Source organism: Geospiza fortis, unplaced genomic scaffold (genome assembly GCF_000277835.1).
Source record: "Geospiza fortis unplaced genomic scaffold, GeoFor_1.0 scaffold23, whole genome shotgun sequence".
In the NCBI taxonomy this organism is placed as follows: Eukaryota; Metazoa; Chordata; class Aves; order Passeriformes; family Thraupidae; genus Geospiza; species Geospiza fortis.
The window spans coordinates 8469726-8541814 of NW_005054303.1; positions in this window are offsets into that span (position 1 = coordinate 8469726).

The following is a 72089-nucleotide window of genomic DNA, read 5'->3' on the forward strand; positions in this document are numbered from 1 at the left end:
TCTTTTGCCCTCCCTTTGCTCTGGTGCAAATGAAAGCCCCAGGTCCATGGGCTGTATCTGTGTGTGCTGTCATGGGGCCCAAACTTCGTCAGTCCAGGCCATGAGACAACGGAGTGACAGTGCAGAGGTGTTCATGCAGCACCTGAGCTCAGCTGCAGCTCCCTGAACAGAGGACTGCTGGCAGAGGACCAGTTTCCAGTGCATGTCACAACTTGGGGGATCATTGCAAAAGCGCCGCTTCCCTATCAAACACCAGGGTGGAGATCTGCTGACTCCAATCCCCCTCCTTCACAGTGGAGATCTGCTGACTCCAATCCCCCTCCTTCAGAGCACGCCAGGGACTGAATGTGAACCAGCAATAAGCTCCAGACACACAGGAGGGCAAATAAATTAATGAAGCCCAGCTGAGGATGATGGGGGCAGCAGTCAGCAGAGACAGCCCAAACACACTGCAGTTTGTCTTGTTGCTGACGGGCAACACAGCTCTGGGGCACCACAACTCGTACAAGGTGTTTCTCCTGGGCTGGAAAATGCTGTGGTTGCCCACATGGGATTTTGCTGCATGAGGCTGTCTCACCCACACTGGTTTCCACTGGCCTGTGGCTGGATGTGTCTGTGTGTGGCCCTGCTGGCTGCTTTGTCAGTGCTCTTGAAAAATAATCCAAAATCATTGGTTTTCTTTCCATGGCATTTGCTTCTGTCCCTGCTCTGGAGTTGTCTTTGAGTCCATCACTGCATCCCAAGGGCCTGCAGGCACCTCTGGGCAGCCTTGCTGAGGCAGCAGCCTGGGGTAGGGGGGTGTGCTGTGGGCTCCCCTGCTCCCATACCTGTCTTTGTGCCAAGGTATCTTCCCTCAACGCTGCCTCTGCCAAGCAGACTGATCCCAGAGGTACCAGCTGCAAAGGACTTCAAGGTGGCCCTGTCACAATCCTCCTTCATGGGTGCTGTATGAAGTTAAACATTTCTTCAGGGGGAAAAAAGCTCTAAAAACTGAAAGTAAGAAATCAGATTTTTTTCCACAGGTTTTCTTTCCCAAGCCATGCTATCAACTATGGTCCACATCCAACAAGTTATTCTGACTCAGGTGCTTCACCCCCTCTGTTGCAGAGCACCTGCAGTGCTGAGTGCCCCCAATGCCCCTGCTGGCATTGCACCTTTTGCCTGCCTGCAAGCACCCAACCTGCAGAACCACCGCCCCTCTGCTCTGCCAGCTGCCTGCCACAGCCTTCCCTGCCCTGCACCAGGCACTGCTCTCCTGGAAAAGCCACGGCTCTGTTGGCAGAGAGGGACTGCAGCATTTTCCTAATCAAGAGAGGGGCAGCTCTGAATTTGTGTGACAATTTGTGCTCTGGAGCCCATGGGTTGACTACAACATCACCGTACTGATGTGCAATAAAGGCTGCTGACACATGTACCTGCTCATGCTGGCCCCAGAATGACAACACACTGCTGCCCTCCAAATAACATTTCTGCTGCCAGATTCTCCCTACCTACTGCTGCTGAGATCCTGCCTGTCTGGGATGCTGTATTTGCCAATACCCTCTGAGCAGCCTGACTTCTGAACAGGGACCCCTCAGGCACCCACACACCCTGCACACTCCCAGTCCTGCTGTGCTCAGCAGCAGCAGCAGCAGCAGCAGCAGCAGCAGAAGGGAAATGATGATCCAGGTCTCTGGGAGGGGTCCCATGGCCTGGGACTGGCCATGTGGTTGGGAAGTGAGGGGTTCTGCAGGACTGGAGCTGTTTATCCATGGTAGAAAAGCAAAGTGAGAAAGGGAGAGAAGGAGGGGGAAGCACTGGGCAGAGCTCCCAGGAAAATGCTGCTGTGGACAGTTTGCTTGGGCTCCTCAGGGACTCCTGATGGCTGCTCTGATCTCCTCACCATGAGACCCAGGGATGATTTGTTGTCACATGAACTGAGCACACTGTTTTCTTTCTAAGAAAAAAAGCTGGTATATTAAGGAGAGATTACATTCATGCTTGAGCTTATCTGAAAGTGCTAGGCTTATTCTTTGGGCTTTAAGGTTTATTTAGACTAAATAAGGTTTATGTATTTGGTTGGTGAAGCATGCAATGTATACATTATAATTATGTAGTTAATGCACTAATCCCTGTGATGAGCTTTCCTGCCATAACCCAGTACAGTTATCCAAAAGCTTCTTTTTTAATCTCTGAGGAAGGATAATTTTAAGAAGAAAAACATGATTTCTCCTGCTATCTCCATCCAAACCCTTTCATTCACAGATTGCTTTTAGACTGACTGAAGCAGTGGTTAAATCCACTGTGAACATATAATCCAAATACAGATATAAGATCACAGTGCCATTACTGAATTTATTCCTTTCACAGCAGACCTGTGGGGGCCTCCATCCAGCTCTGTGGATCACTGGAATGTCCCCTCATAAATACCTGTGTGTGGAGAGTCTGCTTTACACCACTTACATAGTCAATCATTTTCTAGTCTGAGACGTGTCCCCCTAAAGGATACTGATAGCAAAACCTAAGAACACACACCCACCACTGTTCATGGGAAGCCTGAGTAGCAAGATGGCATCACAATGAACCCAAGTGCTGCATGTAGTCATTCTCATGTGAAAATGCCCAGTTTGCCTCCAAAATGAGTTCTCACTCACTCTTTGGGCACTGGGCTGGCTGAGCTATTCATTCTGCAAACAATTTTTTTTCTCATAATCAAGCCCATTATGTGAAAAAGTCAGCCCTAAGGAGGGTGAGGATACAGTTCATATAAAAATCAATGCAACCTTTCACTGAGGCATAAATCAGATCAGCTCTAACATATATGAAAATATTTGGGGAATGTTTAATGACATTTTTGTGTTCTTGTAAATTATTTGCTTTCGGCTGATTTTAGAAGCAGGAATAGGGGAAGTTCAGCTCATATCAGGAAACAACAGCAATTGAAACCACCAACTTTCTCATGACAGTTTCACAGATCTTCATCTCTTATAGGCCTTCCAATAAACTCACACACACAGAATCACAGGATCTTTAAATGTGGAAAAGACCTCCAGATCATAAAGCCCAACCTTTGACCTAATACCACCACGCTCAGTTTTCAAGCAAATAAAAAAAAAAATCAAACCCAATCTTTTGGATGCTTATCTGATCTTCTGATCTGAGGAGAGCTGCTAACTTCTTTGAGGTTCACCAAAAGCTAACTAATCTCTAACTAATTTTCAAGATAATGATGCCTAGTGCCACTGAGCCATTTTCCCCCTTCAGAATACAATGCAAGCATCAATTAAAACCACTCCTGCTGTGTGGAAAATTTACTATCCCATTTGCTAACTTTAATAATTTTTGCTCCTGCATGCATGTCCTTTGAGTTTCTTCTACTCAGGCAAAAATTCCCACTTTGGAATTCACTCCTCCAAGTAACAGTGCTAAGGCAAATTCTTTGGATTAAAAAAGAGTGATGTGAGGAAAAGGAAAGGAAAGTTCCTGCATGTGTTTACTTGAGGGAAAAGTAGAGCACTGTGCCTGGCTGACAGTCAAAGGTCCAGGAGCTGGAGTAAATCACACAGCAAGTAAATGAAGGGAGGACCTGTGGAAACCTGATGACATTTCCTTCCTATGGCTGGTATGGAGTATGGGAATCCTAGGAAAAGTGGGGATGCCTGGACTAATAAAATGTGTGAGCTTTCAGGATGCACTTCAAGGTGGAATATTTTATATCTGTTACAGTTTATTAGAGCATTTAGCTAGGACTTGTGGAAATGGGAAGAAGTGTGTGCAGCTTGAAACCTTTGCTTTTCAGTGCTGGCTGGCTGAGGCTGCAAACACACCATTGTTCCAGGGGAGAGAACTGGGAGGTCAGTGGGCAGGTAAAAGGTATTTAAAATCAGAGGGCTGCATGGATAAGAGCTGCTCCTCTGACTCTGTGAAAGTCAGGTACAGAGCACTGCTATCAAAATCAAGTAGTGTTTGTTCTCTTAACTACAGAGAAGAAACAACATTTGCCCAGCAGTGAAGAGCAGTTCCTGTGGCTTTGGAGTCTCGAGCATTTATCAGCAAGCTTGGAAATCATATAAACCTTATCTCCTTGTTTGTGTTTCTGAAAAACAGATAATTCTGCCCCCTGAAGACACTGCTATCTTTATTAGGCAGATGAAGTAGACTTGGTGCCTGCTCTTCTCCAGGCACGCTCCATGGAATTTTACTGGGATTTGGGCAGTTACCATGGCCTGGGACTCTCTCCCTTGCAGAGCTGCAGTCCCTTACTGATGGGTCCTCTATCAATTATCTTGGCCTATTTATTATTTACGTGCCATATCACCCTTAGCATAGTTTGACTTGTTTCACTCTGGACTCATTATTTTCAGTTGTCACTCTGGACTACACATTTGGTCATCCCCTTCTCTGACAGAAAACTGCAGACTTATTCTCTGCAATAAGTCAGCAGTGACTTTCAGACATTTGGCTACCTATAGCCCCCTCTCAGGAAGTAAACATGTTGGTAGGAAGTGTTTAGCCTGTGAACAGTCCTCTCCTAGCCTGAGGTTTTGTTTTCCAATACAAAATAATGAATTCCAGCCTTGACTCTGAAATCCGGAGTGAAACGAGCAAACGTCAATTTATCAAATTTTCCTTGGTGCAGGCATAACCCTCCCACACTGGGGCCAGGCACAGCTGTGGGTCACCCAAAGGACCTTCCCTGCCACAAGGATGTTGCCTTGATTCCTGCAGCATGTGGAGAGATGGAAAATCAGTTTTGGTCGGGTTTAATCTTAGCTCCACCGGGAGCTGAATCCCCTTCATCGCTCAGCCCTGCTCCACCACTTGGCTGTGGAGGGAAAAGCCTGCTGGGATGTTACACCAAAGGGAAGCAGACAAGGCAGCAGTTGTTAGCTGGTGTTGTCAGGAAAACAGTTTGTTGGTGCACTGGGGGTCAGGGACATGGCAGTCTGCCTGAGAGCAAGTGCTTGCCCTTGCTGGGTCTGCCCGTGCTGGTGCAGAGGGCCAGGTCCCCTCCGCACTCCAAACAAGGTTAAGGGTGAGGCTTTTCTCAGCCTTACTGGTTCACACTGTACCTGCAATACAGAGCCCACAAACACACAGAGATGTTTCTCCAGAGGAGGAAATGCTGGGTTTTTTTCAGGGCATATTTTGCTGTTTCCAAATGTAAGCAACATTATGGAACGCAAAAATAGCTAGATGTGAAAAATTAGATTGACTCTATTTACTCAAATATTTACTCAGCTTATAAGCTTTCACACCTTTCAAATATACTGCCTTGTATTCTAATTATTTAGGTCTCTGAATGTGAGGAATCCTGGAAAAAATCTTATTCTAATCCCTCAGTGTTTTACACTTGTACAGGATGAAATTACTTCTTTGCCCAAGTAGAAAACTTGAGGAATAAAAACAACCCAAATCTCTGAGTATATCTGGAGATTCAAACCTTCCAATCCACATTCATGGAAGCCATGACATCTCAGTAAGACCCTGATGGGGTTTACATTGTCCCTCCACTCACAGTGACAAGGTTAAGTGAAACACCTGTGAAGTTCACGGTGTGCCTTCCTGGAGAAAGGTGTGTCCAAGCACAGGGCACTGAACCCCCTGAAGTCAGCAGGAGGTTAACTCAGATTGCAGCTATTCCCCATAACCACGCGCTACAGACTGCTGGATTTTGTTTCAGTGATGAGCTTCAAGTACAGCCAAAAGCAAATAGAGGCACGTTGACCTCATAGTTTTGTGAACACAGACGGAGAGTCCAAGACAATTAAAAGCAGGGAATACGTGCCATCTCCAAACCCCTGGCCAGCCACTGCCAGAAGTTCCCGCTGCCCCGTCCGACTGCAAAGCCATTAACACCCGCTGCAGAGGAGCTTGGAAGGCAGCCATCCCCAATGCATTGCTTACGAGCACTGACTAGAGTCAAACTGACTTCAGTCAGAGATTTACACAAGCCTCATAATCTAATAGTAGAGTTTACTTTACGAGAGTGCCACACCAAAGATAGTAAAATGCAGTTTTAGCTAACAAATCTACATGCTTGCACAGAAAAGCTACGGCCACGGTGGAGCGTGTCAGCACCGCAGAGCGCCTGGAGCAGATTTATAGTTCTCAGTTTATTGCTGAAGAGTTATTGTTAACTCCATTGTTATACACTTTCTGCAATTAAAAGTTCCAGTCACACTTATCATTTTTAAACATGGCCAATAAAACCCCATAAATCTTGAGATGTTACATGTTTTCCCGCGCCATTAAACATCTGACATTTTTTTAATGCTGGATTTTTGACCTATGTTAGGATATATTTTGAAAGTAAATTGGCTGTTGTAAGCTGGTTTACTTCTGATTTGCTTAGATCTGCAAAATTTGTCATTTTTATTATAGTAAAAGAAAGAGTGAGGCAACACTTAGACCTTTTCCCTCATACATGCAACAGGTGATCATACAGTGTCTCTTACAAGCCATCTTTCAACCTTCTGTGCTCTTTGTGTCATAAATTGTAAAGAATTATGGTTTTTTTGTTTTGTTTTGTTTTGTTTTGTTTTGTTTTGTTTTGTTTTGTTTTGTTTTCTTGTGTTTTGTTTTAGCAATGACTTTTGGTCTTTTCTCTCATATGAGTAATGTTTTCTCTCTTTTCTGTTGAAGCTTTGAGAGAATGGACTGTTCATTTTCTCTACAGGTTGTTGCAAGTTCTACTTCTGACCATCTGTATTCACACGTTCAGAAAGGTATCAGGGTACATGGATGAACCTGGACAGGTGGACAGAATCATTTTACCCTGTGTATTTCCCAGCACTTTATGAACAAGCCTCAGCAGCCTTGCAGTGAGCACTTCCAGTACCCAACTTCTACTGACAAGGTTATGGATCTGCTTTTTGAATGCTTCAAGGTTAATCTTAGTCTCAAATTCCATGAACATTCAGAGATCCTAATGCCAAGTCAGTATATATATGTATTGCAAAGAGTATCTATTGAGATATAGTATCCACATAAATAGTATTTCTCTTATAGGAGCAGAGGTATTATAAAATCCAAACATATATCTAGGATAATAACAAATAACAGAAAACTCATATTCATCAGAAATCAACCTCGTTGCAAGAACATGGCTCTTTGCACCCTGAAATTCATTGCAACATTGGGATTGGCTCTTTGCACTACAAAAGAGTTTCACTATCTTTGAGATCGTCCCGATGGGTTAAGTATACAGACAGAGGAAGTAAGAAAAACAACATGCATGATCTGGAATAGAGATTACTGAATGGAGGGGTGTGTATACACTAAGAACCAACATCCCTCTGAAAGCTTTGGGAGGCTTAGAGGCTTGAAACCCCCTGTGTAAAAACGTGGATCAGAAACTATTTATCAGGGTGAACACATTTGTTCATCCCTGATCTCACCTCTTCCCATACACAGGAAAGGGGCAAAGGTTTACACCAGGTGAGATGCACCTCGGTTGAAGCTCTGGGCATACTTTTGCCCAGCAGTGTCATTTAACACACAACATCTTCAGGTTTCGCTTATCAAGTACAGCAGCTGGGAACATTGAGTCTTTACAATTGTAAAGTCCGGTTTCTGTACCAAAGGACACGAAATGCTCACACCCACATCTCTCTGCATTTTTAAAAGCCCATCATCTACTGCAAACTTTTGCAATCTGCACCAGAGATTTCATAGAAAGAAAGAAAGAGAGAGAGAGAGAGAGAGACGTTTGGGTTTTAAGAAAAAAACTTACCAAAAATAACTGAAGTTCTCTAAAGTTGCCCTGAAGTTGAAATAGCCCAGAACACCAGTGCAGAGCCTGCCTTAAACTCTCTCTCTCTCTCACTCCCCCTCTCTCTCCAGCAATTGGAAGGAGGGCTGTGCAGAAATTCAGCAAACAATTTTCCTTCTATGTCGGCCGGGGCGTTCCTCACGGGCAGAAAGGGGATGGCTGAGCCTGGGTGAGGCTCGCTGCTCTGCCCAAGGCACGGAGCGCTGTCGCAGATTACACAGCCTGTGAAACCCAATCCCTTTCTCTGCTCAGGCAACAGCTGTACGCCTTCAGCCGAGGCGGGAGCAGGGCACAGAGCCTGGGCTTGGTGCTGGTCAGGCTTTCCATGTCGGGGGACGCTGAGGGATGGGGGCACAGGGGGTTCCGTGAGCTCCGTGTCCGCTCCCGGCTTCGCTGCGGCGGCTGCAGGGCGGAGATGCGGGGCGATTTCCGCGGCACTGGGAGTATATGGGATGTGGGCGCCCGCGCAAAACAAACATCTCTTTTCCTGAAATTCATTCCCAGCCTTGCTCCAGGACATAACCGGGTAATTAGCGTTGTATGTATTAGTAAATTCTCATGCAGGCATGCACACACGCAGGATGCAGCCTGTCACAACAGCGCTGTTGGGCTTCAAGGGCTGTCCCAGTGCCCTCTCTAAGTTCATTTTCCTTGTCACTTTTATCAGCTGTTTGATTCTTTGCGAAAGCCCCCAGGATGCTGAGCTGACAGTGCTTAGACCAAGGGAAGCACTATGGTGGCTGGCAAGGTGGGAGCCCCAGTGCTTAGAGCTGTGTTCACCGTGTGCTGATACTCTACACTTGAGGGAAACTGCTTAAAATCAGCAAAACCGGGTTTATGATAATTCCCAGCCCCTCCTCTCACCTGTTTCTATTTCACAGTGTCTTGGTTTGAAAAAGAAGTGAGTTTTTTGGGATGCTGTGGTCAAATTAATCGGTACTCAGATGTGAATATTGGCACCTAGTGTAGCTACTGAAGACAGATACGCCAGCGTCAAACCATGACACGCCCCATGTAAAGGAAAGAAATTTGTAATACAGCTGATTCCTCCCTCTCCCAGGAATTCCACTGATCCTTTGACTCCTCCTCCCTGAAGCTTAAAGAAGTCACAGCAACAGATTTCAGCCCGGGTTTCCGTGTTTCACAGAAGCATCTGGCTGCTGGTTTGCATTCTGTCAAATAGGGGTGAGGTGAGAGAGGGTGTAAAATACAAACAACACGTAAGTAGCCCTGGGAGTGTCTTGCAATTGCTCTGGCTGCTTTGCCAACACTCCAGAGCAGGTAAAAAACACTCCAGCCAAAGGAGATGGAGAACCCCTGTGTTTACAGAGCAGCCTGGTTTCGTGCCCAGGCAGATGCTGTGCTGGGGTGTTTTATGCTGTTGGCTCTGGATAGGTTTTGACACCTGAAATTCTGCACATGTTGGGTTTCTGGGCCCAAGTTTGGAATGGGCTCACATGGTTGCCACAGAGGGTATTTGAAAATCTGAGAGGGAAAACTGAGTGTGTATGATTCCATCATATGTGGGTGCTTAACAGGCATTTTTTGAAAACAGACAACTACAGTATTTATAGTAAAGCAAATTATTTAACTTGTGCAATTAAAGTATATTATTACATCTAATTAGACATTATATATTAATTACAGATCACAAATATAACTTAATTTAGAAATACTATATGCAATTTTATCTAATTAATATACAGTTTTTCCAGCACATGAACTGAATAACACTTCAGCAATTTTGTCTATTTATTATGGGATTCTATTGTATATCTATAAAAATAATATATAATCACATATAATGTGTGATTATATACTATATCTATAATCATATATAATTAATATAAACATGTTGTGAAGCAGTATGCAGTTCACATGCAACCTCTGTCATCTTGTGAGTGTGGCACCCACATAAGGAGCTAAAAGCAGAGGTTGGCTGTAGCCACTGCAAGGTGGTAAGGCTGTGAAGGAGGAAGATGAAGCAATGGGACAGTGTCAGCACAAGGGAAGTGAGAAGGTGGCACCTGAAGGGTTGAAGGCCAGACTAGGTGGGGTTGGGAGCAACCTGATCTAGTGGAAGGTGTCCCTGCCCATGGCAGGGGCTTGGAACTGGATGGTCTTTAATCCAACCCAAACCATTCCATGATTCTGTGTTTCAAGCAAGATGTCCTGCAGCTCCCTCCAGGATGGAGGTGCCAGAAGCAATAAAGGCCTCCTGAGGTGCAGTCAGCAGCACCAGAGTGAACTGAGGTGGCTGAGAATGGGAACAAGACCTTGCTAAGAGCTGGCTCAGGCTCACTCTGCTGCCATCCCTATCTCTGTGCACTGTCTTTAGGACCATACCAAGGTCCAGCCTTTCTGAGCCATCTTACAACATCCTGACAAACAAGATACATTTTTAGAAACAGACATGCAAAACAAGAAGCCCAGCCTACATCGTGGATTGATGTGGGGACAGTTCATTGGATGCAGAAATGTGACTCCCAGCTCCAGGGCGGGTGGTGCCAGCAGCAGCACTCCAGCAGGGACAAAGGGACAGGCTGTGGGGTGGCAGCAGCAGCTGCAGTGTGCTCCATCCCCAGTCTGTGCTGCATTTCAGCTGTCCTTGCTGAATATATGGATGGGCGTTGTTTCGATCTTTTAAGAATTTTTAAAGCCCACATGAGAGAAACTCCTGGCTAAGCTGAAAGAAGCCAACTGCTTTTCCATAAACCTGGAAGAAATGACTCTGTTGGTTTTCATGGTATTGGGAAATCTATGTTCACTGTCAGTGGCTTTTTTCCAGTTTCATCTCGGAACTGAAGGTGTAAGTCCGGATGTCTGAGCACTGCCCTGCAGCTGTGACTCCACTGAAGACAACTGCTGTGTCAGAGATTTATCCCCACACAACTTCAAACCCGAAATCTCCTCTCTTTTCAGCCAATATGGTGCTGTTCTGGGACTGTCAATTTATTTCAACATCATTTGACTGACAGGAATTCATAATGCTCACTTGGTTTATTTTTAAATATTTATCAAATCCACTGTTTGTCTATTGAGCTATTGAAAAAATGCTATCAGACCAATAAATTCCCAATTCACCAAGTGATTCCAGCACGAGTTATTCAGTGAGAACACTCCAAACAGCCCTTGTGTTTACTCTTCTTGACAGACATCTAAAGATTAAAAGATAAAGCTCTTTGAGTTATGCTGCAGCAATATTAAAAAATATTCCTTTCAGCTCAACTGCCTTGCCAGGAAGCACCATTGTATCTCACGTTTCTCTGTCCTGTATCTAACCCCGTTTCCCAGCTTCCCTGTTGTTTTCTCAATGTTGTTTTCTCTACTCTGCTCACAGGTAAATCTGCAAACACACAGCTGAATGACACAAGCTTTATTTTATTAGTGCTACTCACACCCTGCCCTGTGCATGGACTCACGTTAGATTTATGCATAAGGGTGTGCTGCTTTAATAGTAATTGAGAAATGAGATTAAAAACAACGGGGATGTTCCTGTGTTTTCTTTGACCCAAAGAGAGAGAGGCAGCATGTGCCATGAGATTGTAGCAAAGCATGCTCTGGAACACAAATCCTTGTAGTTTAATGTGGACGATGCAGGGGTGATAGTTTCTGTTATTTTTCCTTTTTAGCAGTTACAAATCTTCAGATATTTGGGGTAAAAATATGAAGCCACGAATTTCCACAAGTAGATAAGACTGGGTTGCAGAGATCAGCTAGAGAAAGCAAAGTTGTCTGCACAATTCAGAAAGGAGTTAAAAAATTGAGGACCTCCAGCTGAAAGAGAGATAAGATAGGCTGCTAAGAGAATGAACCACAGGAAAAAGAAAAAGGAAGGGAGAGATAAGATCAGTGTGAACTCAAGATGTAGAAGAGTGGATGGAACTGAACATCAGACTGGCAATGAGAGGAAGGAATGGGTGGAAGCATCTGGCCACCAACTCTCAGTTTAGCCCAGAGGAAGAAAAATGTAACATTAATCACCAATTTAGACATCTCCCATGCTTTGTCTCCCATGACTGCATTTTGTTACGACACAGGAATGTATATATTTATCTATTTCACAGTCAGTTAGTTTGAACTGAAAAGGTATTTAAGGCAGCCACACAAACTTCCTCTGAATTTCTTCTCTTTTGCAATACATAAGCCATTAATTTGATTGATTTGCTTCAACATTTTTTTTGCATAAAACTGTTCCATTTGCAGGTAGACATGCAACCTCACAGAGAGAGAGAGCCAGGTATGGAAATGAGGTTCCATCACTGCCTCTTTTAAGAAACCTCAGGGTTGGACTCAAAGACCTCTTTCTGAAGTTAGTCAATTCAGATGAGTTCCCCCCCAAAAAAGTGAATGGGTGTCATTCATGTATCTTGTAACTTAACTGAAGTCTGTCCTCCAAATAGTTTGGTCTTTTAATCTGAGAATTTACTCAAAAGAGGCTCCAGTGTCTACCTGCCTGTGGCAAGTTCTACCAGCACTACCGGCTGCCTGCACTAACACCAGGATGCAACTGATAATATTTTGTACAGAAAGAGGTTTCTCCTTTGTGAAGATAAACAAATGTCAATTCCAGCAGGTGTCCAGGGCTGGAGTAGCAAAATCCAAACTTATGATAAAATAACACAAACAAACCCAGGGAAGAGTTGTATCTTTTCAGAAATTCAAATATTCTCTTCCAGGATCCTAAATATATATTTTTTTTCACTTTGGTGGTTAATATTGTTGCTGATGGGAAAAAAATAAAAATAAAAATAAAAGGAGCCTAAAAATGCAGCTCTACAACCAGCATAAACAAAAAACCCCAACAACAACAGAGAAAGCATTATTTAGAAATGAAACAAAATGAGACATTTCCAAGAGCACTCCTTTCACTAACAGGAGGAGAAGAAAGAGGAAACTAATTCACCCTGCACAGTTTCTTTTATTTTGTCCTCAGGCACATGCTCCATCTCTCTTTGTCCCCCAAATGCATTTCCACTGGCCCTGACAGTGTTGGCTTTGACCTTCTGCAGCCAAAATAGCTTGGACAGAAGGAAACAGAAAAGCAGGAGCCAGCCAGAGCAAGGGGCAACACAGCCATGGCTACGGACCTGGGGGAAAACTGCTGGAATTGGCAAGGCTCCCACAAAACCCAGGGTACCCCTGGAGCCCTCCTGCCCTGCCAGTGGCCTGTCACATCATTCAGAGGGGACAAAGCCACCTCCTGCAGGACTCATGGCCTGAGTTGGACATCCATCTCCAGACTGTGCTGCGGAGGGCTTTCATCAAAAGTTAGTGTTTATTCCATGTGCCCCACAACCACCTCGTTCCCTGCTCTCTGCTGCTCTCAGTTCTCCACTCAAATGGAATTCAGAGCTGGCTGACCGTGGACCTTTATTATTTCACTATTTCAAAACCTGTCATGTGTGAAAAGCAGACCTGGGCTCCTCCCTGAAAAGTGAATATTAGTGACAAATAAGCCGACAGGAGGAAAACAAAAGCAGCTCTTCAAGCTGGAAAGATAGGTGTTAATTTCCCGTGAATAACCTGTTTGTACTAGGTGGTAATGCTCAAGCACCTGGAAAAAAAACCCGTTTGAAACAAACTGTTTCTCTTTCTGCAATGTCATTATGCTGCCTTAAGCACTTTTATTTCCACAGTTTTGGTACTTCTGGATATTACAAAGTCAGTAAATTTTCTCGTTTCGAAATCCAGGGAAGAAAACGCCCTAAGGACTGTCCAAGTATGGATACAACATTCACAAACTCTCCATTTTCAATCACTTACTGAGTTAGATATTTCTGAAGCACTTTTAAGCATCTGTGTGACGTTTGTTATATTTGATCAAGACACTTTCTTCCTGTCAAATTGGAAGCTGAAGGATATTGCCACTGATAAGGAATAATATAAAAAGATCTCTTATAAAAAGCAGACATCAGTAAAAGCCAAGTATAATTATTAAATGAGAGAAAAAAGAGCATAACTTTTTATCTGCTATAGCAAAACACATTTCAGATGCTTCACTAAAGATTGGGGCTTTTTCCTTTTTCCTTTTTACCATCCCTGTATGGAATGGCATAAACTCCTGCATTTTGTGGGTGCCTCGTGTGGTTTATGGCATCCCAGCTGAGGAAATGCTTCAGTGAACCCTCCCTTGTTGTCTTTCTCTCCAAAGCCTTAGAACAGTTCTTAAACAAGGATCTTAAAATAAAAGAATCCTGGCAGATGATCTCACTCTGTGCCCTGGGGTTGCCATGGCATTTAGAGGTGGTTACCAGTGATTAGCACGTTTGTGGAAGGAGTAATTGGGATCTGCACTGAAATAATGCCTTTCTTCTGGTTTTGGGTCCCTACCCCTGCTCTGGGCGATGGAAGGGGTGTAAATGCTCACCTGGGCACCTGGCTGTGCCCACACAGCCCCAGTCAGGAAGGGGCTGTTTGCTGGCAGTGGCTCTGGGCATCTGTATTTCTTACAGATACTTCTTTTTTAGCAGTGTTTTAACCTAAACCCTCACACACATCTGGAATAGCACCTGTTACTGGATTACCTGCGCCTGTTTCTGTGTCCTGCCTGGTGGGCACCAGCTGGCAGAAGCTGCCTTTGACAAGCAGCAAGAAACCCAGGTGAGCGGGAAAAATGGGAAAAACTCCCTCAAACTGGGAACAAGCAAGCACCAGCTCCTGTCCTGCTAATAAAACAAACTGTTTTCCTCCAGATGATGAATGCTCACCCTGTTTTGCCCCCACATTGCAGGGGCACAGAGGGAGGCTGGGGATGGAGGGAGGGTATTTCACACACACAGGGGCTGCTGTGTGCCTGTGGCTGGCACACACCACCGTGGAAAAACAGGCTCAGAGCTGCTGCTGTGCCTGAGACTCGGTGTGCATCTTCAGGGCGTGGGCTGGGACACAGAAAGGACTCAGCAGATGACAATGGGGCTCAGTGTTTGCTGCAGGATGTCAGCAACACAGCAGGGTTTATTTCTTAATGAAGTGAGTCACTTGATTGGTATCAAGTATCTGTTAAGTTGAGTGATGGGGTGGATCCAAATGTTAGAGGACCTCGTTTTAAATATACCATTCACCACTGTGGACTGGCTTGCACTGTGTAAACAACATCAGTGAGAGATGGAAATACATTAGGTTAATTCCATCTGGGCTTTGTAAGTCTCCTGCTTCCTCACAGAGCTAAGGCTGATTTTCCAACAACACAAAATTCACCTTAAAGCCCTACATCCCGTCACAAAAAAAGCCTTCCCTTGGAAAGGGGAAAGCCAGAAGTACAGGGCAAGTAAAATCAGAGAATCAGCAGAGTTATCTGACTTCTGCACTTCAGCTTACTCAGCTGAACTGGCTCACTGGTATCCCAGAAAGGAAAACTCTTGGAAACGGCAGCCAAGAGGGAGTAAGGGAAGGAGTGTTCCCTCCACAATGCATTTGTGATTCCACTGGCTTTGGCCTGTGCAATTCCTATAGCTGGAATGAAATCTTTGAGCTTTAAGGGTCTTGGCACATGTATATTTTGGTTTCATTTGTTTACTGTCACTGAAGTCAGCTATAGTATTGCCTGTGACTTTTAATGGCAGCAATGCTGAGCCCTTTAATGCTTCATTCCTGACTTTCTCCCTCTGAAGAGCAGAGGAAACAACAGCACCCAGCCTCAGGCAGGGGTGAGAAATCCATCATGTATTCTTTTTCACCAGTCAGTACCAGAGAAAGGTGAAATGTTACTGGAACTGCCAGACTCCTCAATACACATCCAGAAATTGAATTTAAACATTGATTGATGCTCCTGGCAGAGAAAATCAGCTTGATAAGTATGGATAGGATTCCTTTGGGTTCTGCTGAAGCATTCAGCTGTGAGGCAGCATTTCTGGGTAGAGGAAGGAGCCCTAAAAGAGACCTTTCCCCACCACTGCACTGCCTTTGAGTTCAGCTGCCAGCCACTTGGTTGGGTGAAGAAACTCAGTGTGTAATAATTAATTCCTCCTAATTTTCAATGATGCTAATGGTAAACAAGGTCACTGTTCAGTCTTGCACAGCACAGAGTGCTATATTGGTTCTGGCTGCAGTTGCCCATAGATAGGAATCAATGAAGTGAGAGAATAGCTCATGTTTTTTAAAGGGAAACATTATATATATTGTGGAGTTTTGGCAGCAGAAGTGCTCTCAGTTGCTGATGAAAACCCTGTAAATGTAGGCTGAGAAGAAAGAGCCCAAAATGGGTCAGGAGCAGAGAAGAGCATTTATTCTGAGATCACAGCAAACTGAACACTGCCAGCAGTGAGCCCTGTTCTTCAACAATCTGTTATCTCACACAAGTGCTTGTGTCTTCAGTCTTTGTTTGCTTATAAATAATGAAAGTATTTTAGTTTTATTTTTCCTTTAAAAAAAGGCATTGAATGTATTTGGGGAGTAGGAGTAGAACTGAATCTTGAAGATTTTTATACAGTGTTCATGAAAGAATTTGAAAAGCTAAACAAAGAATTACTGATAGTTTAGCTTTGTCTTTGTCTTGTTTCAAATAAGAACTTATTTATTTAATTAAAAGAATCCCAAGAAGTACCTGGATTGACCAATAGCAAAATAGAACAGCAAAAAAAGAAGGGAGAGGGGATGTAGCTCTTCTCTTTTCTACCTCATGCTTGGTCAGCTTAATTATGTTAGCTTAGTTTAAACACCTTCATTTTTAAAAAATGGGAAAAGGTGTCCTTAGAAGTTCCTTTATTTGAAATGGGTATTCCTGTGGATGAATGGCTAAGACAGAAGTTAGTGGGGAATTTTTAAAATGCATTTTTTAGCCACTGTTCAGTTCTTGCTCAAGGAACTCAAACAGAGGCTGTGATACCTCAAGGTATCACTTAGGTGATCCTTCCTGCTCACAGGGTCCTGAGCTCCCTCCAAGGCCCTCTGGCAGCTGCAGGATCCCGCCTGGACTGGGCTCTTGCCCAGGCATACCCATGTGCACATTCCAGCCCATGACTCTGAGTAATGCAAGTGACTCAGGACACAAACACATGTGACACCTCACAAGCAGCTCTGTTAAGGCTTCCAGTTTCCCACTACACAGCCACATGATTCATCACCTTCTTCTGCTCCTGATGGCTTCCTATGTAGAGAGTGGTTCAGTTAAACAGCACTGGCCCTACATATTTGCAAACTCTAAATCCTGGTTTCAGGAAACGATTCCTTTTCCAAATATTCAACAAATACATGACAGAGGAAAAGGTATGACAGGAAATAGAAAAGCAGAACTGCAAGCATCACCTGCTCAAGTGTGATTTGTTAGTCCTTACTGAAGGTTTTTGGATGCAAGAAGAGAAGCAAGTCATCCTTTAAGCAGCACCCATGAATGAGGAGGATGCTGAGTGGGACAGCACAGGTCCTGCAGGGAGAACAGCACAGGGTCAGTCCTTGGGCTGCCTTTTTCTTTTGCTTAGGGCAATGAGAGGGCTCAGAGTGTCTTGTGATAAAGACACTGCCTGGAGTCCATTTCCATCTGTAATTGTTAGCACAGCTGAGTATTGTCCCTGTCAGAGGAATAAAGGAATCACCCGTTGTTTCTCCAGCTCCCTGGTGACTCAGCTCTGAGCGCTATTTTGGGTGGCAGAGGGGAGAGGCTGCCAGGCTGGCATCCATCCCCTCCTGTTTCATTGTGGAAATGCCATGTGGCTGCAGAGGCCAGGCCCTGGTGCTCTGTGGGCTGTCTGAAGGGATGTCACAGATCACCGATACCACGAGTGTGTTACAAATGATCCATCACTCACCCGTGTGAGGAGAGCCAGAGGAGTGGAAAACCAAAACGTGAAACTGGTGAGCACAGAAACCCAGCAAGTGATTCATGCTGTGTGGAAAACGGGCCTCACTGGGTTAGGCCTGTAGTTCTGCAGAATTATAATAATTTATCTCATAATTTATCTCATAATTTATTTCATTTGCAACAACATTTGTCTTTCTCTTGGTCCTGAAAAATGCCCAGGCACACCACGTGCACCATGGGTGAGCCTTCCCCCTGTCTGCTTGCCCAGGTGCTTTTCAGCTCCCACAGATGGCAGAGGGAGGTGGAATTCTGTTCTTCCCTTGTGAGCAGGGGGATAAGGGAGCAGAGCAGATTTTGCTCAGCACGCAAACCCAAATAACAGCAATTAAACCAGATTTGATTTGGTTTGTATTCCCTCTCATGTGCAGTTATTCAGGGTCCAGAGGGTTTCTCATTCCCTCTCTTTTCTCAGCCCTTCTCATTGGGGATTTCAGTAAGAAACATGAATACCACTCCCCTGGTTCCTGCAGAGCTGCAGGAGGAGCTGCAAGGGATGGGCAATTGCAGAAGGGTGCTCAGCTTTTCCCCCTCAGAGACACCTTTCTGCTCACCTTTCTTCCATAATTTTCAGCTCCAAGACTAATTCTGGAACCATATCCATAATGCTGTGGCCTAGAACTATTTTTTCCTTGCATTAGAATATTTTTATAGTCCACTTTGCCAAGGAATCACAACAGAAAAGCTGCAGAATGCCTTTTCTGATTATTCTCTCACTCCTTGCTGAAAAGTTTCTCTCGTCATTCTGCTGAAATTTCAACAGGGAAAAGCCAATGAAACACAGTTTACATTCACATATAAAATTCTCACTCAAAGAAAAATGGATTTTTTTTTCTCTTGGGAAAATAATTAATTTCCTCTCCTGGATTTTGAACTTATTCCTTTATTACAGATCCTTTGGTGAGAAATGAAGGACCCATTAACCAGCTCCAAACTGATCATGCACCACAGAAAAGCAGAAGCCCTTGGAGGTAACATGAAGTCCCCAATCAACAAAATGAAACTTTAAAACTGGTAAAGGAATGAAGGAGTGAAACATCCCAAATGCCCAATTAGTCAGTTTTATTATAATATTGTGTGTGGTCTCTGTGAAAATCTGGCCACATCTTGCAAACTCTGAGACCATCAAAAAGATGTTGCGTGTGCATACCCCATAAAAAAGCCATTAGAAACCCAAGAGGAATTTTCTAGGTTGAGTCATGATACTCAGGAAGAGATGAGGCAGGGCAGCCAATTCACTTTTAAACAGCAGCGTGAGCCCAGTGCAAATTCAGCAAATCCAGACAACCTGGATATCGCACAGAGTGTTTTATTTACAGCTCAGAAATGCCTAAACCTCAACCAAGCTGCAAACCTAACTCCCTGCACTGATATGGAGGCAGGAGGGAGGGTGCAGATGCAAGGAACAGCTTCAAGGATTTATCTTAGCACCCACCTAACCCTCCAGTAAACCTGGAGAGAGGAGGGCCGAGGGTTGTGAGGCAAAGGAGCAAGAGCAGGGATGAACTGGTTCTCAGTAACTGCACAGAGGAGAAGCCTTAAAGACATCTTGGGAAAGAGATCAGTTTCAGGTACAGCACTAATCTTCTATTTTCTTAGTTCACACTTTTTTAATCTCAAGGAGATTTTGGCTTTTTCAGTAGGAAACAAGTTAGAACAGAGCAGCACTGCAGAACACCCTTGGGGTGCCTGTGAACCAGAACAGGTTTGGGAATCTGCAGCTCAAGGCCCACAGTCGTCATCCAGGGAGCTGCAGAAAGGAGAGTCACCCTGCCAGATGTCAGCGACAGGCTTCCAGCAAGGCCACCCATTAATATTAAGAAACAGCCGCTTTATGAAGAGCAAACCAAGCAGGAACTCAGCAGTGCAGAACAGTGCAGGGCCAAGATGCAGAGAACATTGGGTGTGTGCTTCAGATAGAGCCAACATGAGACAGACAGGAGCCTGAAGCAGCCCTTCCTTCCCAACCATGGCAGTATTTTCTTAGCTCAGTTGTCCTGCTTGTTCACCCCCTAAGAGTTCACTGTTTCTGGACAGAACATGTCCTTACCAGGAACACCCATCCCTTGGGGCAGGAGAGATGGCAGCACATCAGCCCCTGCTTGGGATCAATCCTGCAGATGGTAGAGGCGGAGAGGGGGGACAGCAGGCAAGAACTGTGGCAGGCTGGAGGGATTAAGCTCAGGTACAAGTTGGGCCTAGTCAAGGCTCAGCCAAGGAGAGCACATCTTCACCTGGACTGAACAAGAAGCGTGGTGGAAACCTCCAGAGCACTTGGAGGCAGATGCCAGCAATAGAGAAGCTGGAATTTAATATGTGGAACAAGGAGGAAGGGAGTGTTGGAGAGATGGGTCTAGTGGAAACAGTCCTCTCAGGAGTGTGTGTAGCTAGGATTTGCCCCTCGTGCATTTTCTGCTCACCACAACTGCATTTCACAAATCCTCTAGCACACAACTTAATGGGGAAGAACCTAGAGGAAGATTTTGAGCATCTCTTAATAGCAAATGAAGTAATTGAGTGGTAGGATTTTTAGCCAAGGGGTATCCAGTGATGGCCAAACACCACAATTCCCATTTTAGACCCCAAATGTTCAAAGAAAAAGTTAGGACTGACTGAACAAACCACCACCCACAGCTGGTGATTTCAAAACTATTGTTATTTCCCTGGAAATCTCTGACTGCTGAGCAAGTAATTTTCACTCATGAAAGATTTAAGCTTTTTTTAAGGTGGCACTTTGCCAGCAGAAAGAAAGGTGGTGCACATCCAAAATGCTGGTTTTAATTTTGGCTGTACCTGCTGACCCTGACCTGGTGACAGATGGAACACCCTGAATGTTTTATGATGCATAAATACTTTGTCCATCTGGACAGGATGCACTCAGGACCTCCCACAGCACGACACACTGAATGGCCACCCTTTCTCCTGTACCTACTGGCATCTCACAAGGCAATTAAAAGATTATTTCAAAGCCACTGCTCCTGCCTTGGGGGTCCCATAGCTCCTTGCATCCTTTTGTCTTTATTTTCAAAAAGCATCGTCTACTCATTCTGAAAACAGGGCTGCCCCTCAGGTTTAGGCACATCCATGAGTTTGCCCTTCTCATCAGTGATCACAAGCAATGAAGGACAAGCACAGTTGGTGGAAATGAGGGTGTAGTTGCAGGTTTTTGCATCAAGTCACACCTTCCCCCTAACCTCTAGGCTAAGAAATCTGTGCATGCTCCAAGTCTGGAGAGGTGTCAGCCAGACTGAGTGTACTGAAAGCCAGTATGGGTAGATGCCTGGTTTAGGACCTTTCCATGATCTTTTGAAGTATCCATACAAGACAGAACAGCAAGAATTACAAGAAAAATTACACCCTCAAGCAAAGACAGACTTTTATTCTGAAAAAACTACTTAAATGCAATCTGCTGCTGTGTAATATATATGCCAGAGGGACAAAATATGGTGTAAAGTAAGATCTCAGCAAGTTGAGATCCAGCTTACATATTTGGCCTATTTAATCCAAGGATGAAAATAATTACACAAAGTCAGTCCAAGCAATCCCAGAAGGATTTGAACATATGAAATGCAGTCACTGCGAGCAGCGGAAGGAAGGGAGAGCTTCACCAGTTTCAGTTCCCCTTGGCTTTCCTACCCTTGTGTGTGAATTTGGCCCAGAAAACTGTCTGGCACAGGGGATGGTGATCATTCATCCTTTCTATTTGCACAAGAATGTGGGAAGGGCTTAGAAAAAGCTCCTCTTCTCCCATCTGGGGGTCTGGGTGAGCGCCAGTTAAGTTCAATGATGCATAACCATTTCAAGAAGCTCCTTGCCACTCTCTGTTTTGCAGGCATTTGTAAAGAAAGCAAATGTACATGCCCCAGTAGCATGGTGGTTGCTCTGTCAGGGTAGGGGGGATCCTACTTTTCTCTGCTTGTCATGACAGCAATACCAGGCAGAAAGGAAATAAAACCAGTTTATCACCTTAGCACACATCCAACAAGATTTTCAAACCCCAGCAGCTGGGGAAAAGAGAGAGAAGAAACTTAACATGCAGGTAGAAAGTCTTGATGTGGTGTGTGTGCTCAGAGAAGCCAGAAACTACATCTTCTTGAGGGCACCAGGTGCCTCTTCTCACACACATGAGCAGCAAGGCAGCGGAGGCAAAGCAGGATGTGCTGCAAGAGGGGAGCTCCTACCTGGAAGCCGCGGGCAGGTTTCGGTGCAGTGTCCTGCTGACAGTGTCCCTGCTGTGATGGATGAGGTGCTTTGGGTCATTCATGCACCCAGCTCCCTGGGTGGGGCCAGCAGGGGCGGCTTTGGCTCCAAACCCCCCCTTGCAGCATGCGGGCCCTTCCCAGGGAGCTCTTCCCAAAGGGTGCTCCTCTGTCCCATGGCTCTGCGGGCCCTCCTGAGGAGCCTCTCTGTGCTGAGCGGGAATTGCAGCCAGCCTGCCTCGCCTTTCAGTCCTCGCCAAGGCTTTGTTTGTTTTCTCTTCTGTTTCAAACGTCCTTTGTGCCTTTCTGGCTCGGCTAATTAGCTACAATGCTCTGCTTCTCCAGTTTTTAAGTGCTGCCCAAATAATAGCTGGTCAGGCCTAGAGAGACTAAAGGGCTGGAGGTGTGCTGGGGAAGGAAGGTGGTCTCTGCCTGTGGCAGGTTCATCCAGCTGATGCACAGAACATCAGAAAAGACACAGAGGCTTGGGGTCTGTATCACAATAGGGTTTGTACCTTGGTATCTGCAGCCAGAACTGCCCCATCTGTGCTCCTGGTCCTGGCACCCATCGCTGGGCTCAGGTAACAGAGGGGAAGCCACCAACACCTGCAGTCGCAGCAGGGGTGGCTGTGACATAGAAAGGATGACACCATGAACACACTGGTGCAAAGGAACATCTCCAGGGCATCCTCAGCAGCCACAAAGAGTGGGAAGCCTGACAAAGAGGCACCTGGGGAATGGGGGAACTGCTCTGACACTGCTCAGAGGGAGAGATAGCAGAAAGACAGAAAGGCCGTGTATAGGCAAGAAAATCAGGAAGAAAAGCAGCCTCAGATATTTGGAGTTGTTCTATCAGATGGACCATCAAACTGTATTTTAAAGGTTTGTCTGAGCTTGACTGTTCTTACAGCTCCATGATGTCACTTATCTTTACCTACCACAAGGCAGTTTGTCCAGGGGTTAAAATGCAGTTTCCAACCATGTGGCAGCCTGTTGTAATCCGCCCCTATTACATAACCCAGCAAATATTTTGCTAAAGTTCAGTTTAATTGCAGGATTGATGGTGGCGAGAAGTATATTCTCCTTTATGAATTTGTCTCCTTTGGAAATCAGGATAGACACATGCAAAGGGCAGTTTTTTCTCTGCTTGCCTTTTTCAATGGCTAAGAAAAGGCACTGTGTTCACCCTCACACCAGTCATGTTTTGCTTCTCAAGGGAAAGGTTAGCATCTCTCCTTTCCCTATTTCTCCTGCTGTGGCACATACCAGAGATCAGAGTGCAAGAGACAAACATGACACAAGTCAAGCAAAGAACTAGAAATAGGGTAGGGAGGAGGTGAGTTATCCTTAGTCCAAATTAGGTGGAGCCCAGCTATTCTTGTGCTGTTTTCCTAAGGTCACTCTGGATTAGGGGAGGACACAAAGAGGAAGGGAGTGAGACAAAAAAGTTTTGCTATTTAGCTTTTTCCTGAGACTGTTTATAGGTTGCTTGACATTATTTAATGATCATTCATGGCAAAGCTGTCTTAGGCTGTTTTCTTCCTCCTCCCTTTAATGCCACTGTTGCCTTTCTGACGATGGGTGGGATCTGTTTGGCTCTTACCAGATCTCATATTTTCTCCTGCTCTTCCTCATGTGCTTCTCTCTTCTCATGATATTGTTGGCCCTTCTGTGTAATACAGAGAACAGCTGTTGGAGGCTCAGATATGCTGACTGTTGGGCCAGATCACAGATTTCTCTGTTCTTTACAGCAACTTCAGATCCAGCTCTTTCAGATCCATGCTGACCCACCTTTCCCATCTTTTTCCATAGCTTCCTTTAATCCTTTTTGTTTTTCTAATCATAGCTGTAATCCCCATTTACTAAAGCTTTTTGTGGTCCAGCTCCCTTTTCCAGTTACACTAGTGTGAATCCAGAGTAAATCTGCTGGTGTAATTGGGATCATAAGATATGAGATGACTGTACCTTCCAGGAGCCAGAGCCAAACCCAATGTCACCGTCATCAGCATCTTTCTCGCCGTTGTTTCCAATATCAAAGAGAGATTGTAGTCTGGGAACAGCGATACGAATCATCAGACTGGGAGTTAAGTTGCATCATTTACCTACTTCAACCTTCTCCAGAAGCTTTTCAGCCATTAATTAACTGTAGGAGCCCAATAAAGACAAGGGTTATCATTTTCAGGGTGAGGCACTAAGAAGGCAGCAATGTTCTCAAAGGCACACACGAAATTCCCCCCTGGCTCTGTGGTGAAACCCCACGTTATTGGCTCAAAATCAGCAATAGGAGTGAAAAAAAACCCAAAAAAAAACCAAAAAAAGAAAATCCCTGTCTCTTGTCTGTGTCGTACCAGAATGTTGATCCCACTGGGAAAATGGGTGCCACAGAACAGGTGCTGAGTCTTTCCTATGCCACAGTTGTGTCAAATTTGGGGTTGGTGTTTTGTTGAATAGGGTCAGAGGAAATATAGATGTCTGTGACAAGCCACTCCATATGGCACTGGCTTCACTGGGGCTATCACATTTCCCCTTCCAGCCCATGGCAGCAAGCTTCCAGGTCCCTGAGGATTTGGGGATAGATTTTCCCTTTTACGCTATTGTTGAGTCCCAAAGGGATTTACTGATGTTGGTTGTCAGTCCAAGCTAAACACAGCTTTAGCCACAACACAAACCAGACCTTGAAAACAAAAGTGTGGAGAACCTGATCTGTTCTGCATTCATCCACATTCCCAGCACTTCTCCTGAAACGCATCTGATGCCACAGTAGCTTAAAGGATTCTGCTTCATGCTGTGTGTCATGGACTTAAAAAAAAAAATAGAAGCCTGGCAAACTTCCCAGATTGTGCAGTGCATCTGCCTTTTGTGCCCTAAGAAAAGGGTGAAGGTGGTAGGGCTGTTTCCTTTCATTTTCTTGGCCCATAAGCATGCATCATGTTCTCACACAGGACTAGTCTGCTGGTCCATCCCAGCTGTGTGTTTCATTAAGAAAAGTTTGTATTGAGGTGAGATGGAGAGCCCCATGGCAGTGAAAGACAGATGAAACAGTTTTGTTTCTTGTCTCTTATGTATTCTATGTATTCTAAATGCAGGTAGAAGAGTGTATGTGTAATGCACCTGTGTAATTTACAATTAATTTGCTAACATTAATTTAGTACTATTTCTCCCACAGTAATTCTAACAACAAGATGATAGATTTTTTTTTTGTACAGCCTGTTCTGACAGAGGAAGATACACTGATAGAAATCTGATGGTAATATGTACTAAAGAAAACTGGAAGCCCAGCCAGGACTAATTAGTGCAACCTCAGACCTGGCTGCTGTCCTCGTGGTGAGGCTCTGTGCAAGCACACAGCTGGCAGGGTTAGTAGGGGAACAAACTGCTGCAGAAACAGGAATGAAAGGTTACACTTGTGCAACTCTCATGGCCCTGAAGATACTTCAACACAGAATATTATGCCAGCAAGTTTTGGTACACAGACACTACTATTTAGTTGTAATATCTACTACTAATAAGTACAGAGGCTTAAGGCTAGAAAAGTTGGAACTTTATTGGCATTTTCAAACTCATCTGTGTCTCATGACTGGACACAGTTATGTAATTGTCTGTGTTGCCATAAAGGCAGGGGTGTATCCTTGAGAAATAGTTATTCCTTTGGTGCTTGAGAGTTTGGGGCCCTGAGTTTCCTACAGTGAATGTGCTCTAGCATGGGCTGGCCAGGATGGAGAAAGCTCCCTCATGCACAATAGAATACTAGCTCCATGTGCCTTTTCTTACACACCAACACTGGCTCTAGGAGGTCCTTGTTATCCCCTCTCTGCACCCCCTGCACTGCCACATCAACCCCAAAGGTGTGCACACTATTAGACCAGGGAGAAATAACCTTCCTGCAGCCTCACTGCCAACCAAAACCCCATGGGGGTATCCCAGTGCTCAGTAATGCAGCCCCAGGCACCCCACACACCCAGGTTACCCCTGGTGGCTGCACTGGCAGACACTACAGGGCAGATGTGCTGGGGATGGCATTGTGGCTGGGACAAGGGTGCAGTGCCCTGTGCCCTGGGAACACGGAAAGGAGGAAAACACGGAGTCCATCTGCACAGGGCACTGGCACTGGTGACCATGCGTGCTGCAAGCTTGGATCCAGAACTGCTTTGCAGCCACTCCTCTGCACAGACAAGCCCAGCCTGGCTGATTGTTTGAGTGTTTGTCTTGGCAGCGAGCCCCCACCTCAAACCAAGGGTGTCATTTATCTCCGGTGGTGGCAGCGCTCGCCAGAACAGGGAGCAATAGCAGCAGCCCTGGAGGCCCTGGGTTGTGGGGGCTCTCCCTGGCCTTTGCTCACATTCTTCCACCTCTCACACAGTAACAAGAGCCCTGCAAAAGAGGCTGCTGCAGCCAGATGCCTTGGACAGAAACAGATGGTGCCCAAACTGCTGGGTGAAATGCATCACGCTTTGGTGCCCAGGGAGGGGCACACTACCAAAGTGGACTTGAGATGTTTGTTGATCTTCCTTCTTGAAGTTTTGAGATGCAGCAGTGAAGCAAAATCAACATTTTTCAGCTGGTTTTGGTTTGCTGCTGGGGTATGTCCGTTCCTCACATGAATCAGAAGCTGTGGCAAACACAATGTGCTGCGCCTCTGGCGGGTACATACCATCCCCATTTCTTGCAGCTTCATGGAGAACAGCAAACCCTTCATTGCACAGGGCATGGACAAAGAAAGCCTTGTTGCCTATGGGGCTCTGTCACGCCGATGTTTCTTTTCCACTTGTGCTCATAAGTCACCAACAAGCCCGTGCGTACCCATTGGAAATAGAAGTGTGAAACTAATAACTAAAAATATAAACTCTGGAGGGAAGAAGATGAGTCAGGAGGGAGGGAAGACCAAGAGAAGCCAGAGGGATGCAATTTACTGAGCCTGATTCATGATGCTGGCAGGGAGCTCTCTGCCAGAGCCAGATGAATCAGATTCCCTTTCAGACTGTGCTGGCACCACAGTTATTTTGGTGTCACCATGGGTAGAACAAGAGTAGATATTGGGAAGCATTACTGTGCAGACAGTGAGTGTCTGCTGAAACTGAAACTGCTTGTCATTTTAACAATATACTCACTGAATGAAGTAAAAGGAGGGAAAATGAAACATGCTGGTGTGTCAGGTCAGAGCTTCTAGAGCATCTCCTGAGAGCCAGCGGGGGTGTTCCCACCCAAGCTGGGAGTCTGGCTCCTACAGGATTTTTTTATCTCTGTCTCTTGATGGGGCTGGAATAGATGCTGTTGCAGCTCATAGTCAAACATTTTGAGAAAATATTTCTAAGAAAAAGTGCAACTGAGCTGGCATTTTGGTTTAGATCCTCAAAATTTGTGGATCATATTCAGCAGTTCATACGGTGGAGTGGACACGCAGCCTTTGGCATGGCAGACAAGAACAGAAGAGAAGGGATGTCACTGTACTTATAGTGTTTTTCTGGATGTCACAGCTTGCAGTGGAGCCCTGACCAGGGACTTCTATAGCTTCAGCTGATCTCAGGATCTCAGCTGTGTTATTCCCACACAGGGCAAAGATCAACATGGCACCTGAGAAGCAGCAGTGTTGGGGTCCAGGTGTCCATTCAGCAAAGGACTAAGGTATGTGTTTTATTTTGACCCTTGCTCCAATCTGGTGGCAATCAGGAAGCCATACACACTTGCTCCAGTGTCCTAGTGAATGGAGTCTTTTACAGCCTTTAGTTTCTGGGGGTTTAGATTATGCTCCAAAACAAGGTGAAGAAAAAGTTTAGAAAACATTTCTGCTAGAAGGACCTCTATATTTTAGGATTTGGCCAATTGCCACAGTTTGCTGATGGAGATGTTCTCTTCTACTTATTTGTTGTTCTGACTCAAAAATTATCCATGAAAAACATGTTCATCAACAACAGCAAAACACTCCCAGCCTCCTCCAGATGTCAGGATCCAAGTGCGTGCCTGTTCTTGCCTGGCTAATAAAGAAAACTGGCAAATTTTTGTTTATCTGTTTCTCACCTGTGTCATCATGACAGTCAGCTAAAGCAGGAGCAGTGAATATAGCCAGCAGAGACAGGAGCTTACAAAACCAGCCTATTTTTAGCCAGCCTCCCTTCCATGCTGGGGAGGAAACGAGGCATTTAATATGCTCTGCTTGATGTGGGATTCATGGTGTGGTTTTCCCCACCCTTGCTCAGATGATCCTGCCTCATCACCACGCTGATACTCCTTTCTCAAGCCCATATCACATGCCTGGGCAGCCAGCCAGCCTACCTGTCTGAGAAAAACAGAGCTGCTTCTCCCCGCCACGCCCTGAGCGCCAAGGACGATAACCCATTGCCGGGAAACATCAGCAATGACTGTTTGGAAAGCAGATGCCTGTCAGATTTCACATCCAGCCATCTTTCCCTGCTGCATCCCTTCCCAGCACAGATCTTGTTGTAGGTGCCATGGCCCTGATCCTGCTTGGCACCTCCCAGGCACCAGGAGCTGGTTGGTGCCATGGCACGACCCCGTGCAGGAGATGCTCCTCTTACACACAAGAGCATCCTCTCACACTATCAGAAAACTGGCACCATGGAAGTAACAACCCATGTTCATGGCATGGGGGAATTTTTTTTTTCCTTAGCCAAAAAAAAAACCTGAAAAAACCTAACCCAAACATTAATCAGTGAGGAAAGCCTGGCTTGGTGGAGTGCTCTGTTAGTGTTCTGGTTGTATTTGTTTCTGTTAGATAGCACCTACAAGTCCCAAGAATGTCTCTGATGTGGTAAACAGAAAGAGTAGTAAGAACCACAAAACTAGTTTGTTTGCTAAGCAAGTAAATCTGTGCTGGCAGACAAACATTAGCAAAATGCTACTACTGGAAAAGTCACATTTATAAAAGACAATATTTTCACCAAAACTATGTCAAATATATTTTGAATAAATCATATTTAAATACTGTCAGAGTGTAGTCCTAAAATATTTGCCATAACCTTATAGTGATTCAGTTGGTTTATCTAATCACCAGGTAACCAGCAGAGAGTCAGAATGTATCTTTTGTTGGGGTGGAGAGATATGAGTTATTCCTTGAGTTGTCTCCTTGATTCCAACAAGTCAACTTAGGCAATAATAGGACTCAGAGTCTGACAAGCAATTTCTGACTTTCCACTGTTATGGAAAATATAATCCTAAACTATTTACAAAAGAAAACAAAAATAATCAGGCATTCAAAGCAAAAAAATAAAAGTGCTCCGCTTTTAGACTATCAAAATCTTACAGACTGTGTTTTGTAGATTATAACTTCTACCAGAATAAATAGCAAGGAAATTTATTGCAGAATGTAGATAAACATAGTTTTTTGTATATTTTAGGGAGAAAAAGATACTGTAGAAATTTCAGATTCCTGCCATTTTTGTAGACACAACTTTAAGACTACAAGTTGCTTGTTTTAAAACAGGTCAATCTCTGCATAAACTAAAGAGCAGATTTGTAATTTATTGATACTCTTCTGCCAGCTAAGCACTGTTTTGCATTACTCTTTAGACTCATTCCTCCAGTCATCACTGCTTCAGCAATATTTTATACTAAAATGTGTATCTTTTCCCCTTTAAAAGAAAAAAGAAATTGCTAATTTCCTCCTGCTCTGCAGGGAAACCCAGGAAAACAATCCCTTCTTCCAGAGTGCCGTGTTGTCCAGCCAACAGACCGAATACAGAGCACAGGACACGTTGAATTTGCAAACATACACTGCACAGCACAGCTTTAGCCATTGTAAGTGCCGGGTGGGTTGGATCATGCAGGAATCCTGCTACTCTGAGAAATGAAGGGCAAGCTCGTGAATCAAGGCATGCAACCCGAAAGAGGTCATTTAGACACAGCTTGAATTTAATTTGTTTACAAAGTCAAAGGCTTCTTTAAGCATAGCTTCGACATGTGCAGGAAAGTTTAGAGGAGGTAAGGACAGGCTTTTCTTAACTCTATTTTTCCTTATCTGATTCATGCAGCATCAGGGAAAGCCACACCCCAGCAGCTGCAGGGCTTGCCTGGGAGGCTGAGCCGCAGCGAGCGGAGCACAGGGAAGCAGAAGCAGAATACAGAAAAGTATAGAAAACGTAAGCCCACCACTGGCTGGAGATCCTTGCCAGTTAGGAAGAACTAGATGAAAGCAGTCACACATCTTGGTAGATTGTGGTGGTACAGCAATAACAAGAGAGGAAAACTTTGTCTTTTCGGAGGATCCCGGTGCAGAATCAGTCCCAATCCAGAGGAGGAGACGGAGACTTTGTGATTCTGTGCTGCAGGAAAAGTGCAGCTAGACTGAAACTAAATGCTGACACACTCCCCAGCCTCTCAGTGAATATACATCCTTGGATGCCAACCAGATTATTCCGGGCTGCCCTGCATTGCATTATGCCTCACTGCTCACTGCTTGCAGAGCTGGAGTTCAGGTCATTGCAGGGAGGGAAGAGGAGTGGTGAGGATGTTCCTCGCAGAGTCTGAACACACTCAGGGAGATTGATGAGGGCTGCCCGATTGGCTGCTGCACTCCCCGAGCCCCAGCGGAGAGGCCACGCTGACAGGAGAGCACAGCAGCCTCCTGGGCATGGGGAGAGCCAGGAGCACGGGGCTGGGAGTGCTCTGCCTGCCTCCCTGAGGAAATGCAGGCGAGCGTGCAAGAAGGTGAGCAGACCCTGGGATTTCCCCCTCCCTGTGAGCAAGATCTGAGGCAACACCCCCCACATCCCCCACCCCAAAATCAGCAGAAGGGAATCCCACTCATCTGTTTAAAATTACATTCTTAAACCCTGGACACTCATCCGAAGAAAGGGGTTGGGACCCATCTTGGAAACAAACTTGTATTCATGGCCAGCTACTTACCACCACCAAGAATGAAAAAGATCAAGATATAAATGATATGTAGACTTTCTGTGTTGAACTTATTATAATGCTCAGACATTTCATTAAAAAACAGGAAAATCATGCTGCCCATTCCACATGTAACCAGCCTGGGGCCAAAACCAGCTGCTGTGCAAGAATGTGCACTGGGTCTGACCCAGTGCCCACTGAGATCAACAGGACAAGTTTCCCTGATCCTAGTGGAGGCTGAGGAGAGGTTGAGAGCAGCCAGTGTGAGCCAAGACAGCAGTGCTGCTAAATGGGAATGTGTCCATACCATCACTCCTGTTTTCTGGCTGTGAGTATTGGTGAAGAGCACAGGGTGGGAAGGGACTTCAAGGCTTCATGCTAGAGTTGGCTTCCTTGGAATTTAGGGCAAGGAAGGCACGAAGTGTGGCTGTACTGCCTGGCATCCACCTTAGACTATGCCTAGCCCTCAGTTTGTCCTGAGGAGCACAATCCCCATGACACCAGCTAGCCTGGCCCCACCAGCTCTGTGGGGACTTGGTGCCTCAAACATCACAGGAGAGGTGACTCCCACCAGAAGTCAGGTCTGTGCACTTCTGAGGCCAGGGTTCAGCTCCCACAGCTTTAGATCTCTACAGAATAAAAGCTTCGTGCTGTGTCCCACTGCAGCCAAAGGACTGTAGTAATCCAACCATACTTTGCTAATTGTATCTCTAACCTTGTGCCTGATGGCATAAATCCTTTAGCAGCAGAGCCAGTCCAAGGCCCCAGCTTGTCCTGGCTCAAACATGGAGAAGATGGATCAGAAGGCAGAGTGGTGACTCAGGGATTCTCTGTGTGCATAGGATGTGGTTTCTCTCTATTTGCAGAACCAGCTGATCAAGAGACCAGCATGGTATCTGACAAGTGAATTATTCTTAGTGCAGTAGAGGAATAAAAAATCCATGTGTTCTTCCCTAGTGCTGAAAGCCCTTTAAACACATGCTTTTGAACATAGTAAAATATTTAGTGAAGATGACAACAGTTCAAGTAAAAATGCAGATACAAGCACATGTGCACGCACACACAGGAGAACAACTCAGCTGGAAGTGCTCCCTATTTACTCATTTCAGCCATATGTTTGCACCTAGAAAGCCAAAATACTTCTTGGGGCAGATATTTTTGGTTAGCTTTTTTTTTGCTTCTGGTGTCAGTAGTGAATTCCTGTAGAATGCAGAAAGTGTGCAGGATAAGGAATGCACCAATGTGTCACTGTCCAGCACAGGGAGCAGAAGATCAGGACCTGGAAGGGATCCATAACTGGGGACTAGATTTAAGTGACGTTTCAGAGCTTGAAGCATGATATTTGCAGAAATGAGTCCAGCACTGTGCTGCCAGGCACCCCAGCTCTCTGCTTGGGCAGCTGCCTTGTGCTAAACACAAATACCCTCTGGAGAGACCTTGGTTCTGTTTCCCAAGTGATTAAATGTCTCCCACACAGGCCCAGAGGGGGCTGCTCTGCAGGAGAAGTTCAGTCCAAATGGATTCCTGAGCCTGCTGAGCTGCTGGATCTCCAGAGATGTTTTGTTAGGTATCCTTGGAGCTTAATTTATCCATGGTAGCAGGTTTGGGTTTCTCCAGCTGCAGTGGTTATGGGGTGGTACCCACTTTTGCCATAACACACCAGTCCATGGAGGACTCTTCTGGAATGCAGGTGGTCTGGGTTCAGTTCTCAGCTTGCTCTGCAAGGGTGAGGGTTTGGATTCACATTTTCCTTACCTCAGAAGAACCAGAGATAAACATGGAGCTTCATTGGATCTGGAAAACATCCCTTCTTGACAGCATTAAGAAAGCTCTGTGACTCTTGCTTGCTGAATGCATTCCACCAGAGTCTTCACAAATGCAGATGAAGGGAAAGTGAGAGCCCCTTCCTGGAGGAAATGGCCATAAATCAGGAGCTGCTTGCCCATGGACCAGATGTCACCACAGTCTCTGCTGAAACAAGGTCTGGGGTGCTGATAGAAGGCACCAAAGATTTAGAACTGCACAACCACATAGAACTGCTGGCCACAGCTCAGCCTGTCCTCCCTGGGCTCTTCCCTGCCTTCCTGCTGCCCTCTGCAAGCATTTCCAACCTGGGAATAGGGCTAATGCTACAGTTTTCTGATCACGCCCTTTCCCTGTAAAATCCAAGCCTCTTGTCCTCTGAAAATGTCCTCCCTCCATTTGCTCATTAGTTCAGCCAGGTGGAGATGCCCCCAGGGCTGGCAGCTGAGTCTGATGGCCTCAGGGCAAGTGTGTCATGGAAATATCCACAGATGACAGAAGAACAGGCAAAAGCAATTGCAAAGTGCTAATGCTCCCTCAGGGGCTGTGAACAAAAATAAGATAAAAAGACAATACCAGACCTTTCTCGTGACATTTCCTACCCCAGAAAATTTGTGGTGAGGGAGGAGCAGTCCTTGGTGCGAGTGGTTTTGGGAACACTGCCTGTCTGGGAGCCTATTTCCATGTGCTGTGCAGCCTTGCTGCTCTGTGTGCCTTCAGTGCTTGCCATGTCTCCTGGACCAGGCTGAGTGGGACCAGGCCACCAGCAGAGCAATGTCCTAGAGCAAGGCAGTCACTGGCTGCCAGAGTGTGGTGGTGTGGTATTTCTGGGCTCTTTGCTTCCAACTGAGTCTACAAGGACCCAAAAGTGAGATATTGGGAGGAGTATGTTTGCATGACTAAGGCAGAGAGTATCTGAAGTGTCTTTAGCTTTTCAAGGGGGACATTTACATTGCAAGTTAATTTTCAAGGACTTTTAATAGTGTCTGGAAAGAGAAATCTCCCTCTGAAGGGAGATTCATCTAGAGATGGTGTTGCAGACACACACATCTCTCCATTACTGCTCAAGAGCCTGGAGGATGGATTCAGTCCAGTTTCTCCATTTTCACGTCTCCATTACTGCTTAAGGAGCCTGGATGATGGATTCAGTCCAGTTTCTCCATTTTCTCCTGTACACAAAGGTACCTGATGCCCATCCTAGGTACCTTAGGGCCCCATGACATCTGCATGGGGCTGGCAGATCTGAGCCAGGACCCAGGATAAACCTGTCCCCTTCCAGAGAGGCCAGCAGAGGCAAGGCACCATATCCTGGTTGTCTCAGAGAGCACAACTTGCCTACATTTGGACAGCTGAACCTGGCCAGGGAGGCTGCACTTTGACATTGCTAAAGCTGAGTCAACACATCTGTTCTGGATCTTGACAATTCAAATAATGGGTAGATCAAAAATTGTTCAGAGATGCATATTTATTTTTCTGCATTCATTCCTACTTGTTTTGTTTGAATTACTCTTTTTCCTTGCAGTTCAACTCATCCAAACAGTGCAGCATAAGTGAAGATGGTTCTTCAAATGAGCTTGTGTTTCTGTTCTTCCTGGATAGCAACACCTCACTGGGCTTCTTTTTAGAAACTTCCTCCTCTGGATGTGTGACCCAGTTCATTTCACAGTAGGACTCCTCCAGTGATTTGTGGCTCTGGCCTGGCACACCTTGTTCCCTCTGTGGTGTTGGAGGAGGGCAGCCTTGCAGGAGCACAATGTGAGCTCAGGGCACAGACCCCATCTCCTTGTTTCTCACAGTAACACCACAGACTTGCCAAAAATATAAATATTGCCAGGAAGTAGGGGCTAGCAATATATTTCATAGAGGTATCACAGAATCACAGAACAGTTTGGGTTCGAAGGGTTCTTTAAAGGTCATATAGTGCAACTCCCTGCAGTAAGCAGGGACATATTCAAATAATTCAGGTGGTTCAAAGCCCCTCCCAGTCTGACCTTGAACACTTCCAGGGGTGGGGCATCTGGTGGGGAACCTGTATTTCACCAGTTTCAATACAGAAAAACCTTCTTAATATCTAATCTTTTAGTTTGAAGCCTTTCCCCTTTGTCCCATGCCCTTGTAAAAAGTCGTCCCTCTCCATCTCTCTTGGAGCCCTGGAAGGTTCTGTAAGGTCTCTCTGGAGCCTTCTCTTCTCCAGGCTGAGCAGCTCCCGTGTTTGTAGGACAGGTGCTCCAGCCCTCTGATCTGTTCTGTGGCCTTCTCTGGAGCCACTCCAGCCGGTCCATGTTACATCCTGAGCAGTTCCTCAGAATGTCAGCCCTCACCACGTCCCCACACACCCGTGTGTTCAGATGGCTGTGCCCTGGGTCAGTGTGTACGGGAGGGAGAATTCCAGCTGTCCTTTTGCTCTGCAGTTTCCATACCGCGGAAAGGTTAATGAGGCTGAATGACTCCCTGATCCTCAAATACTTGTGCAGAGCATGGGGAGCAGAGCTCGTGCCTTTGAAGCTCGGGGCTGGGGGAAGGCTGCTCAGCCCCGGCATCTGTTCCCAGCGGGGCCGGCTGCGTGTGCCTGCAGTGCCTTCCCAGCCCTTCAGCTGTTCTGCAGCAGCACATTGCTGAGCTGGGAGCAGCTCCCTTGTCCCCGTGGACATGGATGACGCTGTCACTCTGCACTGGAACTTTCCAGGTTGCACAGCTATCTCCCAGCCTCGATTCCTACGTGCATCCCAGCGTGTTCGCTCTGCATCCAAATTAATACTTGCTCTTTGGAGGGCCCAGATTCCTCTCTCTTCATTCCCTTCTTTCTTGCTCTCAGTGTTCTCATATTCTTTACCATTGACCCTCAGTGGTTGGTTATTGGTCAGATGAGGCTGCCACTGCACAAGCAATTATGGAAAATGGGTGGCAGGAGGTTTTTCCACTGAGGTCTGTTGGGATCAAGGGGAGATGCATTGCCCCGGGAAATGTTCACATTTCCATGTCCAACAGGAGGCTCAGCTAGTCCCTCCTCAGCCTCCCTCTCCCCTTCAATGGCCTCCTGATGTGTGCCCATTCTTATTTGCCAGATGTCTTCTGCTTGGATTTATACTCTGGCCAGTTCAGCTATTTGAGATCTGCAAGGTCCTGCAACATCTCCTGAATTACCAATTTTCTTGTTTTCTTTATGTGACTCTGTGCTTTTTTTCCTAGAGTGTTTTACATAACTTTCTAGATGATTGGAGGTTTTAGTCTACGTGACATGGACCAGTTCCAGTGACTTTTCCCACTTCACTTTTGTGATCTGGTATCTGCTGAGTTGCACAATCTCCTCCAACAGTAACATTCAGCTCATCACTCCCCCAAGGTAAAAATCTGCTTAGGGAGCTGCTCTCATCTCAGATGCACAAACCTTTTCTGGCACAAATGAAATGGGAAAGTCAGACAGCAAAGTTCCCTGGAGCCAAATGGGTGTCACTCATTCCTGCCATGTCCTGCCATGTACTTTTAAGCAGTACAACAAGAACAGAACAGAGAACTTAGAAGCAAGTTTAGAAGTTGTCTGAAATTGTTCCTACAGGCAAGCAGAGCTAATAATTGTACATGGGAAAAAATTAGATAAAAATATTAAAATATTTTGCCTGAAATAAAAAATAATAATACCCTTCTCAACTTCAGCCTCCCAGGCCCATCCCTCCCTTTTAAATATGTCTGTGATTTGCTCCACTGTTGGAGCTGTGCACATGGAGTATCCAAAATGAACATGCAAGGCACCCTCAGTTTCTGCTGCAGCATCCCTGATGCACAAGGAACCCAGGTGCACTGGCCTTTGGTGTGCAGAGTCCAGGTGCATGAAAAAATGGACCTTTCCTAACAAAATTTGGCACAGCTCCTTACACTGGTGTTTTCCTTTGAACTTGAGATCTTTTCCTTTAGTAACTTGGAACCACAGCATGTTGCTGGACTAAGTGGAGACTCCAGAATTTGGTTCCTGACTGTCAAGAATCTTGTCATGGCCATTTGTTCTCTTTTTTTTAATGTGTATTTGGTGCATGTAAGTGAGCATGCACTGGTACACCCATGGGGCAGGGAAGGAGGAAAATATGCAGTGCCCAGTGAATTTCTGTAGGGCCATGTTTTGATGTCCTGACTCAGCTGTTCTTTTGGCCAAGCTCTACTGACCAGCTGTTCAAAGCTATTTAGACACCGGATGTCTCAATATAGCTCAGCATCTCTCTCAGGCTGACTGAGGACTGGTGAGGACCTGTAGAGACTGATCCATTCATGATCATTATTTGTAAAGACATTGGCTTTTGCTGCTGATATAACTGGCCCTATGTGCCTAAATTCCTTTTTTTCTTTTTTCTGGAGAATTTCTACTATTGGTCTTTGTGCCTTTTAGAAGAGTCCCCTCTCTGCTGTCTGATTTTAGCCTCCTCCTGATAAGTCTCTAGGCAGAGATCAAGGCTTGGGCAGAAGAGATTTCACTGCTTTAAACAGTGAGGAAAACTTAGGCCAGGTTAAGTCTCCTTCACTCTCATCACACTATGGAAATGCTAAAGTGCAGTACAGATGTTCCTAGTAAAACACAATTGCTTTCAGGCTCCCTTTTTGAGACCATCAGGTGTAATATTTCAGTGTTTTACCCAAAAATACTCTTAGTTAGGGTTCTATTAAAATAACTTTGAAAGTTTCATTAAAATGTATCTGAAAATTTCTGAGTGAGATATATCAACCTCAACTACATAAAAGTTTCATTTTTACAAGAAAGTATCTGCATACCCTGATTTGTCCAGTTATGAGGGCAGTTCATTTATCTCTTTCTGTTTCGACCATTTGAGTACCAGAAAACCAATTACAGAAATTTCTTCCCATTTACAAGGACACATTTTTCAATGTTACATTCCTTGGGTTATGAAGAGGTATTGGTTGCCTAAAATCTGCTCATTTTCCATAGCTCTGTTTCTCAATCTCCTCTTCCCAGCTAAAGAGAAAATACCAGTGCAGGAAGGCCTTTTCCTCCACAATGGTCAGATCAGTGCTCCTCCATTAACCAGGCAAAAGCCACCCAGATGAGATGCATTGCCCAGATAGAAAGGATTTTAGAGGCTGCAGGGCTGAGTATTTCAGGACTTCACCCCTTACATTTCTCTATCCACTTCTGATTGGAGTCCTGTGCAGATTCTGGGAGAGCTCAGCATGTAAAAGTGGAATTCACCAAGGCCAACGGGGAGCAGCTCCCTAAGTTAGCCTGAAGAAAATGGCAAGGAGAGTAGCAGGGACCTGCAAAGAGATACAGACACTTAGCTCTGAGCTGCAGAAGTACCTGCTCTCACCTGGAATCTGTAACCATTGACTCTTCCCTGGAGATCATGTCCAAGCCACCCTTTTGTCACAGAGGAGAGGAGAGGGAGGCCACCTGCCTTTGCACAGAGTAGCTCAGTGTTTGCAGGACACTCCTGGAAGGGGAGAAGCTGAAGAGCAATTCCCTCCATGTCCTGGAGAAGGGAGCCTGAGGGTGACCTCTCTCTGTGTGAGAGCCCTGGGAGCATTGGCTGTACCATGGAGTAGGAGAGAGGCACTGTGCCCTGCATGAGAACACCCCTCAACCCAGCAGCAGAAGTGTGTGAACTGGCTCTGGCCAGGCTGGGAGGAGGCTTTGGCTGGTGGGCATCTCTTCCTTCTGTGTTGCCAGAGGCTGTGTTCCAGAGCTTGCTGCCTTGCAGGACACCTGATGTGAGTCTTTCATTACTCATCCCTGCAAAATAATCTCCACATGAGAAAGGCCTTTTAATTCCAAGGTTCCATGTGTTGTCCCAGTGCTGAAATCTGCCCAGTCCATCTTTGCTGTGGGTCTTCTCTATCTGCTGCAGACTTGTGTGTCACCTGAGCAGTGCCTCCCACTCCATCAGCCTGTGTTGCATCTGCTCTCTCGTTCTCTCAGCTTCCTCCATGCCAAGATCATTCCCCTGGTTCCTCAATGCTGGCTTTTTGACAAAGAAAATCCCTTTACAGAGATGATTTCATAACAAGTGAATCACCATTCTTATGAGTGGGATTTCCAAAGGGACCACCACTCAGAGGTGAGAATGCATCGAGGTCCTTTCTAGCGTTAGCTGACTTGCACAGCTCGCCCAGTGACACCCAGTGCCTGGCATGGGGTTAGGAGCTGCTTGTGATTTCCACACTTCGCTTTTGCCTCTGGAAGGAGGCTCTCATGGTGCTCCAAATGATGCTGTTTCACAAACAAAAGCATTTGTTCCTTTATCATTTCCTGAGAGGGCGTGTTCATCTCCTTCCTACTTGTGGCTGTCCTCCAGCTCCTGGATCTGTGCAGGAAACCTGCCCTGAACAACACGTGAGGGCTGCCAAGACAGGCACTGCTGGTCCCCACAGGCACCAGCAGACAGAATTATTTGTCCTTGGGAGATCAAGTGGTACATGGTGTTCTCCTCCAGAGACCAGAGCACTTTCACATTGCACGGTGGCTCTGCTTGGGCACAGAGGAGGGACAGCACTGGGGCTGCTGTCACACTGGCGCAGAGAAGGCTGCAGGACCATGTTGTTGTTGCAGCCTCCATCACATCCAGCTGAGCTGTTTGCTGTCAGCTCAGCAGGCTCTGTCACAGTGGAGAGGGCTGTGACTCCAGCAGGATCAGACATCTGAGCATGCCAAAGGCTCAGCTTCCCAGATGTGGGAACCCAGGACATCCCTCTGGCTGTCCAGGATGGCCAGGACCCCTGCCAGGGGGCTCAGAGACCCTGGCACAGAGCCCAAAACACCTGTGGGTTTGATTATGACCCATGGAGCAAATTACCAGCCTTAGATGAAGATCTGCAAGCCACAACAGTTTAGGTAGAATAATAGTGAAGTTATCACAAGGTGAAAAAGTAGATTTGGGGGTTTCTGGTGTGGAGTTCAGGAGGCAATATGGAGGGATCTGGGCATGTCCAGCCTTTCTCCTTCTTCTTCTTGGCCTCCATCTTCTGCTGTGATGGTGGCACTTACAGATTGGTTTAGAGTAGAAGCTCACTGTCTAACATAGGTGATAGGTATTGGAAAGTAATTGTAAACATTGTACACGTAGTTTTTAGTACAAAGACATAACACCACCCAGGGGCAGGCAGAGTGCCTGGAACTGTCCTGCTGGATGGATGGACCTCAGCAGAGCAGGAGAAAGAATTTTTATAGATAAGACACAATAAACAACCTTGAGACTGAGAACTGAAGAGCTCTGACTCCTTCTTCAAGCACCGGGCTGGGAAAAGAGACTTTCCAACCTTTCTCGGGGTCACTCTGACCTGCAAGAGACCCCGACACCCAGAGCCCAGGGACTGAAGCAGGAGCTGTGGCTGCTCTCTGTGAGTGAGGGGCTTCACCCTCCTGCTTGCTTGTGCTGCACACCAACCTCGGGGCAGCCAAGGGCTGCAGGGAGAGTATTTTTCTTCCTACTCAAAAGAAGACAAAGCCTGAAGGAGGTTTCGTGCAGACCTCAGTCTACTCTCCCTGGCAGTGAGAGCTGTGCCCCTTCCAAGCCCAGGTATCCCCTCTCCCACCAGGAAGGGTCTGACTGTAGCTGTGGGATTTTTTGCCCTTTTTTCTCACAGAGGAGGGCAGGGAGAGCAAGTTCTGAGGAGGGAGCCAGTTCTGAGTTGCCTGCTGAGGTTTCAACCTGGTCCTCAACAAGGCAGGAGCCCTTCAGCAGGGCTGCTGCTATTTATTTCATATGTGTGGCACCTCTGTGAAGGGAAAGCATGAGAGTGACTCAGGCTGCTGCCTCAGGCATTCACAGTTTCAGCCAGGCACAGGGTGGGACAGCCATGCCATCAAAAACAAGGACACACCACCAGCTCCAGCCACTGCTATTCACCTGCCATAAAATTTGGGATCATTCTCATGTTAACAGAGGCCATGATCTGTGCAGCATCACCTCTGAAAACAAGCCAGCTGTGAGGGCTCACAGGGAGGCTGTTCTCCCTGGACAGCCTGACACTTCCAGGCAGGCTGTGCTGTTTTCCAGAAAATAGGGACAAAAATCAAATGTGTGATGCTCTTGAGCTGGTCTCCCTAGGAAAATACTCTGTGTGTGAACAAAAATGTGATCCCAAACAGACAATGGTCACATAACTGAAATGTGTATGGCTGGAGGAGAGCTAAGAGCTGGTGGGAGGGAGGGGAGCTGCAGTTCCATCAGAGACAATGCACTCCCTAAGGAATCACCCCTGCTGCTCTGTGGGAGCTGGGGGTGGCTCGGCACAGCCCAGCCTTGCAGAGACTGTGCATGCTCAGCCAGAGACTCTGGGCTGGAGCAGAGCCCTCTCCAGCAGCCAGCAGGCTCTGCTGCCCTCTGCCCTGCCCCTGGTGCCCACCTGCAGGGGCCCAGTAAGTTCACTGGTTTCTTCTCACTGGCAGTGGCTGGCATTGCCACATGAGTGCCACCACCAGCCCAGGGTGTTACCTGAACACTTGTGGGACCAGTGTCCCTTCCAGGACTGCAGGGAGACACCTGCAGCCAGCTGGGATCCACCACCAGGACCTCTTCCTGCAGACACATCACCCTTCCCAGCCCTCACCAGAGCTGAATCTTTTCCATCTGAATGGATCCATTCCTCCTTTTCAGTGATTACACAGAATCTGGAGCTGTGGTTCAGGAATGGGGGGAGCCAGATTTGCTGAGTAATGGGATTCAAATCCGTGCTTGCTCACGAGGTAGTCCAGAGGGAGCTGTGGGAATTCCCATCACATTTCCTGAAAATGGCTCTGCTGTGCAGCAAGAAGCTCAGACTCTGATCAGATAGAGAGGCACCACTGCAAATACAACTGTGATTTAGTGGTCAGGGTAAGCAGGTGCCTGCCAAACCTTGTTGTACATTTTGCATTCAATATTTAGCACATAAAAAAAAAGGAAGTGGTTTTCTGGAGCAGAGTGCCCCTTCTTCTAGGTGAGTGGCTTGACTGCTAAACCATCAATGTCATCATTTTTTCCTTGATGCATGTGCTGAGGTTTTATTGCTTTCTACAATCTGAAGGAAAAAGAGTGACCTGTGAGAGGTAACTTGCAAAATATTTCACTGGGGAATAGGAGAATACCATTATCCAAACACTGCTTCTTGGTGAGCTGATGGGATTTTTGTCCTGGCTTCAGCTTGCAGGTATTTTGAGTTATTTTATGATGCAAGGATACCCTATGCCTAATGGAGTGAAATGCGCTTTCTTCTGAACTGCTGCACCCTTATAAAAAAATAAAGGTGTTAATATGCCTGTTTACCACTCTGCTTGTCTCCGTGGTTTAGGTGTGAGCTCTGAGCAGCCAAAGGTACAAAGAGATCCCACAGCTCGATGGGAGAGGTGGGGAGGTGGGTGCCTCCAGCTGCAGCTCAGGGCAGCATTTAACAGCAACTCCAATTATCCCTCCTGCATTAAAACCTTCAATGAAGGCTGCTTTCTTTAGGAAGTCTAAAGTTTGCCTGGTATTTATCAGTGGGTAGGTGCCAGCACATGGGTGTGAAGATGAGGAGAGGGTGCAAGGCTGGGGACACTCTGGGAGAAGAAGGTGCAGAAGAGGAGGAAGCTCAGGGAGGAACCATGGCTCAGTGTACAGCCAACAGGCAGGGTCAGGGATGGGCTGTTAGAGGGAACACTATGCTGGAAAATAAAATTATTTGGCTTTTCTGTTTTAAAGAAAAATAGCATCCTCTGTGTAAGGCTGTGCTGGGACGCCCTGTCTGACCTTGCTCTGAACCTGGGTGTGTGACCAGAGCTTATCTGGTGGGGGCCTTCTAGAGGTCTGCTGTAAATGCTGTTCAAAGGAGATATTCCTACCAGAGCAGGAGGAAGCCTTGTGCCAGGAGCAGAAGTGAGGGACAGAGCCCCACCAATGGTGACAATGGGGTGAGGGCAGGATGGTGCCAGCCCAGCTCCCCCACCTCAGGGCCGCCCTGAGCACACCCCAGAGCTCTGCTCTATCTGTAATTCATTTTGCATGATTAGCTTGACATGATGTAACCCCTGTCCTTGTGACTCAGCAGGCCAAATATAAGCATCAAATGACTACAGAGTCATCTGATTTACAGGAGTCTCACTTATAACAGCTCATTACCGAGCCAGCAAAGTGTCTGTGAGCCAGCCAGCAAAGAGCAGATTGGAGAGCTTAGGAAAGCAGATTTTGGGAAGACTTTCCTAGTCATGCCTGCAAAACCGTCTACTTACAGCAAACAAGCAAAATCATCTTGCCTTGCCTTCTAAGTTTTCCTTTCTCACTTCACTTTGTCTCAGGAAGTGACGTTTCACCAACCAAAGCCCATCTCAGGAATGGTCTGTTTAAAACCAAGTGGAAATGAAATCTGGCTGAGAGTTAGGTGATGGAATTAAAGTTTTCCACCAGCGCAGGGTGAGACCAAAGCACCAGCGCAGGGTGAGACCAAACTCTCAGACCTGCAGCTCTGTCAATGGCAGAATTTTCATGTGGTGTCTCTGCATGTCAGTGAGTGCTGTCTCAAGCCAGTCAGTGGTCAGAAACTCCAGTTGCTGTGAAGTATATTCACTCACAGGCCCTCTGCATTTATTGTATTACTTAGAGAGAGACAGATCACCAAAAGTTTTCTTAAATTCCCCTGTTGTACTTTATAGCTCACTCCTAAAAAAGCTACACTGGGTCAGTGACTTGGGTGGTCAGGTTATGATGTTTTCTGAATTACTGCAGCTAAAACTGCTGCCATGGAATATCTCAGGCACTAAATGTGCTATTTGACTGCAAAGCACCCATTTGACATCACTTGTCTTTAAGGTAAATAAGGAAAGGAAATGGAGACATTCAAAAGTGCAATGCCCCTTGCATTCAAGTCTTGCCCAACATGATCCCTGCTGTCAGGTATTTCTCTTTCTGTCATTTCTCTTTCTGGGCTGCTGCAGGTCTGCCTGTGCCCTGAGAACATGAACTTGGAGGGATGTGGCTCCAGCTGATCTCAGAGATCTTGTACTTATGGATAGAGAAGACACATGCCTAAGCCCCTCTCAACATGGTACAATGCAAACACCCCTCTAACAGGTATTTCCCTGACCTCCAGGCTATAGGATACTTGGGATAAGGGGTTTCTGGGAGCTGAGATGGGCACTCAGGTCTTCCCACAGCTAGATGGGTGTAACTCCAATCCCTTGCAGCCACTGAAGAAATAAAATGCTTTTATTCCAAACCTCTGGGCTGTGCCCAGCCCCACTCAGAGGGGGTAAAGTAATCCCTAGCTGTGCATATCCTCAACTGCAGGAAACACAGGTAAGAGATTCAGTTTCTAAGGAAAATACAGAATGTTTGGATGTATGCTTATCCCATGGGTATTTTTCATTCTCTCTCCCCCTTTTTATGCAGAGCTGTCACAGGAGACATCTGACAGAACCTCTTGGGCTTTGTCCATGTATGACCGGTGTTTGTATTTTAAAAAAATAATCTCAGAAATGTTTTGCCTCGTTCACATGATTTATTGCTTCAGGATAAGGTTTTCTGGAAATCTGTGAGATCCTCCAGGATCAAAGCAGCCTAGCAAAGGCAAGGTGCTGTTATCATTACATCTTCAGTCACCTTGCTTTCCCCACAGGGAGAAGTAATTGTGCATGCAGTTTGTGTCTGGAGGCAGCATATTCCACAGAAATGCCACTTATTACTGCACTGCTTTTCATCTGCAGAGGGGAAAAGGGATGTGAAAATGCCTGGAGGAGCAGGGATGTGGTAATATGAATCTCATTTTACCATGCCTTAAAGAACCTCATGCAGACAAGGAGTTGATAAAAGAGAGTCAACGCTGAATAAAAATCCCCAATTAGAGCCCTATCAAAAGCAGCACTTCATGGTGAAGCGGGTTAGCTCTCCCTGCTTCTGCAGAAACCTGTGCTAGTGTGTGCTTGCTTGGCTTTTTCATAACCTCTCTGCACCTCTCCCATCTTGAAGCCATGGATTTCTTTCCAGGTTCCTGCATGCCACTTCCAGCAGCTGGATGGCCAAAAGCTCTGCTGTGGTGCTGCAAGGTCATTGCTCCAAGGCAGGGTTCTGGAACTCTCCTGTCCCAAAATGCAGAGATTTTTGCCATCTAGTGATGGCAACTCACAGTGGTTTGCCATCCCTTTAGATGGACACATCCAGCAATTCCTGAACCTGTTTTCTCTCAGGTTGATGGTGCTCAGCAGCTCAGCCCTGGCTTGTGGCAGCCTGGAGACAGAAGCCCCATTTTCAGGCTGAGTTTGGAAAGCAGCATAAGGATGGAGGGACAGCTTGTAGCTATTGAGGAGGGCTGGAAGGCTCCAATTTGTGAGTGTTGTCTGCTCGCCTTGGAGCACAGCCCTGGTTTGCACCAACCCCCTCACCCCTTGTGCAGAGGGAGGTGTTTAGGACCATCCCCAGCTGAGCCAGGGATCTGCAGCCCTCCTTTTGTCCCAGCTGCCACTGGCACTGAGTGCCAGCTGCTTTTCTCGTTCCTTGCACCCCTGACACCCGTGGGGCAATTCCTCAGGCAGGGAGGTGAAGTTCCAGATTCCCTTTCACGCTTCCTGCCCTGGAGTCTCTCCTTGCAGTGAGCTGTGGTGGGCTTCAGAGTTGCTTTTACATTGCATTTCAGGGAGGTAAAGCAGAAACAGCTTTTGCAAAACCACGCTCGGTGCAGCTGTCCCCTCAGATCAGGTGAATCCTTGCCCCACACACATCTCCTTGCTCTCAGACAGAGCCTTATCAGCAGAGGCTGGCTGATAAGCCAGGGCAGTGTTGTGTGCATCTTGCCACACACACAGAAGCACACGTGTGTGTGCACGCACTCCTGCCAAGCAGGAGGCAGCAGTGAAGCTCCCAGTGGTCTGGAAGGGACCTGGAGGGCTCTCAGAGAAGAACAGAGCTTTAAGAAGCCCTTTGCATTCAGCCTCTCCCTCCAGGTACCAGTTTATTTGTAATATCTGATTTTCCCCTCAGCCCATTCATGCCACCTGCTCTGACAATTATTTCTGATTTTGCCCAGTGTGAATTTCTGCATTTATAACTGACTGTCCCAGGGTGCCACAATCCTGCTGTCAGAGTGAGCACACACCTGGTTTATTCACCATGCCTGTGTTAAGAAATCACTAGTTTACATTTAGGGGGGAAGAAGTTATATTTGTTTCTTCATCCTCTCAAATTTTATCACAGCACCATCAAAAAAAAAGAGATTTCTGAAAGTCACCCAGCCCTGGGCAGAGCCAGGACAGAGTGAGCATGGACTGTGCTTGGCCCCAGTGAAACAGCACAGCCACAGAGTCACAACATCACAAAGTAACCTCTGCTCTGTAGTGGCAATTTGCAGGGTTTGCCTCACACCTCGTAGTTCAGGAGCTCCGGGGCTGACCTCCCTTTGTACCAGCAAAGTTTTCATTTTGCTGTGTGTCTGAAGCAAGCATGCCTCCCCCAAACATGCTTCTGAAGGGGAGGTTTCACTGGGAATATTGTTGGTGTAAGACAGAAGCAGCCTCCACATCTGCCCCTGCAGAGTCCTGGGGGTGCAGGAGCAGAGGCACAGGGAGGTTTTGGTGCTGTTGGGATGAGCAGACCTGGCAGGAGGGAGATCTCACTGGAGGGAAGGGGGCTCCCATCCCCTCATCTCCATCAGCCCAGCAGGACCAGTCCCTTCTCAGTGACAGACACACTGTGACATGGATACAGCACAGTGGGAGCTCCTCAGCATGCAGCAAACAAACTGGGAGTGGTTCCCTTGTGAGATTGGTGCCCATGCCCACTGCCCCCATGCCAAAACACAAATCTGCTTCTTCCCACAGAGTTTGAAGCTGTTTGAAACAGCCACAGTGCTCCTGATAAGGAGTGATTCTCCTTTGCAGCCACCAGGTTTCCAAGCAGATGTGTTTTGTGGGTGGGAAGCTGTGTGTTGCCAGTGTTACTGCTGTGTGAATTCCTTTTTCAGATGTTTATTTGTACTGCCAATGTCCTCAGTGTGTCCTTGCTATGGGTGTAGCTCTGGTGCCAATAAAAACCTCCCCAAATTTCAGCAAGGGCATCTGATCCTGTGTTGGGTTGCAGGAATAATCAGTGTTTTTCAACTGGTACTTGAACTTAAAACCTGATCCTGATTTACAGCCCCATAGATCTCCTTTTCCAGCCCTGTGTGTTTCCTCCTTCCTTGGCTGTGCTGTGGCATCAGTCAGTGGCTCAGGAGGGGCACATCTAGATGACACATGTGTTGGTGATCCAGGAACCTTTCCCTGGAGTTTGTCCAGGGCAAGGATTCACTCTTTTCCAAAGTAATGTCTTGCAAAAAGGGGAGTTGTGGGGAAGGTTATGACACGTGGACAGGGGGCACAATTAAGGGGGACTAAAACAGTTGTTTCAGTCTGCTGTCTCTTCCTGTAGCTCATGGAAATGCCCAGTTTGGGCTCAAGTGTGAGGTGTTGTTGCTTTCCCTCTCTTCTGCAGTTTCAGGATCAAGAACATTTCTTTATCTGCAATTTAATGCTCAGATCACACCAGTCGTTGTATTTGGTAATGCACTGCTGAGGGAGGAGGCTTTGCAGTCTGAAGCACATTTAGCAAAGTACAGAAATGTGGGGAGGGGAGGAAGATCCCTGAAGGCACCACTTGTACAACTATGCAGCGCAAAAATTTTCACCACTTCAGTAAAGCATACACAAATAGTTTACAGTCTCTCTTCAAGCCTAGCTGCTCTACTGTGATTTCTAAATAGAATATGATTAATGTTAAAAATAATCCAATATATGAATTCTGTCTTCTGGATTGTTTTTAGCAGGTCAAAGGCCATTATTGCAGTAATTGAATAATCCCACAGCCCTTTGCTCCAGACATTCACTATGGAAACTAAGCAGTGAGGACTGGCTATTCTATTTTCCAGTCATCCAGACAGCATTTTAATGGGAAAGAAAAATCTGATGCAGTTAAAAGCCCCTCTAAAAGCAGATTATGGAGAAAAAATAGATGCTCAGATGAGATGTGGGCTGATGATTCACTTCAGAACACTGTAATTGTTAAAGACACTGATAATCACTTTGGCAGGAATGGAAAGACATAGAAATGCTTTTTTACCCTGTGTTCTCTAGATTGAGAGACAAGGGGGAGGGCTGTTTTCTTTCCATGAGATCAGTGAAAAGCACATATTTCTAAAGCAGAAATCAGTGTTTGTTCTGAGAGCGTTTTAAGACTCTCAGATGAAAAATACTCTGCTGTTAGAAATGTTGCATGTCATATTTAGACAACAGTGTTTATTAATTACAGGCTGGAATCACCTAATGACTCCTGCTGAGATTGTGACACAGTGTACCAAGTATTATATACACATCACACAATGAGGTGTAAAAACAGCCAGGGACACCTCAAACCTCAGTAGACTTGTAACTGAACACTGTTTGTTTCACCTGCTTTTACATCCTTGCAAATCCATTGACCCCAGCTGAGATGCTCTTGACTTACCTCAAATTTGTAGGGAGACAAATCATAGGCAAATTTTGTTATTCTCTTTTTTTTTCTGAGAAAAGGGCAGGGAAAAAGTAGCTTATTTGTCTGAAGTCACAGGAGGAATCTATGGAAAAGGTGGCATTGACTCTGGAGAGTGTCCTAGATGCATAAGACTGTTTTCTTCCTTTAGGAAACATCCTAAGCTCATTTCAAGATGAGTGAGAGTTAGCCAGAAACACCCAGGTGCTGTTTGGGGGTGAATCTCCATCACTTCTCCTGCATCCCCTGGAGTTTCCACTTGTGTCCTGGTGGGCTCACATCCCCTGTGGTCCTTTCACAGCCACCACAGAAGACTCTGCAGATCTTGAGAGATCCAGGGGAAGCAAGTGCAAGCTGCAATGCAGACATGCAGACATGAGGCACAATCCAAGCTTTGAGCACACAGGGCTGCCAGTGTGGCACTCACCAGGCTGGTTACTGAGGCTTGGCTGCTAAAAACATCCTGGCATTTGGTTAACTTAACCTTTACAAGCCCAGCAGCTGCTCCCCAGGCCTTCTGACAGGTCAAGCAGTCAGCATTTGATCCAAGATTTGAAGCATTGCAGATCCATTTTTTTATGCATCTTCAATAACCTAAAAAAAGCTGAAGGTCTGCTAAAGGTGCAGCTGCATTACCGGGAGGGAACCATTTAAGATCTGGCACAGGGAAAAGCACATCTTTAAAAGACAAGCCTATCAGTCTTTAATGAGGTTATATGGGGACTGAGTGGTCATCTCATCATTGAGTAATCCTTAATGCAGCGTGCTCTGAATCTATAATTAAAGCAGCTTCCACCTTTATCTCGCATGCTAAATCTTGATTTCTCCCAGTTCTTGCAAAACCTCTCTCCATCTCAAAGGAACACCTGGTGTGTCCCTGAGCCCTGAGAGGACTGATCCTGAGTGGCCTGGTGGCACTGTGAAGGGCTCCCTTGGAGCTGAGAAACTCCAAAGTGATGTTTCCTACTGAGTGAGTTTCAGCAAAATAAACCAGGTTTTAACAGAACAAAGCACCTTTATCAATTGCTGTTACCCACTGCCTCTTGCTGCAGTATGGCTCCTGCCTGCTCACTCTCTTTCTCTTTGGAGACAAATCTCTGCTTCTTCTTCAAAAAATCCTCTCTCAACCCAGAGGCTCTTCAGATCTCCCAGGAGGCTCCTTGCTTTCTCCCCCAGTGAAGTCACTCCTTCCTGAGCCATTTGTAAAACTCTCCAACAGCACCTGTTGCTGGAAAAAAGCAACTCAGGGCAAAATGATTTACCTATATTTCTAGAAATTACAGCTTGGAAGCACTCAGGCTTAATGGCTGCCAAGACAGCCTCAGGGGTAAGAGAAAGAAGGAGCCTTTAGGTCCTAAAGGGAAAATTCTTACAGAGCAAAGTTGCCAGACCAAGCCCTCTGCCTCTTTCTTGGGCGACTGTGAAATTGTTCTAAAAGCACAATTAAGAACACTGTCAGGTAATTGCCCTGTGGTCCAGGCACTGACCAACAATTTGGCATTTTCTATCAGTTCCTAACTTCATCCCAGGTTTCCTGTGTGATCTTCAGCAAGGTGCTCAGACTGAAGTTCCTCTTGCACAGGCAGGTACAGATTCCCACTGAATTAGGTCAGTGTCTGCCAAGGACCTTGCAGCAGTGCAGCCTCAAGGCCCAGCCTGTGTAGCTCCTGATGACTTTCTTGCTTGTTTAGATACATTGGGACTGGCTGGCACACACTGTTTTCTCTGCAGCATCCACTGCTGAGAGCTCCAGCTTTGATTTGGGGCTCTAACACACCTTCAGCCACATCACAGTAGAAATAAACTACAGGTGGTGGCAGAGCTTTCCTGTCTACAGGAGTAGCGCAGGGGCTGCTTTATCTCCTTGCAGCAGATAACCTAAATCAGCCCCAGTTTCCCCCCAGCTACTGAGCTGTGTGAAATGTGCAGCAGGCACAGTTTCCACAGAGCAGTAATTCATTTAATCACATAGCACAGAGCAATGGGGATTGCTGGCTCAGCACAAAGAGACAAAAACGTGTCAGGAGCTTCTCCTGAAGGAGCAGCAACCTCCAGGCTGTGGCTGTGGGAGCTGTGTTGTCTTTATTGAGAGTTCAGACCTGGTGTGATTTCACAGCACCTCTTGAACACAAAATGAGAAGCATGTAAAGGCAGGTGAGCTGAGGGCATCTCTCTAAACACGGCAAATGTTTCCAAAAAGCTCATGAGAGCTGCAGCCAAGCCCTGCTGAGCTCTCTCTGCCTGCTCTTGGAGCAGGCTTTTTGTGCCCTGCTGCTGCCCAGACCCTTTAGGTGCCATCCAGCAGGTGGGAAGGGCTCAGCCCTGGAGCCTGGGTGGCACAAACTGCAGAGCTTTCATTTCAGAGAGAGACCTCAGCATGGCCACCTCCTGTGTTCACCGTGCCCAATTTCTGCACAAATCCCAGGCTTGCAAAGCTGCAGGGGCATTGTGGTGGGGCCTGGGTTTAGAAAAACCACTGCTAAGGGGACATTTAGAGGGTGACTGCAAAAAGGGAGTCCCACAATCTGTTAGTAATGACTGTGGCCCTTCACTGGCTTGCTGGGGAGGGCTTGGAAGGGAAGGTGCCCTCTGGAGAGTGGGATTTGGTGAAAGTGCCCACTGGAAGGTGGGATTTGGTGAACTTGCCAGAGCAGTTAAAACAAAAAGGAAAAACAAAAAGAGAGTTGAACATTTTAAGCAAAAGTTGCATTCTGACTGAAATTAATGGAAATTAAGCATTAAGCAGATAAATGCATTTCTGGTTCTAACCCAAATTTTTGTAATACGTCCAGTGCCCTGTTAGGAAGAAAAAGTCATTGAATGTCACAGTTCCTCTGAAACAGAGGTGACTGATGTGTTGGTAAATTGGAAATGCAACTCACTCCATCTTCAGCCAGAGAACTGTGTCCTGCATCTGACATTGCTTCATTATTTTAATGTTTTTCTTTTTCTTTTTTGGAGATCATGTTCCCAGACAATTTGAGTCACAAATAAATCAACCTGTCTTACATGTCAGTTCAGCTTTTTCTTATTAAATTGAACAATTACTGGAATTTAGAGTTTTAGGAAAGAGCTTTCAAATTAATGCAAAGCTTGAACTGGTCTTATACTGCAAACCAGTGGGAAAGAGCAAAGCTCCCTCTGACTGGCAGCCACAGCCACTTAAATTAAGGAAGAATCAAACCTTTTGCCAGTTTCACAAAATGTCAACACATCTGTCTGAATTATGAATTAGTAATGCTGAGCTTAAGTAGAAAAAAACAGACAAAAAATGGACAAAACCAGATCTGAATCTCCAGGTTAGATGCAGAGAACTGAACTCTGTTACTTCTACTTTTATGTAATTGTCAAAACAATTCAATGTTGAAAAATTTCAAATGTTGAAAAGCACCTCTGCTTAAATAACTTAAATGCTCAGTAAAGTACTAACAACCCTGGAACCCCTTGGTACTTTTTCTTTAATTTAGGCTTTTCTTTGTTGGTTTGCTTACACTAGAACTCCATCTTGAAATTAATTGCATTTTTGCTCTATGCTGAACAAACTTGCAATCTTCTGGCTTACTGGGAACTGTTGTGTATGTTGTCTGAAGTCATGAAAAAATTAATACCAGTTTTAATTATAATTTAATTATTATGTATATGCAAATTATATATATATAAATATATATTTGATTTTATATGTATATATAATTTGAATTTAATTTCATTATAATAGCCATTATGAGACCTGTAGGTAACACATACTATGAGTAGGCTTCAAAGCATTTCACAAAGGGAGTAAACATATAATTAGCACTGCTTTACAGATGGGGAAACTGAGTCAGGAGCTGTCTTGGCCAGAAGAAGGCAGAAAGTTATCTGCAGGTACTGCACCTCAATCCTCTGGGCCCAGCTCCCTGCCCAGGCTTGGTCAGATGCTCTGGTATCTTTCTGATAGCAGGGGTTAAGCTGGGTATTTAGGAGCTGTAATTCCTTTTTCCAAACCCTGCCTCTTCCCTGCAAAATCCTAGACAACATCCACCTCCAAAAGAAATGCCATTAGGCAATAGATGCTAATTATTATTGTGGCAAAACTTTCTGTCTCTGGCAATCAGCCAGACAAGACATTGCCATGGAAGGTTTGTGCACCCTTAGCCACTTCTCTAGCTGTAAAAAACACTTCACCTCTGGAGTGACTGTCCCTGCTGGGACCTCTTGAGGCTTCCCCTGTCCAAACCGATGTGCCATTTGTGATCTGGGACATTCTGAGATCCCTCCTGGCCACTTTGGGCAGCTGCTGCTCAGCCCTGCAGACTGGCACTGCCAGGGCTCACCCTGTGCTCTGCCAGGTCATCATACCAAGCAGATAAGCAGATCTGCATTGCTGCAAGAAATGTGTGGGTGAGGAATTCATCCTTGCCTAATTTGCTGCTAATAACTCCCTGGCTGTAACACACTGCACAGGCAGCACTCCTCTGTACAGCTTCAGAGCCTAAGAAAACAGAAATACATGCCTAAAGCACAGTCTGATCCAAAAGGTGTCAAATAGCGATGTGTTTATTAGGAAAAGCAAGATATAAAAGAAGGGATTGTAATGAATAACTGAGTGTATATATATATATACATATACATATAAGAGCTAAAGATCTTGACTGTGTCAGTCTTTTCCAGCCTAATTGGTTTTGTGATCCCTGACTTGAAGGTTGTTGTTGATGATTTCAGTCATCATAATACAAAAAAAAAAAAGACTGATATTATTATTATACTTCATAATACAAAAAAAAGACTGATACTATTATTATACTAGTATATATATATAGTATATATATTATATACACTATATATATAATACTATATATATATAGTATATATTAGTATATAATAGTATATATTATTATACTAGTGTATATATATGTATATACACTAGTATATATATATATACACACTAGTATAAAATTATACTACTATACTAGTATAAAATACCTTTTTTTTCCCTTTATTCTTAAAAAAAAAGTCACATTTTTCCCCGTGTACTGGTGAGATGACAGGGCATTCTCTGGAAGAAAGCAGAGTGAGCCATAGTTCAAATAAATTAAAAAGGAATAGGAGAAGTATGGAGTACAGATATGCCTGAATGAGTCATGCATACACTGTCAGGAGAGATGAAGTTACAAAGAAAAGTTGGCATGTTTGTGAAATTTCCTGCCCAGATTGTGCCAACAGAACTCACATATGGGCTTTTGAAACTGCAATAACCCTCGTGTGTCCGTGCCAGAGGCTTTTGTCCGTGCACCAGTCTCTCTGCAGCCTGGAACAATCCTCTGGTCCCAGGCCAGAGGGGAGGGCGGCTGCAGACTCTCAGCAGGCAATGTGTGAAATGTGCCCTGGCACTTCAGAGTGGTTCTTGTTATTCTGGGGAGTGAGAATTGAGGAAAAGGTGTTTCATACCACTTTGTTTAAAGAGCTACAACAAAGAGGAGTGCACTGTAGTGTAGGATCCCTGGATTGGAAGCCTGACTTTGGACAAGACCCTTAACAGTCTCAGCTTCCCCTTCATGGAGAGAATACTGTCCTGGCATCTTCCATGGAGCACTCCCAGCTCCATTGATGAAAAAGACATTTATGTTGTTATTACCTTCCTTTACCATTTCTGAGTATGTGCCATGGGTGGGTCGTGTCCAGCAGACAGCAAGGCTCTGATCCAAGTGGGGTATATATAAGTTATGTGTGTGGCAGCATGAATAAAAAAAAAAAAAAAAGAAAAAAAGAAAAAAGAAATGATCACAACTACCTCATAGCCAAAGCGCCTGGAAGTGGAAGGGTGAGTGAAGCACACTTTGCAGGCATGACCCTGTGCAGAAAGCCTCCCTGCTGCTCCACTCACAGCCCCACTCTGACCAGGAGCAGCTCTGCAGCTCCCTCAGCTTCTCCTGTGCTCCTGCCCACAGGAGCCTTGGTTCTCACCAAAGAGATCCAGAACTTCCTTCTCTGGAGCTCTGTTGTTGCCTACTTGTGATGAAAAGTTCAGAGAGGTTGGCTTGTGCACTCACCTCCTCCAAGGGCACAGGAACCATGGAATCATAGAATTCTTTAGGCTGGAAAAGACCTCTAGGATGGAGGTGAGGGGAGGAAAGCATGTGAGAAGCACAGCAAGAGTGAGGAATAGCACATGGGTCTGGGTAATGGATTAATGGAAGAGCTACCTGCACAGCTTGGAGATGATGCTCCTGGGGGAAGGGCTGCTATGGAAGATGGCACAGAGCAAGGCCAGAGTGAAGGACACAGGCAGCACACCTGGCACACATGAGGGAGTGAGGGACTGAAGGGAAAACATGGCCTAGAGGCAAGAGAAGAATCCAGAGAGAGGGTGAAGAACTGTGACAGGATAAGGGCAAGAGTGTTCAGGGATAATCAGAAGATAAAATCTCCCTGGGATAATATTACATAATTCAATTTGTCTGAACATTACATCACAGCATCTCTGACTTGCTTTCCCTGTAGCAATCACTGACAAACTCCCCAACTTACTGAACACAGAAATGCACAAATGAGCAGCCCCCCAAGCCCCGTAGGACGCAGCCCAGGGGCAGTTCCTTCCTGCAGGCAGCCCTGGGTGGGTGGGCTCTGCCTTTTGTCCCCACCCCTGGCACCAAGTGAGCTGCTGGCAATGCTGGCCCACTCTCATCCTTGCTGCTGGATGCTGCTGCCAGCCCGGGCTCACTGATTACAGCAGTGAGGACAGCCTGTTTTCCAGTGGCTGGGGGACTGGCAAGGAGGTGCCTCCAGGAGATGGGCTGTGCACTCAGGAAGGGTCTGAGGCTCATGAGACTGGATGAGGGAAGATACAAACACCCCTGGAAACTTTCATGAGGCTCAGAGGCCCATTATGAAACTTTTGTTTCTTGGTGCTGGGAAAAAAAGACAGAGGTAAGCAAAATTAATACGGATGTTTTTCTCAAACTACAACTTTCAGGGTCAGGACAGCAGGTCAGAAGCTCTTTCCTCTTGCACAGCCCTTTCTCAGCTCTCTGCCCTCCCTAAGATCATTCCATAAATCTCTTGAGGAATACTCCACAGGTGTAAATACCTTCACTCCCTTGGCTTTGGGTGGAGATGGGGATATTGCTGATTTGAACCAGCTGAGGCTCTGAGCCCAGAACAGTTTGATCTGAGAATAAAATGCCACCCCAAACATGAATGCACCTCGGGAGCAGCCTAACAGGTGAATGATGTCTTGAAAAATCTGATTTTCAGCAGAAATTACATCACCTGCATTTGTTATTCTTCATCCATTTCTCAAGTCTGGGTTCCAGGATGTCTCTGTTCCACTGCTAATGGGAAGCCTGTGTATCTCAGTGAGATTAATTCCAAGTGAATACACTTGTTAGCTTTTCTAATTACCCTCCTCATGTTCTCACATAAAAATGACTCAAAAAAATTTGTATTTCCTGGAACAGTCATTGACAGCATGTTTACCATCTCTAATTGATCACCCATCACAGGCTCCTTCTCTGCCATAACCACTCAATATTTCAGGGCCAGGCCAAGAACTCGCTTTAAGTGGGGAATATTTGCACAGTGTGTCTCCAAGGCAAGAGGAACCCTTGGAAAGGTTCAATGCTGGGGTCTGCAGCACTCCCAGTCTTGGCTGGAGGCTGAGATGCTGCAGGCAGGAGTGTGGGACACTGCAGCAGCCCTCAGCAGGCTCAGGACTGCTGGCTCAGCAAGGCTTTGGGTCTGGAAGCTGGGGGAAATGGGAGCAGTCCTAGTAAGAAGGGGATTATAACAACTTCCATTTGCCTTCCCACCCAGCACTCTCCTAGGAATTCTTTGAATCTCCAGTAGAACCATATTTCAACAAAAGAATAGATTGGTTCTCTTTATTTATTTTCTTCCTCTCCAAGTTCCATCAGTGCCAGATTGGAGGACTCTCGATGGAAAAGCAGAGGAGGAGGAGCAGCCACACAAAATCTAAACAAGTGAAAAATGTGAAACACCAGGACGTGTTTCATTCTGCATCAAAATGGAATAAAGTTTTTGTTTGCAAATTGAGAATGCTGAGCAAGTTAATAAACAACCATAGCTCTTGTGGTATTTGAAAAATAATCTTTAATTTCAAAAGCACTTCTCACTGACAACAGTTCAGGTTCTGACCACAATTTGCCATCCAGATTCCTGTAACACACAATGTTCCTGGGTGTGGGCTGGTGTGACTCAAGGAGGTGGGATATGGGATGTTTGGAAATATAAGGCGTCCCTTGCCCTGCATGGCTGGGGCATTTCCCGTGGCTCCAGCCCAGTCTGGACATGGCAGTGCTGGGCAGCAGGAAGGTCCAGGCTGCACCTCCCACCAACAAAGGGTCAGTGAACTGGGCTCCATCCAGGGCAAGGCTGTGCTGCTGGGAGTGATGCTGCCCTCAGCCATGCAGGGCACAGAGAGCTCAGGAACTGCGATGAATCAGCCCAGAGCCAGCATGTGACTGTTCACATTAGAGCCATTTCATTAGAGCCATTTGCTGTCATTAAAACTGGTTGGTGAGCAGCAGCACTTCCCAATCCATCCATTTCTGGGTAGCCTTGTAAAGTGCCGTGTGTCCACTGACAGTAATTCACAGAATCACAGAATAATGAGGTTGGGAGAGCCCTCTAAGATCATCGAGTCCAACCTATGCCCTAACACCTCAACTAGCCTATAGCACCAAGTGCCATGTCCAGTCTTTTCTTAAACACACCCAGAGATGGTGATTCCACCACCTCCCTGGGAAGAGCAATCCTGCACTTTATCCAATTCTCCATGGCTAGCTGTGTAGGGGTGCTGTAAAAGCAAACCTTTGGAGTGAGGCCGTTATAGGTAAAAGTTAAGTTAAATTAGGGTATAGTTCAATTATATTGCATTAATTATGTTATATTAATTGTATTATGTTAAGGGGGGGCTGATTAGAACATTCTAGGAGAAGGGTTCAGGATTTGGTGGAACACTGGTCTGGCAGGGCAAGGCGAGGTCAAAGAGGGATTGGACGGAAGACCTGACCAATCATTGGAAGCCCTGCAGAAACGATTGTTCCAGAATGAACGGCGTTAAAGACCAATGAGAAGCCTGGAAATGGACCAATCATCATGCAGATCCAAAATGGACCGACCCTGGACTCAAACGGGGCTATAAATGGGTGGCGTTCGGTTGGGTCAAGGTTCTTCTTTTTGGATGCTGGTTTAGTTTTGGCTTGCTGTGTGGGTGCCTGGGCTTATCCTGGGTACTCCGTTCTTTGTAGCTATTTTAATAAATGAGAACCTCTTTCTCCAGAGAAAGTTTGGCCTCGTTCATATCCATAACAAGGCCCTGCACTGAGCTGCTTTGGAAGAGGAGATTCAGAGCATTTGTGTGCAGTGAGGTGTGAGGGAGCCAGGCAGGCTGGCAGGGTGGTTCAGCACAGCACACAGCACTGAGAGGGGAGCAGGGAGCCCCAGGACAGGCACTGCCTTTGCACAGCCCAGCTTCCCTGGAAGGTGCTCCTGCAGGAACAGCACTGCTACAGCCCAGCTATCCAGCTTCCAGCCCTATAGCCTGCCCACCCTGTGCTCATTCTGGGTCCCTGCACAGTGCCTGGCACACAGAGGGGTTCACTCTTTGTCACCAGCATCACACAGGTCTTGCCAAACTGAGCTCCTCGTGTTTCAGCTCTTTGGTAATATACTGGGAGCTGTAGGATGTGTACATTGCACAGGAGTTTTGAGATTAAATCCACCAAAACTCAGGGTACTGCTCAAAGGAGGCCATGGAAGTCCCATCTACATTTTCTGAGTTGTGTTTAATTTGATTCATGTCTTATCTAACCATGATGCTGCATTCTGAGAGAAGCTGGTTTAATATTAGACGTTTCCCAGCAAGGACAAGCTCCAGCTGCTGATCCTGTGTACCCTGGTGCTGAGGAGTGCTGTGTTCCACCTGCACAAGCAGTATGGACATTTTCACTGTGCATTTAGCAGATCCCACCTGAAATCCCTATGAATACATTTTAAAAGTAGAAGGGGATACCCTTTGATCCACAACTGAAGTTCCCTGCCATATTCCTGCTTCTCTGGCTGCCAATCAGTCAAATGATCCTTTTTCCAGAGATCCCAGGTGAATCCATCAACAATTTAAATCCCCTTTACACTATGAATCAAGCACACAGCTTGATTGATCCAGCTCCTACTGGACTTGGTTTTGCCCAAGGTTTATCCCAGAGCACTCTGAGGATCAAACCAGCCACCCCAGCACTGCCCCTTAATCATCATCCAACAAAGAGCTGAGTGCCTCCCTCCCTCTCTCCCTCCCCACATCAGCAGCTCCTGAGCACTGACTTTGGCATAATGCAGCATCCAAACACAAGCAGACACAGCAGGATTTACTGGAAGAGGTTGTCTCTCACAATCCATTATTTATAGCAGTGCTTTATGATTAAACCTGGAGCCATTAGAATGGAAAAAGCTCAGGCTGGAACTGTGTCAGCTTACTCAGAAAGCACACAGGCATGGCCATAGCAGAAAAAACATGTTTCCCTGCTCTGCCTTTGGGATTTATAGGGAAAGGGTAAGCAAGCAAACAGGATGACAGTGTCAGGCTGTAGGGGTGGAATCTGATCGTGTGGGAACTCACCATAATTTGTGTGGGTAGCACTGGGACTGTTTGTGGGGCCACCTTGTCTGCACAGACCTGGCTGGAGGTGCAGCGCCCTCCTCCTCCCTGGCTCTCTGGGGCTGTGCACCCAATCCCTTTGCCACATCCACACTCTGGTGTCCTGCTCCAGGCCTCAGCCCCAGCAGGGAGCTCTGCAGCCTCCCTCCTCCCCTTGGCACAGCCAGTTGTGTATGGATGTGTTCAAAATCCTAATGCTTTATCCTGCTGCATGTACAGAGAGCTCCTCTGAGGAACCCCCATGAAGCTGCCAGACATGGCTGCACCTGCAGCAAACGTTCAGGCAGCAATACTGATCATACCCAGGATGCACCTAAATCCTGGCCAGTGCAGTCCTGTGGTGGTTTGGGTGTAGCTGCCTTTGTGGGGGAGCACAAGGGGAGCACCTGGGGACATGCTGGCAAATGTGATGGCAAAGCAAATCTTCCCTCCTGGAGAGCCTCTGCTTGGTCATCACCCTGCCAGTGTAGGATTGTGGGGAGTCAAAACCCCTGTGGAGCTGCTCTTCAGCTGACCATCAGCCTGTGCTGACTGTTTGGGGCCAGTTTGTCCCAGTTTTCTCCCCCTGGAGGGCTGTTCTTCCCATACCACCAGTGACAAAACTGCACAGGTCAGTTGCTTTTCAAAAGTGAAGAAAATACTCTTAGTGCAGCCTGGTGAAAGCTTTCCCATCCCATTTAGCACAAGATCTCAGCTCCCATGTGCAGCAGGGCTCTCAGCCAGCACTTGCCTTATTTAGAGGAGTATTGTAGAAGCAGGTGATCTTCTAAGTAGGGGAAAATGTGTTCTGACTCCATGATTCAGAAGGCTGAACACTATACTTTATTAACACTATACTAATAATTAATACTATATTAAATATATATATATTACAGTAATACTATATTAAAATTATACTAAAGAGATCTAAAGAAAAAACTGTGACTGTCTGAGACAGTCAGGACACAGCTTTGACCCAATTGGCTAAGGAAACAAAACAATCCTCGGTAGACTCTAATTGATAAATCACTTTGGGTAAACAATCTCCATAACGCATTCCACATGTGCAAAACAACAGGAGCAGTGAATAGAGATAAGAATTGTTTTCTCTTCTCTCTGTGCTTCTCACTGCCTTCCCAGGAAAAATCCTGGGAGAGAGAATTGTGTCTCTCTGTTCAGAGAATGTGAATACCAGTGGAAGTCCCAGAAAAAAACTTTAAAATGAGCCTCCTGAAGCCTTCTCTGTGCATCCCTGCTCTCTATCCCAATAAGTTGGAGGCATGGGATGCCTTATCCCACCCCACATCAGGAGCTTCATCCAGCAGTGAGATGGAGATGTCAGAACCTCCCAGAAGATCTGCAAGGGGTGTGGGGGTGCAGAGGCCAGAGGAACTGCAGGTTTTCCCTTTCCCATGTCTCAGCCCTGGCAGGCAAGCAGGGTTGAATACAAGTATGCAAGATACTACAGAGAAAATTAACTCCACCAACACAAACTAAGTTTGCCCTCCAGCATGGTGAATTAGGAGAGACACACAAGGAGAAGGGAAAGAAGGAATTAAGGGAATGTTGTATTAAGGGGTGCCCCATGGCAGGAAGGAATGATGAATCTGACTCCATGTTCTTAGAAGGCGAATTTATTATTATATTATATTATATTATATTATATTATATTATATTATATTATATTATACTCTACTAAAACTATACTAAAGAATAGAGAAAGGATACAGACAGAAGGCTTGAAGATACTAAAGAAAACTTGTGACTCTCTCCAGAGCCTCAACACAACTTGGCACTGATTGGTCAGTAAATCAAAACAATTCACATGAAGCCAGTGAAACAATCACCTGTTGGTAAAAAATGTCCAAACACATTCCAAAGCAGCAAAACACAGGAGAAGCAAATCAGATAATTATTGTTTTCATTTTTCTCTGAGGCTTCTCAGCTTCCCAGGAGAAGAATCCTGGGCAAAGGGATTTTTCAGAAAATATGGGTGTGACAAGGGAAAGGCCCTTTTTTTCTCTGAAAGAACAAGGGCTGGCAGCTGTAGAGCAGGGTTGTCTGACAGCTCCCCGCCGTCCCCTTGGTTCTAGCAGGAGAGCTCATCTGCATTGGCTGCCAGGGCTCTTCACCAGACACAGCAGCAACAATCTTCAGTGTCCTTCAAAAATGTTTGCAGTGAGGCTCTCCAGAGCCACCCTTCTGTCATCCCTTGCTTGGACCCCTTCCTCACCCAGGAGCTGACCCTGAACTGCTCCATGTGCAGATGGGGGTCAAAGGCCATAAACTTCCAAACTCAGAAAGAAGAAAAAATTACTTTCTCTACCAAAGAAGGTAGGGGAAGAAAAATACACCAACCAAACCCCTGATGGCAGCAGTTTTCCAGGGCAGTGAATTAGGGGATATCTCTGTGGCAGAAGGAACATGAATATGGCATCTTTTTCCATTGCTGAAGAGTTAGAGTTGTAGGTTCATCACAGATTTTTTTTTTTCATAGCCATAGATCAGTCTGTGATACTTTAATATTACAGCCCATGTTGTTTGGAGCACAAGACCTGTTTGGGCATCACAGTTCCCTTCCAGCTTTGTATCAAATGTTCCCCCATGGAGAATCCCCACACTGGCATAAGAAAAGCTCAGTGTTGGCATAGCTGGTGGACCAAATCACACTTTCTTCACAGAATCACTCATGCAGCAGTGAAACGCCTTCAGCTCAGCTCTGCACTGGTGTAAATTAGGAGTAAAACACTGTGGTTCGGAGAGATAAACCCATGATGAGTAACAGATTCCCTTGGATTTCCTTATCTTCCTGCTGTGACCTGGCTGCTGAAATGTAACCTCAATCCATCACTTATGGAGAATAAATTCCATTACCAAACTTCAAGCCTGGAGTCTGTCAGGCCCTGGCCATCAGGGTTAGGAGATTACTTTACACTGCCTGACCCCTGACACTATTTAAGGGCTCATCTACAGCTACCACTATTCATAACAATTTTATATTTTCATATTTCACACATGTGATTTCATCTGCCTGGCTGTAATATTAATCAGTGTGCAAAACCAGTTTTGTCAAAATAGCTGCCTCATAGGGGGCATTGTGGGCAGACAGTTTTTCTGCACATCTGTCAGGTTTCTTTGGCATAACCTTCCTTTTTATCATCCTATGGGGTCAGTCCTGTGTGTCATACTCATTTCAGATTGCACTGTCAAGCTGTTTGGCAAGAAGAGTGTCCCAGCTTATTTAGTGGTCACAAGATGCCAATAAAAATGGCAAGCATTTGCTTGTTCTAATAAAAACTCCTTGCCCTGTGTTGGACAATTAGCTAATTTTGTGCAGCCCAGAAACACTTCAGGTGTTGTTTGAGGTTCATTCCATTATTTCAGCAAACCCTTGAGCCAAAGGATGCTCCTGTTACCACCTGAAGGCATGTCTGCTTTCAGTAGCATTTCCACACCTCAAACATCCAACATCTTATGTTTGTGTGACCCAAAGACAAGCAGAGTCTAGTTGGTGGGAACTGGGCATCAGTTATCTCCTTTGAATGCTGCTGAGCTGTACTTTGGACTAATATGTGCAAGGATATATTATTGTACCAAACAAAATCAAGGTGTTTGGGGTTTTTAGCCAGGAGACACAGTTCTGTCAATGCTCAAAAGATTCACCCAGCTGAGCTCAGTTTTGCTGTGGTTAAACCAACTGTAACAAAATGGATTTGCTACAAGAACTGGTGCATTTTGAAGTAGATGAGGGGTATCTTCCTGCATCCTAAACCATCCTAAAGTGATACACCTGGGGATTTTTTAAACTTTTAATAGGTACTTTTGCCTTTGGGTCATAAAGTAATTGATCCACTTCATAAGGATCATTATTAGGTCAGGCAGAAAATATTGGATTGCATTTGAGGACATTGGCCTTGTTGGATTCCTGGCACTGGGGCACTGAATAGCAATAAAGCAAAAATAGCAATAAATGAGAAGAACATAAGGAATTATTAAAGGGGAGGAAATTAGGAGGGTTTTACAGTCACAAAGAGAAGGTGGTTGAGGAACAACAGGGCATTATTTGTCATACATGAGAACTGAAGTGTGTCCAGTGAAAAGAGCAAGTAGCAGATTTAGTTTAGAATAAACAAGGGGAAGTACTTGTTCACACAATGCATAACTGAGACATGACTCATTGCTGCAGGATGTTGTGGAGGACAAAAGCCTGCACAGGTTTCAACAAACTCAGGGAGAAGAAGTCCATTGAGAGCCATTGAATAAGATAATTCAGATGTTCCCTGTAATTCCCAGTCCCTACAGCACTGGTTGCAGGGATCTAGGCTGGAATGGTAAAGCAGGGAACAGGTAACTCAGTATGTGCTGCATTTCCTACCTCTTCCCCCAGGAATCTGCTTCTTGTCTCTGTCAGAGAGAACTGTCAGAGGACTTTCTGACCTAGCAGGCATTTATATTTTGCAACACAAGCTTATTTGTGGAAGAAATTGTGGTTGTATTGATGGCTTGCCTATGGGGAAGATTGCTGGGAGGGGTCTGCTGTGGGTGAGAGATGTGTGTGTGCCTCTTGTATGGAAAATCCACTGCTCATCTGCTTTGCTTCCAGGCTGAGATGGGCTCTAGGGAGCACAGTCACAGTGAGGAGTGCCGGTTTTGTCACATCCTTGGGGTTTTACTGTGAAGGGGAAAGGCAGAGAATTCAACCAAGGGGCTGAGTCCAGCTGGTTTTGCTGCTTTGTGCTCTTCTAAGAAGTCAGTGAAGGAAGGAAGGAGAGGTTGTTTTGGAACTTAAATAAGTGATTTATAATAGGTTACCTAAATACATGTAGGAGCTCAGTGTTGGGGAGCACTCACAGGACCCTCACAGCAGTTTTGGATAGCTTGGTTTTCCTCCAGCATCTCTGCCTGCTGGCTGGGCCTCTGAAACACAGAGGAGTTAAAGTGATCAAATTAGTGAGGAGGTTCTTGTTCCCATCCACTGAGCAGCCTCTCAGGAAGGTCTCTGCAAATTTCATCTCTATGTCTATTTAACCTACTTAATCAAATCTACAACATCTTGTAAGGGTTTTAAATCTGAGATTGTCTCTGCCTGCATGGGGAATGGAGGGCTGGAAAACTGGGCTGGAAAACCAGTGAGAATTACAAAACTGCTGCTTTATTCTCCTAAAGGAACTTCACCTAAGTGTATCCAAGGTCCCACTGCAAAGCTGGAGCGACACTGGAGAATGGTGGCCAGAGCAGGGTTAATAATGTTATAACCATCAAAGAGAGAAAGCAACTAATACTGTACCAACCCAAACATCCCTGCAGAGCAGGCAGGCTGTCAAAAATATTTCATTTCTGAGTTTCACTTAGAGAGTGAGGTGGAGAGACTGTAATGGCAAGGAAAGTGTGAACAAATAAAACTCAGGGGCCAAAGCTGGGAACCAAGCAAACACTCCAGTGAGGTGGCTCTGCCACTGAAGTCTGTGTCATTGTAGTGATGACCTGTAGTAAAACTTGTTCTCCTCTCTTTTCCTTGGCTCGCTGGATGGTGATTACCTGATCCATCCAGCCCGGAAAGCATTGAAAATTCATGGTTTTTCCTGCGATTTGTGTTCTCCTGGCCTTAGGTGAAGAAAAAAGATGTGCCCGTGTTTAATTGGGCTTGTCTCTTCTGTCGGTTCTCTGAAAATATAGAAATTGGATCTGGCTACGTTTTCCCCTTAAACTCTGGAAAATATATTGGATCAGTCAGATAAAAGAAGCTGTACAAATTAGCTATCAGCTGCTAAATACTTGGCAGCCTGGACAATGCCAGTATCAATCAAGTAAATAATTCAGTGTTTTCCTCCTTCTGCTGGCTTAAAAAACTGAACTGCTCTGCTCGTGTAAGAAACCACCAGAATTCATCTTTGTGCTTGGGCTGCTCTTTACCCAAGGAGCCCTCAGTAACATTTAGTTTCCAAGTCCTGTGCAGTGGAATTATGGCTATCTCTGTGTGCTATCTGAGAAGGTGATTTGTTACTCACTGTTTTGGGGAGATGAAACAAATTGCAGGAAACTGAGCTTGGATGGATGGATGGATGGATGGATGGATGGATGGATGGATGGATGGATGGATGGATGGATGGATGGATGGATGGATGGATGGATGGGAGGATGGGAGCTCTGGCTGATGCTGGGTGGCACTGAGTCTGTGCTGAATCCCTCAGGTTTTAATTAAGGGGCCTTTTTGCTTCTTGTTCAATTTCCCTGCTTTAAACCATATGGAATTAACTGTCCTTGGACGAGGGAGGAATGAGGTGAGAAACTCCACCAGCTTTGTGCTTTTCTTGTCCTGCCAGAGCTGACTTTTGGAAGGGATCACAGGTCTTGCTTTCAGTGGTTCCCTTCTCCTGGCATTATGAAGTGCTGCACTATCCTGACCCTTGTCTTTAAGTCCCTAAGACAAGAAAATTGTTAAAGATACACCCAGTGACAAGAATGCATAGCAGTATTAGATCTTCTTAGGCAATTGGTACCTGGAAAAAGAATCCCAATCTGTTAGTCCTGAACTGAAGACCATGGCAGACAATCTGGTCCTGGCAGAAGCAGCAGGAGATGAGCCTGCCCATGCCCTGCTGCTCCCAGTTTGACTGAGGGGCAGCTCCTGAGAGCGCAGCACCACAGCAAGGATGTCCCACTACCAGCCAGCTCAGAGCTGGGGCCATCAGCAGGGAGAGCATGTGGGAGGACTGATTTTTTGGGAAGTTTCATCCCTTTGAGCTTTATGCCCTTTCCTACATAAGAAATACTCCTTAAAACAATAGTTCTTCCTTTTTATGCCGTTCCTACCAGCAGTTCCACAGAGTCCCTGACAGAGCATCCACACTCCCAGCTCCCACCAGCTTGGTTTGAAGAGATCTTCTTAAAAGGGAAAGCTCTTACTCAGCAAACAAAAAGAGGTTTTTGTAAAGACAAGTGACTTGAGCCATTTGGGAAGCACAAATGTGCTTTACCATCTTGCTGATCTGATGGATGAATTGCTTAAAAAGACAGGATGGGGAGGCACAAACTTCTCCCATCTCCTCTTTGCTGCCTGCAGCCTGCTCACTCCAGCGCAGTTTTATGTGCACTGTGAGCACTTGAAACCCAGAGAGAGGACTCTCAGTGACTGGAATATTGTGCACTGGGGTGCCAGAGCTGTGCAAGGCCTCCAAAGCTCCCCTCTGCAGCCAGCAGCTGTCCTGTGGCAGCTCTGTGCTGTGAGATGTGCATGATGCATCATCCCATGAAGTCTCTAGGTTTGTTTCCTCAAGCTACAGCAAAACCCTTTTAGACTAGACCTGTGTGTCTGTCCTTTCTTAATGGGGAAAAAAAACTCCACTAAATTTCTTCTATTGCTTTTTTCTCCAGGATCAAATGTAATTTGTCCTGCCCTGTAATGCAGAATTTCACAGATTTGACCTGACTTGGTTGCTTATCCAATTGCATAATTGTTTCGACTACAGGAAACAAAATAAAGACTTTCCAGAAATTTTTATTTTGCCATGTTTAAGTAGGTTTGAAGTGCTAGAATTTAACTGAGCTTTAAAAAACCCAAAAAACCCCTTATGCTTTGGAAGATGTTAACTTTGGCTCCTATAATGGACTAGCCATAATACTAAACACATGCTGTCAAAACTCAGGAAAACAGAGGCACACAGACTCTTTTTTTTTTTTTTTCAGTAATTTTGGACATTGTCTCCATGTGTAACTTTATACATAAATAAGAATTCTTTCTCTCTCACTCCACCCATGCATTTTTAATATTCTCTCTGGAAAGAGTTTCCTTAAACACTTTAAGGAAGCTGCTTCTTCTTCAAAGACCTTTTCCTGCCTCCTCACTTAAAACAAGAACTTGGGTGGCCTCTTTTCTGATAAAGGGCGTCAGCTCTGTGAGCTTTGGGGTTTCAGCTCTTTCTCTCCCTGAGCATCTGTCCTGGCTGATGCCTGCACACATGGTGAGTGAAGCAGGTGCTCCAGAAACACTCCAGGAGAAAATGTTTTGCCAGCAATGTTCCTGTAGCAATAACTGCAATGAGCAGAAATTTAGGATTACTTTGGCAGCCACACTCACGAGCACTTTGGATCCAGAGGCTGCTGTATTTTAGAAATTGCTGGTTCTGGAAGAATGTTTTGGAGCCCAGAGAGCTCTGACAATGCCCCAGTAACCTCAGTGCTGTTGTTCTTCTCTAGCAGGGCACAATTTGGACAGTGGGTCACTGTCCAGCTGGACTTGTTATCCTTGATTCAAAAAGGCCGGAAAATGAGAGGGTTCAGCAGGGAGGATGGGTGGGAATCTGGAGAACATGATGTACAGGGAGGGACTCGGGGAACTGGGCTTGTTCAGACTTAAAAAGCAAAAGCTGAGGGTGATTTTCCTGCTCTCTTCAGCTGCCTTGTGGCAGGGTATTGGAAGATGCAGTCAGGCTTTTCCTGGAGGTGCACAGCAATAGGAAAAACACAGTGGACAAAAGCAGGAGAGTGAGAAGCTCACCTACTAAGGAGAATTGCTAGGAGGAGTGACAAGCATTGGGCAAGGCAGAGGATGGGAAACCTCCGTCCTGGACGACAGTAAAAGCCTAGACAAGATCCACAGAAACCCAAATAGTTGGCCCTGCTTTGAGAAAAGACCTGAACTAGATGACAGCTAGGGGTCCCTTCCAACTTGAATTTTTAATGTTTCTGTGATTTCTCATCTATTATTCCTTTCAATTTCCTCCTGTGTTCGTAGTTTTGTGTGCTGTGCCCAGTCATTTTATCTGAAATGTGCCCAAGAAACAATTTTGTCTGGCTCAGATTTCAGGATCTACTAAATGATGATTTTGAGATTCAGCAGAAGTGGCCATTATTTCACCTTCACAAATGTCTCACTTATACATCATGACTTGCTTGTTTCATTGACCTGTCAATCTCTAAGAACTCCTGTTGTGATGCCAGAGTGGTAAAATTAAAGAATTAAAGGTTACACAGGTGGGTAAGAGGAAAGGAGACAGTGTCACACACTTGTAGAAGATTCTGGAGCAGTTTCATTAGTTCTGCCTTTATACACAGACTTCTCTCTACACTGGTACAGTTCTTCCTTTTGATTGCTCCAGCACACTGCCAAATGTGAAGATAAGGATCTTGAGCCACCTCCCTTAATTTAGTTAATCTAATCCAACAGAGTATCAAAAGCACAGAAATACAGGCCCAGGAGGAGCCTTGTCTCACAGAAATTAGAGCAAAGAAGAGAATAAAATGGATTGCCAGCATTGCATCCAGTCAAGCCAGGAGTGCCAGACCTTTTCTGGAGAGAAACCACACAAGTTCACTCATCTTTTCTGTTGCCATTGGTAGGAGATAAGCAAATGTTCCTATTACTTCTTCTACATAAATATTTCCAATAAGTTAATACAAGGATATAGGAGCATGAATTATTCCTATGCTTGCCAAGTACTTTGATATCTCTGGAAAAAAAAAAAGAGTCTGTGAAGGTTTTAGCCATTATAAATTAACATGGTTATTGATTTTTGCAAAATACTGCCTGCTTGGAATAGTGTAATGTCACTGTGAGGGGTACAATAGTGCAGCATCAGCCAGAGTATGGTGTGTGTTTCTCAGGCACATGTGAGACACAAACACACACAGGGCAAGTGCTCTGTGGTCCTCTCCTTCCTACCCTGGCTTCAGGGCAACAAAGGCAATATTGAGGAGCCTCAGCTGTTCCAATGGGCATTTAACATCTCAGTAACCAACAGAGGAGCTGATGGGCCAAAGAGATGGGTCACAGACATGTTTTATGAAAAATCCTTTCCTTAGGATTTTTTCTCCTGAGAAGCTGAGAGGCCTCAGGAACAAAATGTAAACAATGGTTATCTGCTGCTGTGGAATGCAACAGGTGCATCTGTGATTGGTCTCATGTGGTTGTTTCTAATTAATGGCCAATCACAGCCCAGCTGTCCGGTCTGTCTCGGCCAGTTACAAGCCTTTGTTATCATTCCTTTTCTATTCTTAGCCAGCCTTCTGATGGAATCCTTTCTTCTATTCTTTTAGTATAGTTTTAATGTAATATATATCATAAAATAATAAATCAGCCTTCTGAAACATGGAGTCAACATTTGTGTCTCTTCCCTCATCCTGGGACCCCCGTGAGCACCACCACAGAGATGTCAGCAGTGGTGTGTTTGCTCAATCAGTGCCCAGCAACTCCTCCTTGTGCTCAAACCGTGCTTTGTGTGTAAATTGTGTCATTTCTCACTAAGTTTGCACAACACCCTTTGGTTTGGGATGCAGACCTGTGGTTTGTGTTGGCTGCATCCAGCCAGCCCTGTCAGCATCCCTGCAGCGCTACAAGCTCAGGAGCTGATGGCAGGGTGTCATTGTCACAGCAGTGTAACCCCACAGCTCTCAGAGAAATCCACCATCAGTGCTGGGTGCTTGGGTTCCTCAGACAAGGAGCAGGTCCTCTCTGTGCAGCCCAGGATCACCAGGTTGCTGGGGGAAGAGCAGAAATAACTGTATAAACTTCACCCACATGCAGTAATGAAGCAGCATATGGAGCTTTAGCCTGGGCCTTTATCCATTTGGGATCCATATTCTGCCCCCTGTCAAGAGAGGGGCCTCAGCCCTCTCAGGGTTTTTTCCTTAGGAATAAAATCCACTCCTTTCTTTCAAAATATGTGACAGCATCATGCTGAGGAAGGAGGTGTATGCACTCTTGCATGAGGAATATTCAGAGCATTGAAGGCAGGGGGCAGCCAGCACCAGTCCCTGGCTGTTTGGGACAGTCTAAGTGACTTCCAGCCTGATTTTTAACCTCTTTCTGGGACTATTCATGCCCTACATCTGAAAATCGTCTGCATGAGTAGGTGAACAGGAACAAGGTTTATACTGCAGGATTCCTGACTCTGAAGGCATTACCTTAATATTAACATTTTCACTTCTCTCTTCCTGACAAAATGCATCTTGAACACCTCTCAGGTAGAAGCTGGGAGAGACATTCTCTTTGAGGACATGGTGGCTTAGACCAAGGAGGGTCTAGGGAGAAATGCTGGCCCTGGTAACTCTGAACATGGGCAGACAAGTGTGCCATGGTGTCCATCAGCAGCTTAATGAAGAGGATGGCCAGATGCAGTGCTCAGATCCAGGCCTTGTCCTGTTTGCTCACAGCGAATGATCATTTAGCTCAGACTACAGACTCATACATCTATTTAAGGGTGTGCTGTGTTTACCTCACAGTGTACCAAGGCCCCTTGGGAGTTGTTCTGTTTCTGCTACACTTCCTCCCAGATAATGATTGACGCATTTTCTTTATTTCTCTGGAGTATTTCCACCTGATGGTGGATAGCAGGTATGGCAATGCTGGCACAGCTATGGGCACAGGCTCTCTCCCATATAAATGTAATCAGCATTTCAGGGTATAAAGGCTGTGATGGCAGACAGTATCTTTCCTGTAGATAGAAAGGTACTTTCTAGCCAAACCAGCCAAGTATGATCCTGATCTCTCTATCTCTGCCTCTTAAATTAGCAGCTTGGGCATGTTTCACCTCTGACATTCCTGGAGCAAAACCTTCAGGCTCTGGTCTGCTGTGCTTGCTGGGAGGAGGGTCTGCATGTCCAGAGAGCTCACCTGGGCAAGACTGTGCCCAGGTGGAGCTCAGAGGCAGCAGAGGATGGTGGATGTACCTCTGGAGCACAGATGTCAGCATGGAAAGGCCAGATCTGAAAATCACTACAACTGTTTCATAAACAACGTGGAGGATAATTAATGACCCCGTTATAAAGACACAGCTATGGAAACAATTGCAAATTGACTTTTGGCAGACATTTTTGGCAGAACTGATGTGAAATACCAGAGAGGGCCTCACAGGACTGGGGTCTGTTTGCTGCACACAGCATTTGCCCACTGATTGATGGGGAAGCCGAGGGGCAGAATCACAGAATGGCTCAAGCTGAACTATCCATAGAGATGGAGAATCTTCCTTTCAGGTCTGCCAAGCGCTCATTTGCTCTTCCTTGAACTCACTTGTGCTGCAGTTCCTTCAGCCCCACACTCTGGTCCCACATTTCACAAGTTAAGTTTCATGATTTGATATGCTCTCTGACTGCTTTGCCCTTGTGTAATCCAGGGACAACAATTTTAAGTGCCCTGACTTTCAGATGTTTCTTGGGATTTTTAGGATTTCAGATGAACACTTATTAAAAAATTCAGTCCCTTCAGTCTTTTCATGCTCAGAAGCCTCAGCCTTCTGATGCAGTTTGTGTTGCAGCAAGTGATTTGCTGTCTCATGAAAAAAAAACAAAACAAAACAAAACACAAAAAACCCCCCAACAAAACAGAAAAAAAAAAAAAAGAGAGAAAGGAAAATGACACTCATGTGTCCAGGCAAGGAAATGACACACATCCACCTTCTTTCTCAAGCAAACAAACAGCTCCAGAGCAGTTGCTTGAGTCACAGCTGCCTGAAGAGAGCGGAGTGCTGAGCTCCAGCCTTGCTCACCCAGCACATCAGAGGGATGCTGCCCCTGGTTATAACCAGCAAGCAGAGCTGAGCCAGTGGCAGTCTGACCATATAAAAATACAAATCTGTCACTTTATCCTGCACAAGCCCATATTTTAAGTAGCTGTACACAAAAGCCACTGCAGCCATAGCAACACTTTTTAAACAAACTGCTCCTCAATGTAGTTTTATGCATTTATGTAACTTCTTAGGCAAATATGGGGGGGATATGTGTCTCTATGGTTAGAATTTAAACATGTACATATTCACATTGATAAATATATAAAGATATCAATAGCTAGAGGTACATACATGGAATGCAGAATTATGGTGATGCCTGTAAGTCAGGGGTCTGTGAAGATGCTCAGTGACTCAAAGCACTGCTCACCACCCTGAGAGAGGAGCCCTGCCTAGAGAAGGCCAGGTCACCCCATGGCCAGCTCAGCCACAGCCTGGCAGCAGACTAACCCAGCAGAAAAACAGGGAATCTTTTTCTTCAGCGTTGGAAAGCTGATCTGGCTAGTGAGAAAGCCTAGTGAGGGTGAGAGCAAACTGGAGGGAGTGAACAGACAGGAGGAGGAGACGTTGCTCTTTCAGCATCTGTTCCTGAGATCAGTTCAGTGCATCCCCAGTCCCAGCTGTTGCCCTGGAAAAGCCTTTTCCCCTCTCCCTTGACTGTGGAAAGAGCACAGGAAAACAAGTCTTCCTTGTCTCAGCCTTACCAAACACCCCTCACGTTGCTTACCCCAGGATTTAGGACAGCTCAGCTGAGCAGAGCTCGGGACCAATTAAAGCAAATCCGCGGAATTCGGGACACGGAATTCGGAATTTCCCCAGTCCAAGCACATCAGCTGGCTTTCATTCCTCCTCTGCTCCTGTCCTCTTCTGCAGCTTGTCCAGAGGAGCATTGCATGGCCCTCAAGGAACCCTCAAGCTGTTTCTGTTGTTTGAAGACAACTTGTAACGGGAGGGTTTTGGAGGAACAGCTCAGAGGGAATCTTAACACACTGCACAGTGGAATTCTGTGGCTGTGACAGCCAGAACAGCTTGGACATTTCACCCCAGGCCTCTCTCAAGCTGGAAGATAAGAGCACAATCGCCCCCAAGGCAAAACACCATAATATTTCTTA